The 72,089-nt window shown below is 31.5% G+C and overlaps 5 protein-coding genes across 13 annotated transcripts in view; 2 read left to right on the top strand and 3 right to left on the bottom strand.

Annotated features, from left to right (window-relative positions):
• Positions 1 to 17,964: 17,964 nt before the first annotated feature.
• Positions 17,965 to 26,023, top strand: LOC108319477 (subtilisin-like protease SBT2.2). Of its 2 annotated transcripts, none has more exons than XM_052876806.1 (10): positions 17,965 to 18,555; positions 19,028 to 19,187; positions 19,390 to 19,787; positions 20,292 to 20,387; positions 21,953 to 22,025; positions 22,385 to 22,667; positions 23,132 to 23,466; positions 24,017 to 24,287; positions 24,433 to 24,717; positions 25,342 to 26,023. In XM_052876806.1, the coding sequence occupies exons 1-10, from the start codon at positions 18,326 to 18,328 to the stop codon at positions 25,767 to 25,769; spliced, it is 2,559 nt and encodes an 852-aa protein (XP_052732766.1). In that variant the 5' UTR covers positions 17,965 to 18,325; the 3' UTR covers positions 25,770 to 26,023. The 2 variants fall into 2 exon arrangements, with proteins under 2 accessions (XP_052732766.1, XP_052732767.1); XM_052876807.1 differs by having other exon boundaries at positions 17,966 to 18,555; positions 24,436 to 24,717.
• A 2,836-nt stretch (positions 26,024 to 28,859) lies between these two features.
• Positions 28,860 to 31,876, top strand: LOC108319439 (uncharacterized protein At4g18257). The gene is made up of 3 exons (XM_017550576.2): positions 28,860 to 29,209; positions 29,305 to 29,640; positions 31,329 to 31,876. The coding sequence occupies exons 1-3, from the start codon at positions 28,929 to 28,931 to the stop codon at positions 31,501 to 31,503; spliced, it is 792 nt and encodes a 263-aa protein (XP_017406065.1). The 5' UTR covers positions 28,860 to 28,928; the 3' UTR covers positions 31,504 to 31,876.
• A 1,627-nt stretch (positions 31,877 to 33,503) lies between these two features.
• LOC108319460 (pentatricopeptide repeat-containing protein At3g06430, chloroplastic) lies at positions 33,504 to 36,938 on the bottom strand. The gene is made up of 2 exons (XM_017550605.2): positions 35,767 to 36,938; positions 33,504 to 34,962 (listed from the first exon to the last, which is right to left on the bottom strand). The coding sequence occupies exons 1-2, from the start codon at positions 36,184 to 36,186 to the stop codon at positions 33,847 to 33,849; spliced, it is 1,536 nt and encodes a 511-aa protein (XP_017406094.1). The 5' UTR covers positions 36,187 to 36,938; the 3' UTR covers positions 33,504 to 33,846.
• Positions 36,939 to 37,124: 186 nt separating this feature from the next.
• Positions 37,125 to 47,742, bottom strand: LOC108319471 (squamosa promoter-binding-like protein 12). 2 transcript variants are annotated; one of them, XM_052875889.1, is made up of 10 exons: positions 46,481 to 47,742; positions 46,039 to 46,223; positions 42,362 to 43,014; positions 41,812 to 41,886; positions 41,633 to 41,740; positions 41,420 to 41,537; positions 41,155 to 41,296; positions 39,847 to 39,994; positions 38,647 to 39,282; positions 37,125 to 37,877 (listed from the first exon to the last, which is right to left on the bottom strand). In XM_052875889.1, exons 1-10 carry the CDS (start codon positions 47,059 to 47,061, stop codon positions 37,425 to 37,427), a joined length of 3,099 nt encoding a protein of 1,032 aa, XP_052731849.1. In that variant the 5' UTR covers positions 47,062 to 47,742; the 3' UTR covers positions 37,125 to 37,424. The 2 variants fall into 2 exon arrangements, with proteins under 2 accessions (XP_052731849.1, XP_017406105.1); XM_017550616.2 differs by having other exon boundaries at positions 41,420 to 41,534; positions 46,481 to 47,741.
• A 20,113-nt stretch (positions 47,743 to 67,855) lies between these two features.
• The window catches only part of LOC108319481 (probable receptor-like protein kinase At5g18500), a 4,765-nt gene continuing 531 nt past the window's right edge, over positions 67,856 to 72,089 (bottom strand). Inside the window, exons 1-8 of one of the 7 annotated variants that reach the window (XM_017550637.2) lie at positions 72,045 to 72,089; positions 70,727 to 71,389; positions 70,485 to 70,589; positions 70,075 to 70,197; positions 69,805 to 69,975; positions 69,066 to 69,195; positions 68,491 to 68,703; positions 67,856 to 68,230 (exon numbers count right to left, since the gene is read on the bottom strand). The exon at positions 72,045 to 72,089 is cut by the window's right edge and continues 531 nt beyond it. In XM_017550637.2, coding sequence (XP_017406126.1) covers positions 68,114 to 68,230; positions 68,491 to 68,703; positions 69,066 to 69,195; positions 69,805 to 69,975; positions 70,075 to 70,197; positions 70,485 to 70,589; positions 70,727 to 71,373 — 1,506 coding nt within the window. In that variant the 5' untranslated portion in view covers positions 71,374 to 71,389; positions 72,045 to 72,089 and the 3' untranslated portion in view covers positions 67,856 to 68,113. Of the gene's footprint in view, positions 68,231 to 68,484; positions 68,704 to 69,065; positions 69,196 to 69,804; positions 69,976 to 70,074; positions 70,198 to 70,484; positions 70,590 to 70,726; positions 71,390 to 71,473; positions 71,968 to 72,044 lie in introns of those variants that run through there. The other 6 variants (XM_017550634.2, XM_017550640.2, XM_017550638.2 and 3 more) reach the window with 6 other exon arrangements.

Here is a 72,089-nt window from a genome sequence, read left to right as displayed (position 1 = left end):
CGAACGCTTATACTCACAGCAACACCAAGTTGGATTCAACACTACTGAGCCGTACGCTAATATCAAGTACCTAGGCCGAACGTTAGACCATTGAACACCCTATCGAATTCCTCACTGTCTTGGACGAACGCTTAAAGATTAAACTTCCTCAACAACCGAACGCTATATAAGACGGACGTTTAGAGCCTGGTTAGATAACTAGATCACTTTGCCGAACACCTAAATATTGGCCGATTGTCTTAGAACTGAGGACGAATGATTTCAACTTAACCGAACGGTACTAACTCTCCTGACCGAACGCTACACTCATCAGGACGAATACTCAAATATATAACTTAAGGACGAACGCTCAACATACAACTTAAGGACGAACGCTCAACATACAACTTAAGGACGAACGCTCAACATACAACTTAAGAACGAACGCTCAACATACAACTTAAGGACGAACGCTCAACATACAACTTAAGAATGAACGCTCAACATACAACTTAAGAACGAACGCTCAACATACAACTTAAGGACGAACGCTCAACATACAACTTAAGAATGAACGCTCAACATACAACTTAAGGACGAACGCTCAACAGAAGAAAAGACCGAACGCTCGACTTAGAATAAAGGCCGAACTCTTGGTCGAGCAAATTGGACGAACGTCCAATTCAGCTCGAACGAACGCGCTCCGCTGCATCTCGCGCTCGGGCGCGAGATGCTGGGCGTGGCATTTCCAGAGGCTGGGGCGCCTGGGCGCGACAGGGGCGCCCGGGCGAGAATTCTGCAGAATGCAGAATTCTGCAGATTTGAGGCCAGAACCTCGTTTTACCATTTTCAACCCTTTTTATTAACTTCTAACACCCTAAATTCATGTTTTATACTAGATTGAACTTATCTAATTGATTATAAACGTTCCATATTGATGTGATCATGGATGGGCCAAGTAATGAAGAGAATAAAAGAATGACAAGAAGCATGACTAAAGGGAATCATTTTACTTCTTGTCTTCTTTACACGTTTGTATCAAAAAAAGTAGAATAGGTTCTATTTGGGCGTGTATTTGCCTTTTGATTTCTTTCTCTTAGTTCTTGTGAATAATTGCTTATAAACTCTTCTTTCTCTTTAAGAGTAAGCAATGTGGGACTTTCCATAGCTTGGTCTTAAAAAGAATAGAAGAAAAAGTGAGCATTTTTAGGCGTGTAGGAGTTAGGAAGCATAGCTAGTGTTAGTTTTTGAACTCTAGGAGAGCTAGGAAGCTTATAAACCCTTTTGGAATGAGAGAATTAAGCAATGTGGGGCTCCCATGCACCTAGGGACGTTGCAGCTGCTGCTGGACAGAACTTGGAGCCTTCCAAGTCCCACATCTCTTGAAACTCATCACCAAAGTCATTCCAAAAGCTATATAAGCAACCTAGGGGTTCTTCTTTGTACACACCTTGGCATTGAATGAAATTTGAGTTGAATTGCAATCTTGCATTCTTCTTTGAGATAGAATTCTGTCTCTAAAGTCCCAAATTTGGGCAGGCCTTATCTTGCTCAAGCAAGTGGCGGTCCTCTTCATGATGCTTATCTTGGAAGCTTGTTCAAGTGGCGCATCTTCATTTCCTAAGTTTCCTTTTCCTTAATCTCTTCCATTTTTAATTTCTTTCCCATTCTCTTAAATGTCATTTAGTATATTCTCTCTAGGTATGCACTTCCCCATCACATATTCAATTCTTAAGGGATTCATACTCAAATTCAACCATAAAATACCAATTTTCACAACTTAGATATCCAAAATCCAATTCTACCACTTTACACCTATTTTGATCAATTTGATGGTTCTAACAAGTCACAATACAATGGGTGAAACTGTTCCCAAGGCTCAATAACACTCTAGACCCCAAATACTCAAAATCACTATCTCACTTCCTCTCCAAATGACAAAAAAACTATGAAATTCCAATTTCCTTCAATTCTAAAACATACAAGATTACATACATGAATCAACACATCAATTTCAGTCCAACCATACATACAACCACAATTTCCCAGCATCCTACTCATGCAACCACTATCAACATCCAAAAAATCCAACTCCCCTTACCTCTTGAAGACTTCCTTGAATCTAGAAATGCAGTGTGCGAATCTCCTTCCAACTCCTTGAATCTACCAACTCTTCTCTTTAAGAAGTAGAACCCGTGCACTCCCAGCTTCTCCCTTCCTTCCTTAGTGCTGTGCCTACTGATGATGGAGATGATGGTGTTCCTTAGTGGTTGGAGCACTTCAAAGTGGGAAGACCTACCAAACCATCAGCTGCACCACTCTGCAGACAGGGAGCCCCTCCATTTTCTCAACGTGCAGCCACCTCTTTCCCCCTTTCCAGGAACGTGCCTCCCTTCTTCTTTTAAAAATGAAACTCGGTCCTTACAGCCGCTCCCTTCCACTTCCAGGAACTTTCCTCTTTTTAAAATAAAAAGGACATTCGGTCCTTACATTCTCCCCAACAACAAAATTTTCGTCCTCGAAAATTAAGCTTACCAACATAAGTCGAGATACGTCTATCTCATATTGTCCTCTAACTATTAGATAGAGTTGCCTATTCTACTGTCCGAGATAACTTTGACTAGTCTAATAGTCTTCCCTTTATGTTGTTTGGTCTGACTCTCCTCAATCCTTACTTGTTGCACTTCAACTGACAATTCTTTTCTCACTTGCACACTCTCAACCTCAAACACTGACCTTAGGTGATCTTCATGCTCACGTGAAGGAGGTAAACCAGAAACTTCTTCAGGAAAAACATTTTAAGAAGTCATTCACAATCACAAGCTTCACACTCCGATTCTCCTGCGCCGCAAGATCTGAAACTTGAATCGGTTCCATAGGTAATAACACTAAGAAGCACTATCATCTTCCAGGAGGTCTTGCCTCCAGACACTGATCGACAGAGACATACCTTGTCTTCATCATTTGAAACCTTTCATCTTAGCCTATGCTCAAACCTTTCTTCTGCGTGAACTATTAATCTTGAAACATCCAACTAAACTTGACTCTGAATCATCCACTTGTTGATAAAACTTGATCATCTCCTTCGAATTTTCACTTAAGATCCTAACAATACCAATATTCTTTCAAAGAACTCGTCCCTCACAAACCACTAATCCACAATTTTGAAAGCTCTTCATGCATACCTATTACTAACAATAACATGCTCACCATCATCTGCTGCGCTACTCTGATCCTTATACTTCCTTACTCACCAATTTATTTAAAAGAACACTTCCTTCCTGACAACTGTGATCAGCAAATGACCACCCTCGAAGAACCTGTCTCAGAACTTCTATGACCTTACCAAAACTCTTCCCTTGCATAATAGCCTTGTCATTCCATTTCCTCAACACTGTTTCCTACACCACAACACGACCATGCCCGAAATCACTCCCGATTGATAAGACTTATACTAGATTATGCCAACATGTCCTCTATTTCTCTTCTGCGATTCTTCAACCTTGTAGTTCTCCCTATGATTATACTGAGTCCAAATATTATTGCTCTAACTCAACCTCCATCTTCCTCTTGCACTACACGACTTAAACAGGAACCACCCAAAAATTTCGGACGCTGGTGTTGCCTAAGACCCCACTCCAAAGTGAATTCCACTTCTCCAAGTTATAAAATCTCATACTTGTTGCAGAAAACCAACCAAAACCTTTACACCATAAAGATTTATCTTCTCTTTTTCACATATCCATGCTAATCTCTTTTGATTCCCACACCCCTTTTTCTTCACTTCTAATTTGATCCACAATTGATATATATATATATAACCGGTGATTTTTCTTCTTGAAATATGAAGCTTCTATTAAAGACTATAAAGCATTAGAGAACTTGTTTGAAACAACAAACTTCCCTTGAATCACACCTCAAACTTACGAAAGAACATCATCATCTCTTCTTCATTTGCAATTTACAGACATCTTGAATTCTCATAACACTTGCTTCCACCTTTCGCTCAACTATACTTGATGCACCACCTTCGTTCTCCTTCCCTGTCAAGAAACCACTCCAAATAAACTTCAAACTTGAGTCCTTAGATTAACTCCACAAACGCCACAACACTCATAATTCTTCTTGCACTCATCCCGTCCAGATTAACTAAAAATCTGCTTCATCAAGAATTGCCCTCTTCAACTCGGAATCATCAAAATACCAACCCTATCTTTAATTCTCTAAACCTCAAGATACTCTTAACTAACAACACCAATACTCTGACCTTATTTGAACTTACCAACTCACTGCCTTCTACAATCCATCATTCAACATCCACTTCTCTCTTGATCAAACTCAACCGAACACTGAACATCACTATAAAACCATACCCGAAGAAAATTAACTTTATCACAATCTGCAATTTCATAACTCTAAACATCTCAACCAACCCAAACTTCTCTGATTATTCTCGATACCTCCTTTAGCAACTTATACTACAGCCACCCTTTATCATCTATTCTAAAACCTTTCTCCATCCACTGTGCTCTTAATTCTCTGACCTTATACTTTCTTACCAAACGGGCATTCTGGTGTACTCCTTCCTTCAACCTTTGAAATCTCTCATCTCAGCCAATGATCAAACATTTATTCTATACGAACCACTAATCTTGAAACATTCTTCTGAACTTGACTATGCATTCTCCAATAGCGATTAATGCTTAACCACTCCATTTGGTTATTCAACTCACAGTCCTATAATACTCCAATTCTCCTCACACACTTCATGTTCCTTTAACTTGGAGATCCGGCTTCTATTACACCCTCCCTAAATCCGTTCTATGTTTTACACACTGCTCCTCAAACCCTTTTCTTCTAACCTCTGACGTTATTGATACACTGAACTTAAACTGATCTCTCAAACTTTGTCACACCCATGCTTACCCAAAGCTCATCTTATTCTAACCTTCAAACCCAACTCTTCTTGTGGAATACACGGTATCTGACCTTCTGACTTTGTTTTCTTGAAATTTTCTTCATCCATAACATTACTTCCAAACTCTAATATCTTCACTAGCCCTCCGAAGCTTAACTTTTTAGTCTTCAATCTCCTATCTTCAAGGCAAAAACTTGTCTCAAAGGCTTAACCCAATTCCAATAAAGGTATACAACTCAAGTCGTCCTCGAATATGCATTCCAATACTACTATAGAGCACATAACACTACCACAAAACAAGAACAAGACAGGAATTTCTAAGGGAAACAACATTGAAACTCTAACTCTTTCTCACCTCAAACCTTCAGAATTAAGAAAGTAAAATCATCTACGATAAAAGTCATGAGTGTGCACCCCCATTACTCTTATCAAGACGTTTTCTGTTCTTAAAACTTCTAGTGAGATACACACCTCACAATATAGACTTGAAAGAAATGGTAAATCATACCATCTACACTCAAGTCTACACAGAGAAGACACGACAAACCCACAACACAAAGGTCATCCTAAGGATGAACTGCTCTGATACCATTAATGTAACATCCCGATTATATAATAATCAATATTACATAATAAAGACGTCAACATTCAAATATAGAGAACAGTCAGAATACGACGTGTAATTTAAGTACTAAATTACAGTCATCCAAAATAAAAGAAACGGAAATTCAAACTTAAACAGTTTATAGATTCGAACACTACATGGGTTCAGATAGGAATTCCTAAGAAGACTACTCCGCAACTTCAATATTCTCCAGCTCTTGCTCCAAAGGACTCTCCTCGACAACATCTGCTCCCATCCAAGTGGATGATCATCGCCAAAGAATCATATCCAAAACGGCACACAACACAAATAATGCAAGGGTGAGCTAGATATAAAAAGCATGTTATCATACATAGATTCATATACAGAAATATTTAGGCATGCTTATTAAACCACAATCTACATACTCACACAACTCATCCGGATTTTGTATAATTGTCGAACTATTGGTCGTCTCTACACTTGCTAGCTCTGCTGGTCTTTCTCCAACGCTAGCAATATAAATCCCCCAAGCTGCCTATGTCTAAATTCAAAGACTATAGACGAGGATCTCCCTCTACTCTCACCACTGACATTATTCTTCTCTACTTGAGTGTGAATAATGCTTTGAGTGTAGGGATAGACATACCATTTCGAAGCCCCTACAATTATACAGAAACAACCACGATATTCCCCATAACCACTTTCATCCATCTCTCCTTGAGATTTCCGAATCATACTCAAATTCATCATTCCCATCATATAATCACAGTAATTCATCATATTTCATACATTCTCATATTTTCTCATAGCTCACATCACCACATATATTCCACACAAAATTCTCAAATTTCAACATTTACATCAGATGATCACAATAATCTATCATATTATCTCAGTAATTTAGCATCTACCATGCATTCACATACTTTCACATGATTCACATTACAATATACATTGCAAACATTTATACACATAATTCAATTCAAGAGAAAATAACACTTAAAATATCCAACTTATACAGAACACTATTTGATCGAACACTATTCATCACACACTATTCACCGAACACAATGAAACGAACGTTACAGGACGAACGTTATATTCCAACATCATGCCGAACACTATTGGGACGTACGCTATCTGACGAATACTCCAAAACCGATCGTTCGAGACACAAAGCTTAAGACCGAACGCTATATGCCGAATGCTAATTCCTGAACACTATTTATCGAACGTTATAAGCCGAACGTCCCTATGCCCATTAGACGGACGCTAAAAGATTTAAAACAAATTGACCGAACGCTAAACCCGAACACCCACAATTAGACCGAACGCTGATATTAAAACTTGGGCCGAACGCTTATACTCACAGCAACACCAAGTTGGATTCAACACTACTGAGTCGTACGCTAATATCAAGTACCTAGGCCGAACGTTAGACCATTGAACACCCTATCGAATTCCTCACTGTCTTGGACGAACGCTTAAAGATTAAACTTCCTCAACAACCGAACGCTATATAAGACGGACGTTTAGAGCCTGGTTAGATAACTAGATCACTTTGCCGAACACCTAAATATTGGCCGATTGTCTTAGAACTGAGGACGAATGATTTCAACTTAACTGAACGGTACTAACTCTCCTGACCGAACGCTACACTCATCAGGACGAACACTCAAATATATAACTTAAGGACGAACGCTCAACATACAACTTAAGGACGAACGCTCAACATACAACTTAAGGACGAACGCTCAACATACAACTTAAGAACGAACGCTCAACATACAACTTAAGGACGAACGCTCAACATACAACTTAAGAATGAACGCTCAACATACAACTTAAGAACGAACGCTCAACATACAACTTAAGGACGAACGCTCAACATACAACTTAAGAATGAACGCTCAACATACAACTTAAGGACGAACGCTCAACAGAAGAAAAGACCGAACGCTCGACTTAGAATAAAGGCCGAACTCTTGGTCGAGCAAATTGGACGAACGTCCAATTTAGCTCGAACGAACGCGCTCCGCTGCATCTCGCGCTCGGGCGCGAGATGCTGGGCGCGGCATTTCCAGAGGCTGGGGCGCCTGGGCGCGACAGGGGCGCCCGGGCGAGAATTCTGCAGAATGCAGAATTCTGCAGATTTGAGGCCAGAACCTCGTTTTACCATTTTCAACCCTTTTTATTAACTTCTAACACCCTAAATTCATGTTTTATACTAGATTGAACTTATCTAATTGATTATAAACGTTCCATATTCAATTCTTAAGGGATTCATACTCAAATTCAACCATAAAATACCAATTTTCACAACTTAGATATCCAAAATCCAATTCTACCACTTTACACCTATTTTGATCAATTTGATGGTTCTAACAAGTCACAATACAGTGGGTGAAACTGTTCCCAAGGCTTAATAACACTCTAGACCCCAAATACTCAAAATCACTATCTCACTTCCTCTCCAAATGACAAAAAAACTATGAAATTCCAATTTCCTTCAATTCTAAAACATACAAGATTACATACATGAATCAACACATCAATTTCAGTCCAACCATACATACAACCACAATTTCCCAGCATCCTACTCATGCAACCACTATCAACATCCAAAAAATCCAACTCCCCTTACCTCTTGAAGACTTCCTTGAATCTAGAAATGCAGTGTGCGAATCTCCTTCCAACTCCTTGAATCTACCAACTCTTCTCTTTAAGAAGTAGAACCCGTGCACTCCCAGCTTCTCCCTTCCTTCCTTAGTGTTGTGCCTACTGATGATGGAGATGATGGTGTTCCTTAGTGGTTGGAGCACTTCAAAGTGGGAAGACCTACCAAACCATCAGCTGCACCACTCTGCAGACAGGGAGCCCCTCCATTTTCTCAACGTGCAGCCACCTCTTTCCCCCTTTCCAGGAACGTGCCTCCCTTCTTCTTTTAAAAATGAAACTCGGTCCTTACAGCCGCTCCCTTCCACTTCCAGGAACTTTCCTCTTTTTAAAATAAAAAGGACATTCGGTCCTTACATATATTCAGTTCAAAAATTTTATCTCATTTTTATTTTCACAAGTATATCATATATGATTACTTACTATTATTTTTTATAAAAAGAATATAATATTATCAAATATTATATCAAATTATTTTCAATTTTTCAATATCAAATATTTATAAAAAACCTATAATTGAATAAAAAAATTTAACAACGAAAATATTTATCAATTTTAAAATTTTTAATAAAATAAAGTTAATAAAATTATAAAAAATGATTTTCTTACACATATTGGTCTAGTCTAGCAATTTGAAAATCTAAATCTTTTACTTTCTTACAATTATTCCTTTTATTTCTTTCAAATAAACATCAATTAAAGTCGTACTAATTTTAATAAACGAATATAATACTTGTAAAACATTTTTTTGGACATCCATGATTTTTGTATCTTTAATCTAAATATAAAAATTATAAAAGTTATCCAAGTATCAATACAAATTATTTCTACGTAACAATTTCATATCATGAGAATGACATAATTATGACAGAAATAAAAAAGATGTTGTTGGGGCTTTCTAATGTATTTTGGTGAGACTTGACCATGGTCATTGACTTTTTTGAAGTTTATAATGGGAGTTGCTGAAAATGATGATGATGAATTAATAGGAAAGGAAAAAGTGATGGAAATGATTATGGAATTGGGTTCTTTAGGACACCAAGACCATACCAAGGAACCCTTTAACGACTATGTCTTATGATATGTCCCCTACCACATCATGCTGCCTCTACACCATGCCCTACTACTTTCACAAAGTCTTACATTATTTACCATCTTCACTTTATAATGTCATTTCAATTATATATTTAATAATTATAGCAAAAAATCATCCATTAATTCTATATAGTAAAATATTTATAAAAAAAATAACAATTTAGGTTTTCTTTTAATTTCATATTTAAGAATAACAAAAATATTTTTATTTGTAGTTATTCCTACATAAATATTGATATTTGCATATTTTATTTTATTACACATAATACATATTTTAATATCTGTTTAAAAACATATCGAGTGTGAGACATACATTATCTAAAAAAAATTAAAATTTAGAAGAATAAATAACATTTTTGGTTTCTTTTAACTTTGTCGAAATGATAAAATTACTTTTATTTATGATATTAGTAGATAAAATTTATCACGCATTACTTGTGAGTATTTTTTACACATTATAATGAGTATTTTAATATTGATTTATATACAGATCGAATGTGATATCATATTATCAATATCTACGGATATTTATTATTTGAAAAAAATTAATTTATATTTTATTAAATGATATTTAATTTTAATTTGTTTAATTATAACTTTATGTATAATTTTATTTTAAAAATTTATAAAATATTTTTTTCTTCTAAATATCTACATGAAAACAAATATATAATAAATAAACGGAATAAATAAGAGATAATTTTTTTATTACAAATCAAATAACAGATAAACAATGACATGATTTTTGTCATATATATTGATATTGATGAGTTAGTAATGAGGAGTGGTTTGACATAGTAAAAGAAGGACATAATTATAAGTAATCTACAAAGAGAAAGATTCGAACATGCTATTTAACAATGGCATGATGAGTTGAGTTCAGTGGTAACGCACTATGGCATGTGCACAAAGACACCACCACTCATCAACCAAAGAAAAAGAAAAGAAAAAGGTAAAAGGACGAGATTCTTAAATCAAATCTAATAATTCATATATCAAGATGTAGTCAATCTTTTCACTATTTCACTATTTACTAGTAGAAGAAATTATAAGGTTTAGTTTTTAATATATAATCAATATTTACTTTAAACACCTAATAATTGTTTTTCAAATTGGCACTTGACAAATTCCTGATGTTACATATGTCAATTTCATTATTGATGTGTCAATTTAGGCGAAACATGTATTATATAGCTGAAATTGTTGAGTAATTATAACATTAAAAAAATAAAATATAAATAAACATATTTTTTTTAAAATGTATAATTTATTAAATGGTCAAAATAAAAATTAGAAATGGTGTGGTTGGTGAAGAACACTAAGCAGAAGATAAGGGAGAAAGGCAGGAGAAGAGGAAAAGGTTGTTTGATGAAGGCTTCCATCATTTTTTTTTCTTTCCCAAAAAGACAAAAAAGATTCTAATTTTGTTTCATCGTTTGGATGTTGAAAGAACAAACAAAACATTTTACATCTAACTTTCTTCCAAAGGTTAATGTAACCAAGTAACACATGACCTTTGTCATGGACCACAATTTATGTTCACTGTTACATTTCTTATCAGAATACTGAAGGTTGAGATTTAGTGATTCTAATATCGGATTATAAGGTTAACTTAATGGTAAAAATTAAAAAGATAGTAAAAGAGATTGTGGATTTATTTTTTTTATTAATATTTAAATATTATAAGTTTTTTACTGGTAAAATATTCACAACTAATATTTATTGATAAAATATATTTTAGACTTACACTTTTTACTTTTTATGAATTTTACATTTTTATGTTTTTTACATTTCACTGTTTACTTTGAAAATTACTATCAAATTTCTTTCAAATATAGCTATGTTAAATTCTCATGCACCTTCACCATTGACTTCTTTCACTCTTTCCACCACAAACCTTCAAATTTGCATTCAATCTTATACTGTGAAATTTTATAGTGGTGTTAAGAAACTTACTCGAATGTATAGTTTACTTTAGAAATTTTCAATTGTATTTTTTAATTTTTTCCCTTTCTTACTTTTTTTTAATATGTATGATAGTATGAAAACCCTTATCAAGGTTTTGGCCATTTATGTGTTTTTATAATGTGAATTTGAGTCATAAAAAATAAATTATTATAAAAACACTTTTTTTTAAACTTGTTTTCATTTAACGACAAAATCATCTTTACTAATAAAAATGTATATTTTAATAACTTACTGATTACTATTAATATTATAATATAATTATAAGTTTAGCTATGATTTCAGTTTATGTGATTGAGATAATTAGTTTTTCAATATTCATATCTTCAATTGTTTCTCTTAGTTATGGTTCGTCATTTACTTTCTTTGGTCGTATTGGTTATCTACGATCCTCTGATGTTAAAATTAGCAAAAATAGACAATCTTAGTAATGAATATTTATTAAATGTAACAAACTTACTTCAATACCTCAAATATGTATTTATAAATTTTAGAATACTTCATATTAACATTAACCTAATTACAACTCAATTAGTAATGGTTGTGCTTTAACTTAAGCTAATCATCATCAATCCTAATTGTTTTTTAAAGTTGACCGTTCGATTCACATTGTCCAACTGACCGATCTATAAGATATTATTGACTAATTGGATCATACGGTTCTAGACTAACTGAACGGTTATACAATATAACGCATTAGACTACTTTTTTATTACAATCATTTTTAATCTCAACTTTAATAATGATTTCGGTTCAATGATTCAGAATCATAATAAAATGATTTATCTAAACGTTGAATTGGCTATTAAAATAGTCCAAAATAATTTTTATAAAGGAAGAAAGGTTGAGGCAATAAAACGAATGTTTAGGTAATTGTAAAACTTAATAAGATTGTGTCTTCAAATAAATATCACACGCATATGACAATCACTTATTTGATGAATGATCATTCTCAATGTTTCATCTTACTTTTATAGTAAGTTTGAATAAGTAAGTTTAATATAATAAGTTATTTTTATTAAAAATAAATAAATTATTTAAGTTAACATATTTTTTTTAGGATAAAAAATAAAAGAAATTCAAGAAATTAATAAGAGTAATTAGATTATTTAAAATTATAAAATTTTAAGTTTTACCTAAAATATAAAATTTTAAAATTCTTCATATTCTTAAAGTCATGTCTCTTTTTTGCATATTTTTTCAGTTTAATTTGGTCGAAATGCCATCAATTTGATTATGATTGAAATTCTATTAGTTTGACAAAGGTTTTGGTATCAATATCTCAATTTTACTTTTTTTTTTGTAAACGATAATAAAGGTTCCTTTCAAAAAATAAAGTCAATATAGTGCTTATTTATAGGTTGACATCTTTGAATTTATTTTATTATTGATGTAGAGCTAAAATTATTTTCCTACTAATATTAGTTAAAGTTTTATTGATTAATATTATTGTTTTCTTTGATTGATGTTAAACACATGTTTTTCGGTCTATGTCAACTAAGATTATTTTTAATTTGATGTCAATAAGTTTTTCTAGACAATATCAATTAGATGTTTTTTCTTATCAACATAGTTCAGAGTCATTTTTTGAGACATTATTTCATATTTTTTGTCAACATGTTGATAAATTTTAGGAAAAAAATAATCATAATATTTGTAATTAGAAAGGTTGTATTAGAATAAAAAAAATAAAATATCACATTAAATATAAAAACTCTATTTGTTTTATTAATAATTGACTTACAAAAATTTATAAAGTTGCATAACTTTTAATTGCTTAAGACAATACTTTAATTGACTAAAACCATTTAATAATTTTAATCAATTGAAAATAATCGACTTAAAAAAATAACTTTATTTCTTAAAATACTTAAATAATTTTAATCCACTAAGATAAATACTTGTTCAATTTAAATATTATTACTTACGAATTTAAGATGTTAAAAAACATGTAACTTGTTAAAACACTTTTTTATCAAGTAGAAAAACTTCATATTTGAAGCCCTTAACACTTCTAACAAAATTTATATCAAAACTAATCAAGATAACTTATTTAGAACACATTAAACACCAAAATTATAACTCAAATACTAAATAAAAATACCTCATCAACACGTTTATCTATGTCTTTTTTCTTTATCAGCTAGTTCAATTAAACTTACTTAATCTCTAATCTTATTACTATATCGAATTATTGTTTTTTTGAAATACTTCCGAGTTAAGTATTCCAATATTAATCTATTTTATGCTGATTTAAAATTTAATATGTGTAGTTGTGTTAAAGTTCACTTGGTAAAAAAAACTATAATCTTTATTAGTTCTGTTCAAAACGGATCTAAAATTAACCACAAGTAAAAGAATGAATGTTTTCACAAAAGAAAAAAATGTGTTTGACAAAATTAGTTGATATATAAATTAAAAATGTTTTTCAATTTTTTATAAAATTAAAATTATTAGTTGTACTATACCTATGGGTGTCATTAATGGTCAATTAATATATTTAATGATAGTATCACAGACAAATATATGATATGTATGAGTGATTGATAGGTTGTATAGTACAAAAATATATTGTATTAATTAATAGTTAATGGGCACGAGGAAAATCAAAATCTATAAATTTTAGATTAACTATCAGGTAAAAATACCTTTTTTTAATAATTATATTAATTTTTTTGAAATATATCTAACTTGAACTTTGAAATATTTGATGTAAGTTACCCATGGATCGAAAGCGTACAAATTGAGATAATAAACTTAAAGCGAGGGAGAGAGTGAAGGAAGAAAGGACATGCACTTCGACCCCTTCTACCGAAACATTAGTAAAAAAATTCTTGATAGCTATTTGTTAAAAATTCACGTGTGCATAAATTATTAAGCAGAAAAAAGCAATTTATTATTATCACGTTTTTTAACTTTTCAATTTAGTTCTCCATCCAAACGTGGCTCCTCACATCACATCACACGCCAATCTTTTATTGTAATTCAATTCCAACCGACGCTAGCTAAACAACCCAGCTTATTTAGTGGAATCGCGTTTGAAATGCATGGTAAATGAGAATTTTTCAGAATTTTTTTTAATAAAAAATAATTTATTATGCATCAATTAAATTTAAGAAGTTTTTATGTCTTTAAAGTTGATAAGATAGGTAATCCAACTTGGTCCAACGGCTACTACTAATTTATTAGATAAAGTATTTTTTCTCTTTCCTATATCAAATAGACATACAAATGAATTGTTTTAGGCTGATTTTAAGTAAAAATAAAAACTAAAAAATAGTTTTGAAATAAGAATGTACTTTTTTTAAATTGAACTCATAAATATAATTAAGTTTAACTTTTATACGTACTAATTTAATATATACTTGTTACTTAAATTGGAATTCTAATCTTTAAAAATAAGTCAAATTAGTTTAAATTTGTTTAGACTACACTTTTAAATGAATTAGGGGTGAAGTTGATCTACTTTATTTTTTTAATTTGAATTAATTATTTTATTAGTTTTGTTTACGAGCTTCTTGAAAAACATTTTAAGAGATGAAATTAATTAGTAAACTAAGATTTTTTTTAAAACTAATTAAAAATGACTTTCTCAAAATATTATTCTTTGTTTAATTTAAACATTTTTTTCCTTAAACAGTAAATTATATATATATATATATATATATATATATATATATAAAACAGGAAACGATTCACTTTATCATCTCTTATGTATATATATAATACATAAAGAATGATAAAGTGAATCGTTTCATGTTATTCAGTTTAATTTGTCAACTTATCTGACATAACTTAGCTTATAGAAGTTTGAATAGACAAAATATTTTATTATTGTGTGCATTTGTATTTGTTTGTATATTAAATATAATTAATTTTATTTTTTTTATTAATATAGCATATTTACATCTATATTTTTTTTTATTTTATAACATTCCATTTTAGTAGCATAAAATTAATAAAATAAGATATTTTATAATAATTTTCAAAATTCATGATTCAGATTATAAAGCATATTAATGTAGTCCTACCAAAATATAAAATTATAAAAATATGATATTTATACAATCACATTAAACCAACAAAAGTCTTATACCAAAACTAATCACTCATGCTTCCAAAGAATTCCCCCAACTCTAATTGTTGGCTTTTGATCTTCCATAAATGTCTTTACACTTGCATCTCATCTGCTCACACCGATAAGGTGATGTTGCAAAAGAAAGAGACAAACACCAACAAGACAAAACATAAGAGGGTAAAACAAACAATTGTTGCCTTTAATATTACCAATTATCGTGAGATAAAGCAAACAAAAGCTACCTAACCTGTAAGCTTTTTCATCTCATCTTATCTTTAGGCCATTTTAATTTAAGAGCAAAAAAAAAAAAAACAACAGAAGCAAACCAAAGCAAGGAAAATCTACAATCCCTTTCTCAATTTTGTTTCATTTTACTGAAAAGGAAAAAATGAAAACCTAAAACAAGGCAATGTTCAATGTTCCCTTTCAAATTTGTTTCTTTTTATTCTCCTTGTCATGGAGCGTCGTTATGTATCTCGTTTATTGATTTCGCTTTCCCTTGCATTGAGTGGTGTGTGGTGTCATGTGCCTCCTAGATTGATCTCGCATGGTGATGCTCGTGGCATTTTTGTGGGGGACGATGACTTTTGACGTTTTGTGTGGTGGTGGTTTGTGTTCTCTGAGTGTCTATATGTTGTGAGTCAGTGCATCATAGTGGCGAGTTTCGTTTTTCTCTTTTTAGGGAGAATAAAAATATGAGATCTGTGTGAGAGCACATCACACAAGAATTGAAATAACACAACATGCCTTTTTTTTAAAAAAACAAGTTGTGGGCTGCCCCAGCTTGACCCTTAGGTTGGCCTGATGGGTTTTTTGGTTGGGCGGGTCAGGCTACTTTGGGTTGACAGGTTGAAATCTTTGTCCTGACCAGTTTTTTTTTAGTTGATGGGTTGGCCTGTTGGGCCTGACCCATTTTTCCATTCCTACCTTTGCTAGTCTGTAGAGCCAATTGTTAATCCCCTTCACGTATGAAGTCATTATCTTGCCTTTAAAGTAGGATTTTATGCAACTTTCACCACATAACTTATTTTATTTTATATGAGCATAAATGATTATTAGAGTTTAGGATTCTTGCTTGAATTCATACATTAATGTATACACTAAAGAAACACCACTATAGAAAATCCTTACGAGATTCTTTGAATTACGTGAAACACATACATTACTCCAAAACATGATTCCACATCCAATTATTAATTCAAAACAGTCACTCATATTTGTATTCATCCATACTAAGTGATGTCATGTTCATGATCAACTACAAATAACATATATTTTCATACATTCTCGTATCCATTAGCAAGTTTGTCATCATCACAATTTCATACACCATTACATACATGCATACTCATTTATAAATCCATTAACAATTTCATAAATAACAATAATATCAAACATTTGAACCATCAAAATCAACTAAACTATCAAAAATCAAAATTTCACAACAACCGAAAACATTGTATTATCTTACACTTAACAATACAAAACCATTGCTCAATGTACTATCACAAAATAAGATTAACGTACAAAACCATCGCTCAATGCTCTGTCAAAAAATTGTTCTCTAACTTTGAAATTTAAGGCTGACACTTAGTGTCACTTTGTACTCCTAAGCGCTATGACATTAAATGCAAAAATATGTTTGAGTTTTAACTTGTCAATTGGTACTTTTCACTTTATCCTAACTTTTTTAGTTGTTTCGAAAACAATATTTAAATAGTTTCAATCTATCTAATTGCTCATTCTAAAACTCTATCAATCAAATCAACCTCATATAAATCAACAAATTCAAGACAATATAATTAAGCACAAATCAACTACATCAATTATACAAATAAACCAACTTTCATTATCATCAAAAACCAATACAACATATTAAATATCGCATATTTCTCATAGACAAACATCACAAAGACATATTTAACAATATATTTTAAAATATGTCAGATTGATAGTTAAACATTATGAAGGTGTAATAAACATTAAAAGTTATTTTTTTAATTTTTTTCAAGAAATTATTTCCCATATATAATCAAGAAAAAAAATCTTAATGACATTCTTATCCCAATAAATATTCAACTACTCATGCTATTTACAAATTGTTTGGAGTTTATTTTTTTTATGGTACACTTATATGTCAACGTAGCTCTTATGCTAGTGTCCATAACTGTGAAATAGTTCTTTTTAACAAGAAAAAATTGATAAATATCCCTATAATTAACTCTACCCTCCCTTTGCAAAATAAAATAAAAAAATAAACCCTTGCTACCATTTACAAAGCTTAAAAGTACAATAAATCTAGGTACTTAGCAGAAAAAAATGAAAATAATAGGGTTTAAAATTTGCAAAAACTAAAAAAAATTGAGAATAAAATGTAAAAGATCGTCTTAAACAATAAATCTCATAAAATGACGATAGATACTGAAAATGGAATAATTATTCGTACAAAAGAAAATGTATTTAAAATATTTAGAAAGGGAAAGAAGAAGACAGCAAAATAAAATAAAAAAGAGGTAAAAGAAGAAAAAAAGTACAAGGTTGTTGTCATTACAGAAGTCACAGGAAAACTCAATGTTCACATATTGACAGCCAACGACCTGAACGGAAATGTCCAAAGTCGAATAAAACCAAATAAAACGTTCATTTTCTCATTCTATTCTCACACAACATACGTATTTTCTTTTTCCTTTTTTTTTCTTTGAATAAACAAAACGTTCACATTCCCACACCCCAAGAAGAAGGCTTTTGCTTGCAGATTCTCTTACTCCAGCTATTAATACTAAACACTCTCTCACTCTCTCCAAAGCGGTTCTTCACTACCAAAAGGTCTTTGCTTTATCACTGTCTCTCACTTGGGGTGTCTCATTTTCTTTTCTGAACTGGAACCGCTAAAGGGGAAGTCTTGAGCTTGAGAATGAAGCACGCTGGTTGGTGAGGAATTGTTGTTGTTCATTTCTGGTGGGGTGGTTTTGGATCCAACTGGGTCTTCAGCTTTTGTGTTGTTTTTTTAGTTTCCCGAAGAATCCTTATGGGGAACATTTATCTGGTACATTTGACGGTGGTGGTGGTGGTTTTCCTGGGGGTGTTTTTACCTTGTTTGTGTCAAGGGGATTCAGACGATGATACCACTGCTGTGTATGTTGTTACCCTTAGACATGCTCCTGTTTCTCATTACTATGGTGAGTTGAGAAGAGAAGTTAGTAGCTTCAAAGATGCTGCTCCTGCTCCAGGGAGAACCCAATTTAACAAACCAAGAAGGTATCCCCTCACACTAACACAGGCATGGTTTGAAGGTTTTCTGTGGGGCTGGGGGTGCTGATTGGTGTCTTGTGTTTCTTTGTTGTTTTATGGAAAGAAATTGCTTATTTCTTTTTGTGTTTTCCGTGAAGTGTTGGATGGTGTGCTCATGTGCCGTATTCTTTGAAATCATAGATTTTTTTTTTTTTTTAACTTTTCCCTTTTTTTTTTTATTTGGTCCCAAATCATTGAGGTTTCTTGTGGAAGCTGTGTTTTGAGTAAGATGAAAAGCGTTTGGTTAAATGATTGCTTATCATCTAGAGATGATAGGTTTTTGTTTGAAACGTCTCATTATATTTGTTAATGATGTTCTCAATTCTCAGTGCCTTGTTTCAACCTTTTTTTTCTTCCAATTTAGAAAGTTTTTATAAAACATGGTGCATTAATTTGACATATGTGATCCTGTTCATTTCATTATCCTTTTGTTTTGAAGGTATGACAATATTACTAAGACAGATAAGAGATATGGCTCTTACATTTCCCAAGTTCATGATTCTCTGTTGAAGAAAGTGTTAAACGGAGAGAAATATCTGAAGCTCTATAGCTACCATTACCTGATAAATGGATTCGCTGTGCTGGTTACTCAGAAACAGGTATGATATTAGTTTTAATCATCGCAATTATGCTCTTAGTTTAGAAAAATATGACCAGTTACATTTTTGTGTTGTTCTTTCTATTGATGAATTGGCTTCGGTGTCGGTGCTCTCAATGTTTAAAAATTTCAAATATTGTTTATTGATTTACTGCAAGTGAACACATTCTGAGCTGTTGATTGATAATTACTGAATCATGAAGGCAGAGAAACTATCAAGGAGCAGTGAAGTGTCCAATGTGGTTTTGGATTTTTCTGTAAGGACTGCGACTACACATACGCCACAGTTTTTGGGTCTGCCACAGGGAGCATGGTTTCAAGAGGGAGGGTTTGAAACTGCAGGAGAAGGAGTTGTTATTGGGTTTGTTGACACTGGCATAGATCCAACACATCCTAGTTTTGGTGATAGTAAATCTAATCATCCATATCCTGTTCCTGGTCATTTTTCTGGCATCTGTGAGGTTACTCGCGACTTTCCATCTGGTTCTTGCAATAGGAAGCTTGTTGGGGCCCGCCACTTTGCTGCTTCAGCCATAACCAGAGGAATATTTAATTCAACTCAGGACTATGCTTCTCCCTTTGATGGTGATGGTCATGGCACGTGAGTTCTTGGCTTTTCTCTATGGATGTTATGTTTGGTTGTATTATCTTACATGGTCCATACTCTTGATTTCATCCAACTACTAATTGGATACATAATTGGGATATATGGTTTGTTTGTTGGCATCTGCTTTACAATCATGGCTAATCCATGGTGGCAAAGTCTAAGCTGTCAGCCTTTGTCTCAACTACTGGTCTACTATTGTCACATGTTATCAGTCAGTTTTTTCACTGTACCTTAATTATGTTTTTGATGGATTATGTCCAGCTTATATATGTCCCTCAGAACCTTACAGTAACGTGTTTTCTCCTGTTTCTTGGAGTGTTGATCATGTTCTGAAAATTGGAACTGTTATAGCCCTGAATGTTTTTTAAAATATGAATTGAAAATGAACCGATGTTTTCATGTTTAACTGTCCCCAAAACTTTTTTAGTCACAACATAATTATTTATCTTTACTTCTCTTTTAACTAAATACCCTTTCTGATGTAACTAAAATACACAGGCATACAGCAGCTGTTGCAGCAGGAAACCATGGGATTCCAGTCATTGTTGCTGGACATCACTTTGGAAATGCTAGTGGGATGGCTCCTCGTTCACAGTAAATAATCCGGAACATGTCTTCGTTATTTTATTTTATTTTGTTATCATAATTTTTACACTTGTAGTAATCTGTTGGATCTATAGATATGCATGATGCTATGAGTTGTGCATTATTCTTTAACATCAACCTTAATGATATGTAAATTACATTCTTCGGAGTGTGATGATTATTTTTTCGCTATAGTGCTTAACTGGGCATGTTAGTAGTTCGTTTGTGCTGTTCCACAGATGTTTTACTTTTTTTTTTTGTATTAGATAAAATGTTTTTGTTTTCCTATTGACTTGGTTTGTGTCTTTTTGGTCCAAAACTGTTAAAACTTGAAAGTAGGTAATAGGGTGAAATCTATAATTAGTTCTCATACAATTCTCAGGTGATTTTTTTTCCACTTCCATTCCTGAAATTTTTACTAAACAATGATGAATATATTGAAAAGGGCCATATACTAACTCACTGGATCTATCTCAACCACAAAGTTAGTTGAAGAAAGAAGGGTTGCCAAATCTTATAAAGCTCTTTGGGCTTGAATTGTGAATCATGCGTAGGCCCACCTATCTTGTACTGAAATCTAACTTTTTTATTAGAAGAGTGGGGGCAAAAGGGATTTACCACTTGGTCATAGAGGCTTTCATACAATGTCAGAAACAACCATTCCAAAAGTTTAAATGAGGTAAAGATATATGAATTGTTTTATATTATATTTCTAACATCTACAATAAAAATGTTAGAAGCTTCTCTTGCAAGAGAGAAAAAATACAGTAGTGGCTTCAATTTAATGGTTAAGAAAAGGGAAACTAATTTATGAAATGGACCAAAGGACTAGATTTGAGAAGAAATGGTAAACAAAAATAAAAAATGAAAAATCCAGTTAAAGCTAAACAAATAGACATTTCAGTAAGGAATGCACATCAGTTACTTTATTCTCTCATAAAAGTGATTAACTATGGGCTGAAGCTTATGATCTCATGAGCATGGCTGATCTAGTGGTAAGGATTTTTGTTGGTGCCTTTCTTCGTACATAGGCTAAGTACAACAATAACTTCACTTTCCACCGTGTTTTAAGTGTGAGACCTTCAGATATTTATTACATATTAGGAGTTCTGGTTCCTTTTTTAAAACCTGGGGTGTGCATGAATTTCTTCGAAGTACATGTCCTTAGTCAAATGGAATCCAGTTTGTATTGGCGCCTAAAGACAGAAGCAAAGCTCCCTCTGCTGTAGAATCAAATTTCTAAACCAGAAAAGATATTGTTGAAGGATGTGGTGTGGCCTTCACCCATCTCTCTTCTCCCCTCAACATTCACCCTTTGATTGCCCTACATTGTTCCATATCATAGAATGTGTCATTTCCATAGCATTAATCATTCAACTCGACATTACTTTGTTTTCTGACAACAGCAAACAGGTAGGTCTTTTAAAATAGGTTATCTTTGGAGTTTATAAAAAGTTATAGAAATTGTGTATTTAGCTTTGTTTTTTCTATTTATTTGTTTCATTTAACCTTCATTGGTTTCTTTTTCTTTTAAAAGACAATTTATGCTTGTATTGCATTTCAATCTTTTACAGCATTGCTGTTTACAAGGCATTATACAAGAGCTTTGGAGGATTTGCTGCAGATGTCGTTGCAGCAATTGACCAGGTACATTTTTAATTTTTCAGACAAGTTATATATTGTTGTGCAAACAATTATTTTGTGCTGGTCATTTTTTCCCTTCTATGTTTTTGATTCTCCCTAGAATATGTTTGTGTAAAATAGTTCAATTCCCTAATTAAGTATATAACTGTTATCTATTCTTCAAGGGCTTGCTTTTAGCAATGTATTCCATTTTTCCCCTACCTCAGTAGTGGTGAAGAGCACTTTTTCACACTGTTTTAGGATTCTTATTTAACCTCTTAGGATCCCTGTCATTTACTCACTTTTTTGTTGCCTTTACAGTCTATTATCTAAAATTGCTTTCAATTTGTTTTTCTTGTAAGACTAATCGTATGATTTTGCAGGCAGCTCAGGATGGGGTTGACATAATAAGCTTGTCAATTACTCCTAATAGACGTCCTCCTGGTGTGGCAACTTTCTTCAATCCAATAGACATGGCTCTGCTGTCGGCTGTGAAGGCCGGTATTTTTGTCGTGCAAGCAGCAGGAAATACTGGACCATCACCAACAAGCATGTTCTCCTTCAGTCCATGGATCTTTACTGTTGGTGCTGCCTCTCATGATCGGGTTTATAGCAACTCCATATTTCTTGGAAATAATGTGACCATACCTGGAGTTGGTCTTGCTCGTAAGTTTCTCTATTCCTGGATTTCCTCCTTGGTTTAACCAAATAGTACTAAAGAGCTTCGATGAGACTGTTGTATCATTTCTTATTGATGATAAAATTAAGTGGAAAAAAAATACAATGTTAATGAAGGTTGGGACCAGGGAGCTAGGATTCACTGTGTTATTGGGATTTTTTGTGCTTGAATTAACTCTGGTTGCTTATTATACTTTACTGAACATGAGCCCCAAACAAGAGAAAAAAATAATCTTAAGGTCTATTATTGTCACTCACTATATTGTGGACAATCAGTTCTTGTGCTGTCAAGGATTTCTGCTTAAGAATGATAGATTAAATATCCTCCTGTGGTAATTAGTTATAAGATTATTCAATTGTTAACACAGGTGTTTATTATTTCTTTAGCATTTTTGCTGGGATTGATTTATATGACCCTTTTTTTCATTTATTATTATTATTGTTTTCCTCAGCTGGTACAGATGAAAGGAAACTTTATAAACTGATTCATGCACATCATGCATTGAGCAATAATGACACAACGGTTGCTGATGATATGTATGTTGGTGAGTGCCAAGATGCAAATAAGTTCAACAAGGATTTGATCAAGGGGAACCTCTTAATGTGCAGCTATTCAATTCGATTTGTGCTGGGACTCTCCACCATCAAAAGAGCCTCAGAAACAGCCAAAAATCTTAGTGCAGCTGGTGTTGTCTTCTATATGGATCCCTATGTGATTGGTTTTCAGCTTAACCCTGTTGCAATGAAAATGCCAAGCATAATAATTGCTTCCACTAATGATTCCAAGGTGCAGTGTTATCCATTTACCTTCTCAGTCTTATTTGCACGTAACTATCTGGGGAACATAGAGGGAAATGACATGGAATTTAAACTTGTGTTTATTGGACACAACATATGTCTATAATACAACATAGAAATTTGTACAAAATGAACATAAAACAATTGTTAAAAGTGAGTAAGAGGCATTATATACATCTAAAATGCTATTGGAATAAAAGTTTGTTAAATAGAAGTAGAAGAATTATAATATAATGCCAGAGAAGTAGTTAAAAAGTCTGACATGAATAGGTCTGATATGGATAATTTGACTACTGTTTTGAAGTGTGTGTGCACTTCCTTGATGTCACGCTCATTTTGTTTTTTCCATTTTTCTTGGGCTTGCATTTTACGATATATGGCATCTTTTGATGTATTGTTTATTTACTTAAAAGCATTCTGCTGTCTTTGTAAAACAATGCATGAATTTGGCCAATGTGTTAGGTAACTTGTGTTTCTCTACATTACATATGCACGAGGAATAACTCCCTGACAGTTTCCTGGTTTTTTGACATGGTCAGATTTTAATGCAATACTACAATTCTTCATTGGAAATAGATGCAGTTTCAAAGAAAATTGTTAAATTTGGGGCTGTTGCCAGTATCTGTGGTGGACTAAAAGCGAACTATGGCAGTGCTGCACCCAAGGTAATGTATTACTCTGCCAGAGGACCAGATCCACAAGACAGTCTTCCTCATGAAGCAGACATTTTGAAACCCAACTTGTTAGCTCCTGGAAGTTTTATATGGGCTGCTTGGAGTTCTGTTGCCGCTGATTCCGTTGAGTTCCTAGGTTTGTAATGCATACAAGATTACACTAGTTTAAGGATCTCTTTTCATATGTCAAACACAACATCTTTTTAAGGAATAATCTGATATGTTTTTGTTTTCCATCCATGCTGATTATGTCAAATGCATTCTCACATCTGCATTTCCAGCAGGTGAGAATTTTGCATTGATGTCTGGCACAAGCATGGCTGCTCCTCATGTTGCTGGTCTTGCTGCACTAATTAAGCAAAAGTTCCCGAGTTTTAGTCCTGCAGCCATTGGATCTGCACTTTCCACTACAGCTTCTCTGTATGACAAGAGTGGTGGGCCAATAATGGCTCAACGATCGTATGCCTCTCCTGAACTAAACGAGTCTCCAGCAACTCCTTTTGACATGGGAAGTGGTTTTGTGAATGCAAGTGGAGCACTGAATCCTGGTTTGATTTTTGATTCCGGTAAGTCACTTCAGCATTTCAAGTTTCAAAGTATAAAAAACGGCATGAAATTCAACTATGATTGTGGTTTGTGCTTAGTTAATCTTTTGAACATTTTGCATAAGCTACTCTCTTATGATGAAAAACAGCAATTCAAATTTTCATTTTTTTAGTTAGACTTTAAAACCACTAGATAATATCTCATTATAGTCATCATATTGGAAAAAAATCCTTATTTTTTGGTGTACAATGGTAGCAACAACCTTTGAACCTAGGATCTTATGTAAACTAAGAATTTCTGTAGCAAGAACTTAGGTTGCATAAATTTATTTACCTTTTCCAATTTCCAACATGTAAGCAGTATGAGTTACACAGCTCGTTTGTTTCCCTATAAAAATATCCATTGAAAATCTTACTGATATTTGAATAAAAATGTATTACAATTTCTATGACTATAGGTTTTCTTTATTCTGAGAAGTTCCTCTGCCCTTTGAAGTTGTTGAGTTTATGTGGGGTGTCAAATTGTTCAATAATTGAATAAGTGAAGTGGATAATGTAACTGCAATTGTCCACTTGTAATTAAGTATTTTAGACTAGTTTAAACTTAACTTCATGTGAAATTAATATATTTATGATTTTTTGTAGGTTATGATGATTATATGTCATTTCTATGTGGCATCAATGGTTCATATCCTGTGGTGCTAAACTACACTGGTCAAAATTGTGGACTCTACAATTCCAGTGTGTATGGTCCTGATCTGAACCTGCCCTCAATCACTATATCAAAGCTGAACCAATCTAGAATAGTGCAGAGGACAGTCCAAAACACTGCTCAAAATGAATCATACAGTGTTGGTTGGACTGCTCCTTATGGAGTTTCATTGAAAGTGTTTCCAACTCACTTCAGTATTGGCAGTGGTGAGAAGCAGATTTTGTCTGTGCTCTTGAATGCAACAGTTAACAGCTCTCTTTCCAGCTTTGGGAGAATTGGGCTGTTTGGGAATCAAGGTCATGTGCTAAACATTCCAATTTCAATCATGGTTAAAATCTCATCTAACACCACTACAAGTTAATTGGGTATCACTGATTCATTTTGAGGAAAAATTTAGATAGTGGTTTTTTAGGATGCTTTTTGAATGTTATTCTTGATTCAGAATCAGAGTCTTATACGAGAATAACATTGAAACTGTCTAGGATTCATCTTAGCTTTTGTTCTTCATGTTTCTTTTCTTTTTGCTTGCCTATTTTTTCATTCATTATCATGTAAAGAAGTTAAAGGTTCTTGTATAGATACTTATAAATGGGATCAGTTCCTGATTCTTCTGCATCACCACCATTGTTGATTCTCTTGTGGTAGTTTCTAAATTGTTTCTTTCTTAATTAATGGTGGAAATGCTTGTGCCTCTTGTTTAGAATGTGATTCATCAAATGGATGATGATATATGATGGAAATTAAATGAATTTCACTTAAAAAGTTTGTCTGAAAAAAAAGAGGTTGGGAAGTTTGCTAAAATAATTTTCATTTGTTTTTTGATATGAAATATTTATGAGCTTTTGTAGAATAAATGAATGTAATTTTCATTTTGTCGTATTAATTTTTTTCTTACCTGGAATTTGAATTTACAGAATCAAATTTAATTTAATTACTTACTGGTTGATAAGTTATGTATTTTCAATATGATATTGAAATTATAAGTAATAATAATAACTATTATTCAATTATTTAAATATTAAATAATTAGTGGATTCAATCTGATAGAATTTTATATTTCTTAGATCGAATTTAATTTAATCTTTTGCTAACTGAGTGATGAGTGTTATATTTTGAATTTGATATGCAAATCTAGATGAAATTATTAAATAATGTGAACACTCAATTGTAAGTAAATAAATAAAAATAAAAGAATAGAAGAATAATAATTAATAGTGGGTAGAAAAAAAAAGAAAAAAATGATAAAATAAATTTTCTTAGAAAAAGTACATTAAAAAATATTTTTGAAATATTAAGTTTGGAGGTTTAATATCATAATAATTTGAATCAATATATATCAATAATGATAAACAATAATTAAAAATAATATATTGATATTATACTATAATTTGTTCCGTTAATTTCTTTTTAAGTAGAGAAAAAAATATGATTTTAAAAATTGAAAAATTTATGAGAATAATTATAATGTCTTGAATATTATTATTTGATTTGTTTTTCTTCAACCAATATCATTTCTTTTCTATTTTGTTTATTGTGAGTTAATTTACAATTAAAACAATATTATCATAATATTACACTATCTGTATATAAATATACACCTTCTCAAAGAAAAGGGGACCGAAAAAAAAATGAGAGATGTAGAAATAGCTAAGAATGTATGTCATCTCCACACCTTTTTGTTTTCTTTTGATTGTACTTTGACATTTTTTCTTCAAATAGACATTATTTTTACTCTACACAAATAATGTGTTTTTTAAAATCATAAAAAGAATATCTTTCCTCTCGTCTCTTTTAGTATTGGTTAGATCATTCGCATAACGTGATATTTATAAAAAAATAATAAATAAATCATTCTAAAAATAAAAAATATTTTCTTATCATGTATTTTCTTTTAAAAAAATAATAAATCATAAAATAAAGAGTATAAGTACCGACCTATGGTCGGTTTGTTTCTTTTTTCCCACAATTCTTAAAATAAAAAAATACAAAATCTTTAAAACAAAAAAATGACAACATTATTAAACAAACCATTTTTTTGTGAACTATGTTATAAGTGATTTTCCATCCTAAATGTACGTAGGAGCAAAGTTAGTCCTTGTCGAGTTCACTTTTCAAAAATCTAAAACTATCCATAATAATTTTCAAATAAATTTATAAATATTGGGTAGGGTGTTAATACTTTCGCTACGCGTAGCCGATTTCCGAACTCAAAATCCAATTTTCGTAGACCATGTCTTATTTTATGATTTTTCATAGTTTTCCAAAATAAGTTATGGTGGCAACTCCCAACATTTTTTTTTAAACAATTTATTTCGGTTCGCCGTCCTGTCGTAATTCCGGTTGCGACAAATAATATTAATAATAGTAAATAATAATAATAGTAATAGTAATATTAATTAGTTAATTATTTAAATATTAAATACTATAATGTATTTGTTTCAAAGTCTTCATTAGAAATCTAATAAAAAAGTGTTTTAAAATTACACATTTTATTAGAAAAATAAAACCAAAACTTATGATTTAAATGATTAAATTTATTAAGAGTTGTTCTGTTGTAACAATCTTAATAAAAATACAACCTAATCTAAGAAAGTTTTTATTTTATTTTATTTTATCGAGTTAATAATGAATTTATCTAGATTTTCAACTCCAACGCTATACATTCTTAATTAACAAAACCTAGATTAATGTGATAGCATATCGAATTAAATTAAATTTATTTTAGCTAGTTAAATATTCTTTAAATACGTCCTTTCATAGAGCATATCACTATCGGCATTAAAGTAAAATCATTCAATTACAAAATCGAATTAAGCTTAATATTCGATACACCATTAGTAACTTGCATAATCACAAACATTACCCGCATGCTCAATGATAACTTCAAAAGTCAAATAAGATTTTATCTGTAATTATTAAATAATGTATAATATTTTTATATGTTTTGGGGCTTAAATAATTTTTTTTGTTACGTACTTCGATGCTATTTTTGTGTGGGTTAAGGTAAACTGTTTATAACCCTTCGACAAATATTTGTTAGAAGTAATTTAATGTTAAGGTTATTTAAAGTTTGATCAGTAAAAATAGGTAATATTGTAATAAATGTATAATAAAAGTTTTAAAATCATATTTTTAATTTTTTTATAAACTAATTATAATTCAATTTTCTTTAAATATACGTGTTTAGACTAATTATATATTTAATTGATTTTGATAATGACTGATTAATTTCTCCATGTTTTGACATAGGTCATATTATTGCTATCGGTATATACCGAGAATATATTATATTTTTTATATTAGTATTTTACCATATAGGAAATAATAAGAAAATAAGATGTAGAATATATAAACTTAAATTATTAATATTTGTATAGAGTACATCTATGTTCTCTATCAAAGATAATTCTATTTAAGTTGATAATTACTTTTGTTTATTATTTATTATTCCGTTTGCAACAAATTTGATATCCGAAATAGAATAGAAACCCTAGCGAGAAAAATTGTTTGCAGAAAAACCATGGCGGGTGAAGAGGGAGCTGGGAAGAAGAGGATGGTGACGGAATCGCTGGGATGGCTAACGGAATCGTCGATAATGCCGAAGAAGCACCGAGCCATAGCGGGCGTTGGCGCCTCCTCAATCGTTGAACTGAAGGCAGAACTTTACAAGTCTCAGGAAGATTCCAGAAAGTCACGGGAATTGTCAGGTCCTGATGTGGAGTATCAACGCGCCAAGAGCAAAATCGCTCCCAAAGATCCCTTATCCGTCAAAAACCGTGGCGTCGATGCACGCGCTCACAAGTATCGTATCGTTCCTTTACTTTCTTTTCGTTTTTTGTTCTTATTTATTCAGTATTTTGATGATTATTTGGAAATTGTGGTGATTTTGGTGTCAGGGACAAGCTGGAGTTGAAAGCAGTGCGTGATGGAACGGCGAGCTATGCGGCGCTGGAGAGGAAGGCTGAACTGTATGAGAAGTTGGTGAAGGGAGAGTTGTCTGACGAAGAGGATCAAGAGAAGTATTGTGTGGACTTTTTTCGTAAGGGCGTTGAGCATGATGAGTTGCCACCGCCACCACCAGCGCTACCGGGCCGCGATGTGTTGCTAGAAAAAGATGATGGTGCTGTTAGGGATGATGATGGTGATGCTTCCTTGCAGTTTAACTTGAAGCCTGTTGGGCCTGGGCGAACGGTTGGAGCTTTTGACACTGCTGATTATAAGCGCAATATTAGGTATGGGGTTCATGTTTTTCTCTTGCATTATGTGATTGGATCTCTTTGTTCTTAGATTAAGGTTTTGTTTGGACAAATTTCTTTATAAGCACTTCTTACTGAAAAAAAGAAACGAGCTTCTCTGTCAGCTACAATTAGTTAAATGTACACGTTAAAAATAATAAGAGGCTATAGGAGAGAACTTCTACAATAGGCTAGTTTTAACTAATGAACATTTCATTTTTTCTTATTTTTCTCTTAGAAGCATGGTGTGTCAGTGGATTTTCACGTTTGATTTGATACCCGAGCCCAACGGAAGCTATATATATGCTTACAGTTTTCATGTTTTGGATCCCTATTGTATGGTTCTAATGCTTAACCGAACACCCTATTTGCTTGTATGCTATGGGTTTGCCTTGTGGAGTTTCCTTGTCTAGAAGTTTTACTTCCATCAAAACTAGAATAGGAAAACTATGGCAGTATTATAATCAGGGTTTTAAATCATTTGCTATAGTGGCATATAAGAGCAGCACCTGCCTCTCACAGGGGGCTTCTGTAGGGGAGTGGTTTGGTGATGTGGCTTAGCGGATCAAATAACGATCTGATATCAACTATAGTGGCACTGCCTGTTGATGCAGAAGAACCCTCTGAACATAGGAAATTAGGACCTTCTGGGGTGCTGTTATTGAGATTTCATTGTCCAAAAGTGAATCCTTAGCCGTAAATGATGAAGATGACTTGGATTTAGAAGATAATAAATGATCATTGGATTTTTTCTTGTATGTTTTGTTCAACATGCATGACTTTTTTTGTCCGTGATATAGTGGCGCATCCATGATATAGCCTCCAAAAACCCAGTTTAACCCTGTAACACCATCATTTGTTCTTTTTCGGGGTAAAATATTCCACAAAAAAGTTGTCTTTGATTTGACTTTTGTTATGTTCTTCTTTTATTAATTTCACCATTATCTTTCTTATTCTTAGTACTTTTGTTCTTCTTGCTCCTACTACATTAATGGTCATTGTGTGTGTGCACTGACTTATTATTTATCATGAATTTCTTTAAATTTGGGTATTTTGTTTGTGTTTTTAGTATTTGTGTGTGTCTTACATTAATTGAGATTTCTTTAAATAGTGGCACACACACACACACACTATTAGCTTGTATTATAATATTTTAAGTTGTGGTCATCTCTCTTCCCGCTGTAGCATTGTTAGAGTTGGCCACTACGAGGTGCTATCTGATATAGATAACTAAACTATACTTGTATACTGAAATTGTTGACTGTTCCAGAGCTATATTTTGTTTTTGCCGGTTTGGGCTGGGTGAGTTGTAAACTGGCCATGGTCCAAGTTCACTTATTTTGCATGAAACTATATTGAAGAGAGAATATTAGAAATTTGTAATAATTATGATGTAGTGTTATAAAGTGTTAAGGTAATACACTAGTAGTAGTGTAAGTATCAATTCTTCCTAGCTTGAGCCTGTTGAATAAATGGAGTACAAAGATCTCCCGTTTGGTCTTTTTGAGATAAACATGGTGGCTACAGATGAACAAGGTTATATACATTTTATTTTATTTTTTAAAATTGAGGGCGAGGTCGGCTTCTGCTATGTTTTAATATTTTCATGATTTTTCTTGGTTAATTATCTCACTAAAATGGTGAGTCTTTGTTAATCTAATCGTTTAATTGATCTTGATTGGTAGGGAAGTTCATGAAGAAGTTAATCAAGCAAGAGAGAAGGCTTCTGAAATTAAACTTAGAAGGCAGGAGCAGGTGGCTGCTCATCGTGAGAAACTTAAACAAGCCTATCTTCGAAAGAAGGTGGAACAACTCAAAGCCTCATCTGTTATATCTGGATCTGAAAATAAACAAACGTGATGAATGATGAATGCACCAATATAACTTACGAAGGCTAATGTTGGGGAAACAATGACTTCATTATGAAAAAGGCACGAGGAGTTGAAAGCTGACCAAAATGCTCATCATTGTCCATTAAAGCTAAAGCTGCAGCATTGGGAAATTGGACTGCATGCAATGGAAAATGGCCTCATAAGATAAAGGAGAAAGAAAATGAAATGAAAAGAAACATAACTTTTTTTTCTGTTGTAAATGGTGTAATTGGACCATAGCAGATTACATGGAATATACCATCGCACCTTGTGTAACCTTGAGAACAAACAACCATAGTAAATTACATATTCTTCACATTACTTTTGTTCTAATGCATCCATAACTGAGCTAAAATATCAGTATGATATCTGATACTTCAGCTGCAGCAATTACATATGTAGATCATATATCCAACCGTTTACAATTGTAAAACGAATGCCAACAAGCTAGTAAATGGGATGAAAACATTATTTCACTTATTTGCCTGTACACACAAAGAAATACATAAAAATGAATACAATAAATAAAAACTTATCTTTTAACTTATATCCTTAATTAAAATTTTTAATACAATTTCACGAGTTTTGCTTAATATGATCATATATAACTAAAATGTTTTTTATTATTTTTATAACAATCTTTTAAAGTTATACAAAGTTAAAATAAAAAATAAATGTATATAACTAAAATAGAACTAAAGACAAACATTAAGTTAGTGCTTAATAATGTTATTAATATATAATATTTACATATACAAATAAAAGTATGTTTTTATATATTATTGATTTTGATTATTATATTTATTGAATATAATGTACAACCATCGTATTATTGAAAAGGTTTTTGAAATAGTTATTTTTATTTTTTATTCCTACCTTGTTCTTATAAATATTTGTTGTTTTCTTTATTATTTTATTTTAGTTCTTCTAAAATGTTCGTTTTCTTATCTCAAAGTACTTAGATTATTTATTAAGTCAATATCAAATATTTTTCATAAAGGAGGACAAACATTTTGATGATAATTCGAGTAATGATACTCAATTTCTGGTGAGAACATTGGACATGTTTTAAAACATTGCTAAAAACTTATTCCGTCTCAAAGGTTTATGGGTTTGACGAAAAGTTAAAATCTATGAAATTCATCGAGCAAAACCGTAAATGTATCATTCATATTTAATACCCTTAAAGCTCATATCGAGTAAATGCAAGGAAAATCCGATGAGTACATGCACATAATAAGACTTTGCAATTTCGTAATGAGACATTACAACTTAAAGAAATGAGTGTCACAAGACAATGTAAAGAAAAACAAACGACATGGAGATCCTTAGACAATAACACCAAATCAATGACATACCTTTGCCTCTAGCTTGAAAACCTCTAACCATAGTGGTACAATAGCTCTACAAATTTGAATTAGCTTATAAAACCATACTTGAGTCAATTTACTCTAATAGTAGAATCACTCTTTGTCGATAAAGAAACAAAGCACAATTCAAAGCAGACTTTCAAGCCAAAGAACCTTTGTATCACATTGTAAAAGTTACAAGGGTAACTTCAAAGAGTTCAAAATCAAACACCTTCCTAAAGAGCAAAATAATAGAGTCAAGGTCCTATCCAAATTGGCTTGCACCAAAAGTCTAGGACAACATCAATATGTTCACATGTGTGTATGTATATGTATGAGGACTATATAAAGGAAACTCTTAAGAAGCAGTAATGACAGTTCACGAGCCACTTCAGATGATATTACTCAGATAATATGTTCAAATTTTAAGGAGTGACGAGACAAAAAGGACAACATATATTTTCAAAGACAAAGTTGTAAACAATTGATATATAAATACTCCTGTTTATATTAAGTAAAATCTAGGTTGATTACAATTGTAATCCAAATAGAACACCAACCAAAAAAACAGCACAATTTTCTGCTACTATCACAAGGGAAAAAGAAATATATCAAAATGCAGGAATTTCGTAGTCTTCACTGATGATAAAAGTGAATTGACGCCCATGAATAGATAACCTTTGAGTGATGTAATCACTGTAAAAGGCCAGCTTTCAACAGAAATTTCAATGCCACCAAAATATTATTGTCATTTTGAGATGCTCAAGATTCCATTGTATCTTTGAAGGACCATACATCTGGCATCAAAACACAAAAATGATGCCAACAATATTTACTATAAACCTACACAAGTTAGGAAGTAGTTGTCATTCACTGTGAAAAAAGAAGCAAAACTACCCAACTGCTTCTTCAAAAGAATGGAGGGGTGGTAGATGAATTAGCATTCAGACCTTTATTTATACTGCGTATCAATCAAAGGTTGTCTACTGAGGCTCATTCAAAATTTTCTCATCAGATATCATCATCTGTTTTTCTTGCTCCAAATAGTATATTTTATCATTCATATTTGCTTTTCCGTATGCTTCAATCATGACAGAGTATGTAGTGTCATCTGGTTGACATTCTTTTTCTTTCATACGCTTGAAAAATCTTTCCATTTCAATCAAAGAATCCTCTTTGGCACAGGCAGATATAACTGCATTGTAAAATGGAGTATTCATATGTATCTGAAGCTTCTCAGCCAAAACAACACTGCTCATTACTTTATAGAAGATTCCTGCCTTAGCGTAGCCATTGATAAGGCAGCACAAAGTCTTGGTATCTGCTTTCAAACCCTCAGCAACCATTTGATCATATGCACGTTCCATGTTTGCAGCATCACCTACATCTGCAAACGCCTCAATCACAAAGTTGTAAGTTGGAGTTGTCCATGGACATTTTTCCTTGTGCATACACTGCATAACTGATGACATTTTATCATACATTCTTTTTTTACTATAAGCTCCCATTAAAATATTAAAAGTGCTTCTTTGTGGTTGTATCCCAAAACTACAAAACTTCTCATACCATTTCTCCATCAGATCAATCAGACCCTCATCGCGAAAGACACTGATGACCGCGTTCATTGTCCAAACATCAGGCTTGCATGTAGTGCTCTCCATCATACTTGACACTATCTTCTCCATCTGATCAAACTTCCCAGCCTTACCATAACAACTAAGGAGGAGGTTCTGGGTAGGAGTGTTTGGCATGATAGATCTTTCAATCATTTTATCATACACCAACTCAACCATTTCAAACTTCAAAGCATCCACAAGAGCTTCCATCAAGGTAAGGTAAGTTATGATATCAGGCTGGCAATTGGGGATGTTCATCATCTCATCAAGAATCGACAATGCCTCATCAACAAGATTATTTCGACAATAGGCTGCAATTAAGGCCGTGTAAAGTTCAGTACTTTCACAACCATCTTCATGTATAGAGCTAAAAAGCTCATTGGCTCGATGTGGTTGGCCAGATTTTCCAAGCAACACAATGAGTCTCATGTAAGTATCTTCTCTGGGTTGGTAATAGGGTTGCCCTCTAAGCATGCCAAATAACTGTTCATTAAAAATGCTAATTGAGATTTGAGTATAAAACTCATGAGAAAAGAAGATATGTATTGCGAGCGAGTGTAAAACAATAGCAAATCACTATGTAAGAAAAATTTTGTCGATTTTTACACCAACTACCTTAAAACACTTCATTGAAACCTCTCATTTTTATGTGACTATGTCCTCTATTCACATCACATTATGTATATTTGTTTAAACTTTTTTAAGAAAAGAGTACTTTTTTTTAATAAAATAATCACTTATTAGTAATGTTTCATGTTTAGATAGACTTATTTAAAGAAGCAGCAGAAGATAGAAGAAAGTTGAAAAGCCATGGAATGATGTTTTATGAAATTTTTGGGACAAAAAAATACTCTTAGAAATTTGGTAATGGCAGTTTATCCTTCAATAGGGTTACCCTCCTCCTCTTTCTTACTAATTTGTTTTTTAATTAAGAAAATGTTTTTGAATCACGTAAACAAACACATATCAGTTTCTTCTAGTACAATAGTCACTTAAAAATGAAATTATTATATAATAACTTTCTTTGTTTATTTATCACATCAGCACTTCTCTCTCTATGTGTATAGGAGCAAAGCGTATCCATGGATCACTTTTGAACTTTCAAAACTAGTATTAAAGGTAGTAGTGTCATACTAATGTAGCACCCCAATGAAATCAACATAAACCAAAAGACCTTCAATTAATTGGACATAAGAATATCAAATTCCAAGTATTCAATCAACAAATGTTTTTCAGCCCAAAAAGAAAAGGATGGAGTTTATGAAGCACAAAGGGGTGATGACTGACCTCAAGGGTAATAGCCCAGTTCTTCTTATGAATGTGATAGTATAAGACTTCGGGGAGAGTGTGAACCCACACTTTATCACTCTTCCTTTTCTCCTTCTTTTTCTTCTTCTTCTTGATGGGTGTCTCCTCCATATCCTCAAAGAACAGTGTTTGGGAAAATTCCTTATCTTTCGGGTTTCTGGTTTTGGTTGCTGGAGCTGGTTTTCGGGTAGAAGAGGCAGAGACACTGGTTTTTGACGGAGCAGAAACTGAGAAGCGGGTGACCCGAAAAATCGGATCTTCAGCTGTGGGAAATTTGGTATGGGGAATGGGAGAAGGAATAAAGGAAGAAGAAAGACAGAGCGACATTGAAACCATGGAAAGGAAACAGAGACAGATAACTTTGTTTCTTTGAACTTTGTGTGTTCTTTCGTAATTCATGCCATCTAATTGTCATAGTAATTTTTAGGCTAAATATTTAATGTTTATTTATTTATTTTTAATTTCATGTAATCTTATTTTTTCTAAAAGGGTTCAATATGCTCCCTTAACATTGTTAGAATGAATAATGATAAAGGAAAACGTGACATTTTAAGGTTATGTAGACTAGATGTTAATTTAGCGAGGTTTATCAAAGAGAAAAATAAAGGAATTTTGAATTCTTTTTTCTTCTTCTTTAAAATACACTTATAATCATTAAAATTTTAAAATATATTAAAAAAAATTAATATACCAACATCAATATTATTTTGAATGTTGAATATCTAGACTCGAAAAAAGGTAGACGCCCAAAACTATTTTTCCAAAACATATTTTCATCTCAAAAATAAAGAATATGGATGATTAACAAAAGAAAAAAAAAAGCATGACTTGCCTTTGTTTAAGAGGCAGAGAATAAATCCCCACATATAGGTAAGGAGACACTCAACAAGAAGAAAGTTCTCATTTTTATGAGAATGAGAAAAAGTGGTTGAAAAATTTATAAGAATTTTCCAAATGGTGTATTTTTGTACTAAGTTTTATAAAATATCATTTGAACATAAGAGATTGAAATTATAATCTCTCATTGTAAAAAGTCAATAAGCTCTAGTAGAAAGGACTACTTCTCCACAGCTTGACGTACCAAAGTTTGGATGAAAGAATTTCTCAACATTTAATGAAGTAAGATCACCTTCACAAGAAAATATTAAAAAAGAGAAAAAAATCAAATTCAAAGTATTCAAGACACAGTTAGAGAATTAAATGGTTGAATACATCAGAGATACACAAGGACATCAAAATTCTATATGAAGTCGCTGCAAATTACATAATTCTCTGGTTACAAGTAAACTAAATCTAGTTGCTTATATAATTTTCATAATATCATCAATAAATCAAGATAGCAATAAAGGGTACTCACCTGTAGTAAAACTTGTATAATTATTGATTATTACAAGTACCCTCCTAATTCCAGCGAACTTACCCTATTATCTTTGAATATACATGAACTAATAACACCATCTACCTAACATTAGATAGCACAGTGAACATTTTGTGCTGAACATCTGAAGTGAAGGTAAACCTTCCCTACATATTTTGATGACAGCAACTATCATAGATGTATATACTCAGAACTAAGACTTTCACACTTGAAAAAACAAAAGTCCAGGCCTAAAGCAAAGAATATCTAATATACAACATTACATGGATCCATATTCCAATGACTCCCAACTGAATGGCTGGAATACGAAATAGACTTTGGGAGAGCTTTTGAAGAGCAAAGCCACGCAGACACACACAGCTGCAATGGCAACCATTGACAGCATTGCTGGCCTATAAACCAGTGCACTTCTCATACCACCGTACGCCAACTTGTGCTGGCATACCCCACAATGTCGCACCATTGCTGTTGTTTCAATCTTTTCAGTTTGCAAACTTGAAACTTTTGATGACCTATGGCCATCTGATTGCTTCTGCCTTATGTTACTATCTACAAGAGTGCCAGGGATATTAAGCACATGTTCACTTTTGCATGTGTTGCTTATTTTCGTCTGGACAAGTTGAATGTAGGAGTAGTAGCCCCGCAGGGATGCATGATCATAAGGGGTCAAACCTGTAGTGTCCTGAGCACTTTTCCATGCCTCAATTCCCACCTGAACATGGAAAACAAAGGAGTGAAATAGTTTTTACCACACCCTGCCACATGTAATTCAATTAAGAAGAGACAGTTAAACTGAATCCAGGACAGGAGCTTGCTCAACAAGAAGGTGAAAAGTGGGGAACAGGAAGAGTGCTTTTAAGTATTATCATAATATAGTGGCGATTGAAGAGCTTGGAGGATATATGTGCATATCACATCTTAATCTCCAGAAAGGCATTTTGACAGCTCAAAAAAATGGCTCATGACACTTCCAAGAATTTTTTTTTAATTCATTTCAATAAATTTCATAGTGAAACTTACAAAAATAAACTCACGTGATATACTCATTTAAAAAGTGCTTTTGTTTACCCAAATGTTCCATAACACATCTCCCATATGTTGCATTGGAGACCCACTAATTAATACTATGGCCAAATAGTATATATGAATGAGGCTGATCCTCATGAGGGTCATCCTAGAGGTAGTTGGACCTATTAGACCACTCCGTATCAGATTATTATCAGAACATCCACAAATGTCTAGTTAAACACAACTTAGGAGCAATATATCCAGTGTTTGGTATATAAGAATTGTTAGAGATCTCACATTCACAAGTGATATGGTTAAAATAGTGTATATAAATGAGGGGCAGTCCTCACCCTATGAGCTAACTTTTGGAGTTGTCTTAAGAAGATCCAAACCCAAATTCTAAAACCTGGAGTTTGTAAAGGTTAAAAAAGTAAATGAAGATGTATGATGCATACAGAAGAGAAAGGAATTACCAGTCCTGGATCATCAGTTAATGCATCCAATACATTATCCGAACCATGCATACTTGCTGCAACATGAAGGGGAGTCAATCCAGAAGGCCCAACAGAATCAGGTCTGAATATGAATCTATTAGGGGACTTGTTGACTTGCTTCTCTTTACTGTCTCCACCATCTGAAGTATTAGCTGGCACAAATTTTAGCAGTAGTTCCACCATAGGCCTGCAATTTCTTTTTACAGCTTTGTGCAGAAGATCCATCTTTAACAATGATAACTCAACTGATGTATGCTCTCCTATATCCACAGTGCCTTCAAAGATAATGTTCAAGAGCTTTTTCATCACAGCACACCAGTCATGGTCCATAGAGAAGCCAACAAGCCACATGAACCGATTAAAATGGAAGCAATCTTGTAGAGGTGCCACAGGACCCAGCCTAACTTTCGCACGGGTTCTGTGAAGGAGCCAACCCATTTCTTGTACGAAATACAATGCTTGGGTCTTTTCTTCCATTAGTTTAGTTTTCATTTGGATGTCATCAGCAGTCTCGGCTGCCTCAATGACATTCTCCAGCTTACATATCTCTGAACAAATTTCTTGCTCTGCAACTATGAATGGAAAGGAACAGCTGCTAAGACCATTATCTTCCACCTGAGTAAAGATTATCATATCAGATATAAAAAATATAGCTTTAAAAACAAGAGAAAGCAAAATCATATTTATGCAGAATATCTTTTATCTGAATCTAACACTTGACAATTGTCTGCTTGAATAGCTGAAACTAACTATCTATCCGCATTTTTGCATGGACGGGTTACTTGGCTCCATTCAGCCATTTCATAAACCATCTGAAAATTTGTTGGTTTCAGGAATAAAGTATCACTTACATAACCAATTTTGCCAAGGGAATAGCCACATAATTGCATATTAAATCAATGACTCAAGACAGGAAAAAGGGGAATGGGAGATGTCAAACCTAGGACTCACTCTCATTTATTGAATGGTTTCAATAGTTCATAAGAACCTAAAACTATGAAGGACCTGCAAAGTATATTAAAGTTGAAGTCACCAAATGGCAGGCATCATCTAATTCTAAGCTGAAAAAGTTCACATTGAAAAAACCAAAAATTACTTCATAAACTTTGCTGAAGAGAAGGCCAGTGCAAACAGAATACTTTTTCCAAACACAAAAAATTGTAAGTATGAGTACACCACCTCAATAAACCCTCTTCCACTCAAATTCGGTATACTACAAGAGAAACTCAGATGCTGAAGCTCATTATGTCCAATGGCAGCATCAGCATCAACCAAATCATAACAACTATCTTGCACCAGATACTTCCCTTCAAGTGCACAGAGCAACCTGAAATCAAGAGGAATGGATTAGCTTCAGCTCCAATTGCAGCAAACAAAATCCAGACCACATGTCACCACAATCTATTTATATTGGATTCCGTAACTATCAAAAAGCAATCATTAACAAGATGTTACATAGAAAAATAAACATGTCAAATAAATTGTGGAATAAAATCATACATTATTCAAATACGAAACGGCATGTCAGTACTATTATATTATAAAAATTAATTAGGGGAAATGATTAAAAAAAATCATTTCAATTAAAGACATGATTTTACCTATCAACAATAATTAACTATGCCAAAAAGATGAAAATGTTTATTTGATATTTAGATAAGATATAATTAATCTAATCCAATACATACATCTTTTATACTGTAAATTTGGAGCATAATTTAAAAGCATTAAGTACAAACTCGCAAATACTTTAAATTACTTAAAAAATAAGTATTAAACCTTTTTTAGACAAAAATATTTTATTTTAACGAAATATATTTATTCACTTAACTACATTAAGTATAAAGATAAAAAAATGTAACTAAACATTGGATACGGAGAAAGTGAGTCACTTGAATTTTATTTATAACAAGTTTAAAGATCATATTATAAATACAATTCAAAATCTTATATTTTAGTTATTTTTAATTTAATTGGACCTACAACGCACAAGTGGTATACTAGTAAGGAAAAGCTATACCCTACACATTTAAGTAGTGTATATCTCATCCATTTTTCAAACAAGTTCAGGGCCTGGAAAAGTATTGCATAGCGTTAACCATATGAAGTTGTACTTTCTTTGAAAATCCTATCATATCATACTGCCCTAGGTCTAAGGGATATGAAGTATCTCCAACAAGCAACAAAAACATTATATATTTTGTTTTTCCCTTAGTTCTTCCAATGAGTTAGTGTGCCTGCAGTATAATAACTGAAATAAGTCTGCTGTTATCAATGGCAGATGGCGGAATATGGTGGAGGAAAAAATTCCACTATATAAACACACCATAGCAGCCTACGGCACCACCAAATAGGCCTCCCTCAACAAATTGTCTATGGCAGTTGGCGAAAATTCCACCACATCATTCTGGCATGGCCACACCATTTAACAACATTACTTAAGTCCCAACTGAAAAAATTTGAATCATCAGGCACGTAGAGATTTACCTGGTGTTAGAAAACAAAAGGTTGAATCCTTTCACAATAAATTGAACACAAGAACTTGAAGAAACAGCAAGTGGTTTAACACAAAAAATCTGACAATTCTGTGGACTTTTGAATCGCAATGGTACATCTAAGACCACCTGACCTGCAGGAGAGATTTATGACATAAAAATTGTAGTCACCTATGTAAGATGAGATAAGATTCTGGTCATAATTGATATACAATCATATGAGAATAGTGAAGATAACACAGTGAGAGAGAGCAAACCATTATACAGAAAAGCTACCGAGTGCTGCACTCTTGTATATATCCATCCTGATCTCCAAAAAGAATCATTCGGCACAGCAAGTTTTCTCAAGCTGGATCCTAGATTATGGCATAGCTGCTTTGTGAAATAGTAACAAATAAACATTTAGATATTCTATGATCGTTCCCACGGTTCCAGTGGCAACTAATATATGATATTGTATCAAACTATACCTCTTCCCAAGCGGAATTTTCTAGACGGAGATATACAGTTAATATGATACAGCCAGGCCTTATATAGCTCTCTATCTCGGTGGGACTGTGGGATAACCAGTTAAGGATCTGCATTCAAATAAAAACATAAATTAAGCAGTGAAATTGTTTATACCAATTTCAAGGCAAAGATAAAGTACCTGTGATCGGAGAGCATGGGGAAAATCATTTGGAGCCTTGCCAAATAGTTTGAAAACTATTCGATCTGTGCGACTCTGCAAACAGAAAATATAAATAAAATGCCAACAAATACAATCTTGACAGCCACCAGAAAACAAAGTTTGTACTTAAAAAAGGCAAGTTAAACTGGGGTGGAGGAGGAACACTCTATCTATAAAGTAGACCATGACTTATATGAACATTGAACTGAATACATTACTTTATCAATTAGTAAGAAATGAATCAATCATAATATATATTATACAAAAGTTGACAAATATAAAACAGAACTTCAAAAAATTTACATCAGATAACCAATTCCACGGATTTGCAGTGGCTGAGAAATCTACACGAATATTTGACTAGCTGATAAACAAATTGAAACTAAAAAACTAAAATGAATCATAAGATCATTTCCCTAATAAATTAAGTTAACTTAACTTACCTTACCTCTTTGATACAGAAGAAATAGAAACATTATCACACTATAGAGGAATAGGGAAATGAATTACAATCACTATAATAGTATACCTGAGCTTCTCCACTAGAACTAGATGGTGACTGTGTAGAGGTTGAATCTGAGTTTCTACTTGTCTGTGGTGGACTTGACTTGAGAGAGTCACATTGGACCCATAAAGGATTATCAAGGGACCCATTACCTGAAGGCAAAGGAGGACGAGAATTTCTTGTGTTCTCGACATAATCCTGTACATCATCATATGCACTATTCAGGTCAATATTACTTAACCCAATTCTTCCAACCGTAGTCTCTGCTGAGACTGAATAGGGTGGAAGACTATCCCGTGACAGAAGTACATTTGACAACTGTGGTAATGAAGGAGATTTTGAACTTCCTACTCCATCACTGCCTGAACCTATGAATCCTTTAGGCATACCATTAGCAGGAGTCATCTCACATTGTATCATAGACTCTGGAGGGTCCCGACTGATTACACCATTATCCATCTTGTTAGAAGTATCAACAGGTCTGGACGTTTCAGGACCATTAGAATTTGTCTTAGGAACATTCTGTGCAGTTCCAGATGTTCCTGCTTTTACCAAATCTTGAGATCCCTCCAATAAAGAAACTATATTTCTTCCATTAATTGTACCAGCCAGACTTGCCAGGTTCCTCAGCAGATGGGATAGAACATCCTGGCTTGTCATATTATCTGAACCATTTGCTGCAATTATATCGAGTCAAATAAGTATGCCAATAATGAAAGCCAATGTAGCATAGATAATTAGAATAGGCTCAAAACAAAACTTCATCTTTTCAAAGAAATATTTGAGCAGAACACACTCCCTATAAGGCTAAACCTTCCAACTTTCTAGTGATCCAGTATTCATGTGCCAGAACATGGAAGGCAAACCATAGCATAAATGAAATGATAATAACAGCAGAGTGAATCATTATTCTAATGACCAATAGGCAGACTAACTTTCATTACCAAATTATTTTCCAATCATTTTGGCAATGAAAAATCTACAGCGGAGAAAAGGAATCAAGCTAAATTGTTCAAGAAAACCACCTATCTTTGGTGAAGAAAGCCTTCACCATCAGAAAAAAACAGACTCGTAAAATCATCATGGCAACTAAGCTAGTTCTTCATTTAAATAACCTGTTAGCATCATTAAATTGTCACTACAATCAAGTCACGCATTATATTCATAACACAAGATAACACATCCCAAATCATCCCTATTATCATCATCAATTCAGCACTAAATTACCCTTAAGACTTTACTAATGCACCTTTCTATTCATGAATGTTAGGCATACAAGCTCACTAGTTACGATTACAACTACCAACAATGTTAAATAGCTGTTATGGCACGGCACTTTTGAATCACTTTGCTATTCGCCATCCATTATTTTCTGTACCATGGAGCTATCCACCATGGCACCAAGCATTCCCCAGCATCCATGACAGAACTTCCCCCTATTATTTTTTTATTTTAAACAAAACTTTTAAGGGATACTTCACACTTAAAATATATCCTCAATGCTGTTCTTGTTCTTCATCAGTTGAATGTTTCTGTGCTCTGTCTTTTTTCAACATTCATAATTTAGTTATCCGCCTTTTGGAATTAAGAAGTTAGTTATTTTATAAAATTTCACAGTCATGTTCTATGCTATTTTTATGGTAAAACTAAAATGGTGTTCCCAATTCTTTTTCACTTATAGACAATGTCAAGGACCCAAACTCAAGCTCTGTGTTCTTCTGAATTTCTTTTAATTTATAGATATTAATTAGATAGTAATATTGTTAAAGACATTATTTGATTATGTTAGAGATATGATTTGATAGGGAAATATGCTCCCAAATATTTCCCATTATTAGATATTGGTTTTATCCTTTAGTAGTGTATCCCTTCTCCATTATAAATAAGAATACTCATGTAAGTACACAACACAGGGACTGAATATATCTGTTCTTGGTTTCTCTCTTCTCAGCATGGTACTGAACGGTACTATCCCAAGTGACCTATTTTGTCACTAATCCTTTCTACATATATATTGCAACCATAGGCAGTCATCTGATATTGATAACCTTGATTACTACTACGTCCAGAGATTCAAGCTCAGAGAGCCAATGCTGGAAAAAAAAGGAAAGCATACCATATCAAACAATAGAAGGAACTTCATAAACACCAAGCATTATGCTAAATTTCTCTGATTTTTTGTAGAAATGGTACTTTAATATTCCAGTTACCAGAATTAGGAAAACAATCAATGACACAACCGATCTAAAGAATCCCATATTGGTGCTTAAAATTAAACCAGGACCAGTTCTAAATTTCATATTTGTTATGCACTTCAGCTTCAGCATTAGAACTAATTCCGAATGATGATTTCTAGGGAATAAAAACTATCTACAGTCCTTCTCAACTCTTAACCTAAATAGAAACTTTATTTCCAAGAAACAAGAATAAGTGAAAAGCAATCTACATCACACATATGTATCGTATAACACTCCAGCCACATAAGTTAATACTTCAACAACCATCACCTGAACATTCACCATGTATTGCCACCGCTACTTGGATACCTGCTCTGCTGCTATGCTATCTACTTCACCATATTATTAAATAATTTAAAATTGAGTTTACAACATAATACATATATCAAACAAGAAAACTAGAGCTGAACTAAGACTATAATTATTGTGCTTTGGCACTATAGCATGGTTACTACCGTATGACTTAGTGGGCATGGGTTCCAGTCACCAAAATGACCTTGCCACTCATGAGAGTAAGGCCGCATACATTTGACCTTGCCCAAACCCCAAAATAGTGCCTAACGAACTAGGCAACTCAATTCATTGTTCAGTAAAAATTATAATTCCAAACATCAATAGTAATTTTGTTGTGCAAATGAATCCTAAGGCAATGACCATTGATTTGCAATGAGATTTAAATAAACATAAATAATTATGTCAATGGGGTGGACTTTGCCCTTTTATGAGGATTACATGGACTAACCAAAGTAGTCAGTACGTACATAAAATGTTGCAAAAGAGATTATCTTTACGCAAGCAAAGGACTGCCCTTTAATTTCTACTGTTAAGAACAAGTCATTCTACTTGTCATCTGAAAGAAAATATCACCCAAACAAATGAAAAGGAGAAGTTTCCACAAATATATATATCTTGAAAAATAATCCTAGGATAGGGACCAAGTGTGAATACTCTCAATAACATAATTTATGTAAATGTTCATTGTAATGAATCAGCTTAGCTATGCCAAAGGGCATTAAAATTTCAGTTGTGATCTTAAACCGCTTAAAATCACATAGGACGCCTTGCAATATTTCGAGATAATTATCCACCCAAAAGTGCAAGAAGGTTAGTTGTTGACTTTAAATTTCCATCAAACTTGGAAGTTCAAAATTGCATGCTATATATAAAGGTGCCATTTCTTGAAGATAATAATTAGTTATTTCATTTTATCGTTTAAAAAAATTATTTATGGCACAATTGTTTCGACATTAAAGCATAAATAAAAAATTCAAAGATATCAATTGACGCCTTTCAGCAAGGTATCATCTGCAAAAGCTTCCACCTTTTTTGAAAAAAATTATGATGATCAGACTTTGTCTCATGCAGAGGATACACAGACCAAACAAAACAATAAGCAGCCAAAATACATAACTTGTGGTCGGAAAGAATGCCAAGTAGAAAATTTCTAAACACACAGAAACTCACAATGCATATTGGACAGTATCCTTAGCAGACTCATTAACAGATAACTACTGCCCTTTTCTTCATTCACAGAGCCGTCATTAACTACACTAGCATCAGGATGCGTTTTCCTCCTCCTCTTATTGTGGCCTGCCAGACGCCTTCGACAACTTCTCTTCCCTTCATCAAATTCTTGAAGAACGTGAAACCTGCCATGATTCTAACAAGTTGTATTAACTGGGGTGCAAAAGAAAAGGTTCAGGAAACTACAAAATGCAAATACAGCAGGTTTCAAACAATCAACTGCAAGTGACAGGAGGGCTAATAGGGTTAAAAACTTTACCCTACACAAACCCCGGATAATTATCTTTCTCTTTAGAATATGTTCCAAAAAGTTAATGAGATGAGCAAAACAATAATATGAAAGGAGCTCCCTCGTAAACTATCATTTCATAAACTAACTGACCTGCTACACTGTTGACAGAATCTCTGCATAACATTTCCAACTAGTGCCTTGCTTGCCTTAGAATGCATATCACAAACTTTGTGGCGGCGGTGATAATCCTTCGCATTACTAAGATCAGCCCTACAATCTTCCACCTGACAAACAGCCCGGTTCAAGGTACTCCCTGTTATCTTTGTCTTCTTTCCACTTTTTTCCTCCCCTTCTACGATAGGGTATACTTGGACCCCAAGGTTCAAATTAAGAGAACCAGCTCCATCATTCATCTCCACCCCACCTTCATCAGCAACACCTCTCCTCCTCTTCTCCAATTCTCTCCTTCCTTCCGCAAGGTTAACATTATCATATGAAGAAGACAAACTGTTAGAAGCATCACCAGCTGCACGAATTTCAGGATCACCAGGAAACAGCTGACGACTCCTACAATCTGATGGCAGTGAATTCAGTTGCGTAGCAGTGAAAAGATCCCCATCCCACTTCCAATCATTCAAATCCCACTCCAAACTTCTCTTCCCGACACTCTTCATCTCTGGCACCACAGGTCCATACAAATACTGATTTTTCCCTTCTAATTGAGCCTCCATGAATCCAGACACCCCAGGACAAAAAAATCAACAAATCCCAAACACCAGATTCTAAGTCCACCAGAACACAACCACCCAATTGAATAAATTACAGCATAACCACAAAGACTTCAAACCCTACCTCCAAAAACACAAATTAACCACCCAGAAGACCAATAAAAGGAACAATAAACCCCAAAAGCAAGCCCAGCTCACATGGATCCGAACAACAGCTACATACCCAACACCAGCAAAGATGCCAGAATCAACCCTTGAACTATGGGGAAGTAACCCATAATTGAAAAATCCCCCATAATTGAAAAATCGAAACTTGCAGCATGATTTCACGTGGGCCAAAAGCTCAATGTCAAAGGATTTGAAGGGTGGGAGAAATTGGCATCAAAAGTGAAGAGAAATTGAAAGGGAGAGAAAAGAAGCAAAATAGGAAGTGGAGAGAGATGAAGAGAAATAAGAATATAGGAGGTGGCCACAGAAAGCATGCGTCAAACAGAGGGAAATTAGGAATAGGTTAGGAAGGAATGTGATGAAAATGCTGTTTCTGTGCTCAGACAGTGCTTCTTTCTCTCTCTTAATTTGTGTGTGATGCCATGGTAAAGGAATCTTAGAGGTTATAAATTCACTTTTTCTCTGGTAAAACTGAAATCAAGAAATAGTCAAAAGTACATAACAAAATCTACATTCAGAGACTGACTGAGGATGCTATCTACTGTCTACTTACTATGTTCCTTCATACGTTCCCACCACCACCTCTTACCTAATACTCCTTTAATACCATGTCCAGACCACTAATTTCATGGTAAGTAATTCCTAATTATAAAGTTAATTAATTAATTAATTAATGTAGTTAAAAGTGATGAAAATATTTATAATTATTAGTGGAAGTCCTACCGTGATCAATTTACCCCAATACAACACCAATTCAAACAAAACAAATTACACAAAAAATTACAACACAGATTTTAACAGTTTAAACACCAACATCATTTAATCAACCAATTCCAAACAAAATAAACATGTAACTCACATGATCAAAACACCACCAACAACTTTTAGTTGGTTTCCCTTATCTTTTAGATAATTAAAACAGTTTCAACTATTTAAAAAAAAAGAAGCTTAATATCAATTTTGGTCTTTAATTTTTTTTGTTAGTTGTGTTCAGAGTCATCCTCCTATAGTCATCCTCCTATTTTTGAGTTGTTTCGAATGATTCTTTGTAAAAGTAGTTCAAGTTGATTCTTTGTCCTGACGGCGTTAAAAACGTTAACAGTGTAATATCCAATTTAGCTAATAGTGGCAGACCACATGTTGCCACATTACCACATTCTATTACATTACCACATTTTTTCACGTCATCACCCTCTTTCACCAGATCCCTTCCACCCTCACCTACCATCTTCGCCGGCAACCACCTTTGCCGCCATCAGCCTTGCACCCCCAACTTCTAACCTCACACCAATAACCTCGTGCCATCACCTCCATTGTAAGGATTCAATTTTGTAGTATGTATGTCATATGTGTTAAGCATAAGTCATCGATATCTTTGTTGACTATTGGAAATATATAAGTAATTTGTAATTGGTTAAGATAGTTAAAATTTGTGATAATGTGAGGAAATTTATGGAGAAAATCTTATTTGATGTGTGATTCACTAGGTTGTGCCTTGAGGTAAAGACGGTTCCATTTTGTGTAGTCATTCTAAACTCTAATAATTATTCATACTCATGTAGAGAGAATGATTAGGGGATGAGAGTGACAGGAGGTCTTGTCACAAGGACGACCCTAATGTTCTTATTGTTAGGAATCCAAGTATTAGTCCAAGTCCCACATTTGATAGAAATGAGAAAGTAGAGCACTATATAACGATGAAAGACTCATTAACCCATTGCCTTTAAGGTTTTGGGTAGAGAGTGGTGTCAATCCCTTACATGGTTGGGCTCATATCTCATTGGTGTTTGTGTCTCCCCAGTGAACCTCTTCCTCCATAGACCCAATAGTGGTATCAAAGTTGATGGTGACCGGCTCAGACAAGTATAATGGTCCATGTAGACTCACCCTTGAGGAAGAGATTGTTAGAAATCCAAGTGTGAGTCGAAGTCCCACGTTGGATAGAAATGAGAAAGTAGAACATTATATAAATATGAAAGACCCATTAACTTATTACCTTAAGGTTTTTGGTAGAGAATGGTGTCAATCTCTTATATGGTTGGACTCATATCTCATTGGTGTTTGTGTCTCCCCGATGAACCTCTTCCTCGATAGATCCAACACTTATAACTATAACAAGTATTTTTATCACCAAAAGTACATAAATTCACTAGTTTTACTCAAGGACATGTATCCAAATAAATTGAGTTTAAAAATAGTTTAGTTATATGTATGTTTTTTTTGTGATAATTGAATAATTCATTGTATTATAAATGTATGTTATCTTTTTTTCCAACTAGCTGATCCTGTTGTGTGTTTTTTGGTTTCTATGTTGTTTTATTTATTTTGTAATGATCACTTTATTGGTGTGATAAATAAATATATAAGACTTAAGGATGAGGAGCCAACTCTGTTGTATTGAGATGATATTAGATCATATTATATTATGTATAGTTTTAGAAATGATCATACCGTAGATTGAAAATATATATATATATGATATTAATATACTTTATCTTTTGAATGATTGTCTTAATATGCAATATACATTGAATTATTTGTTTTTTTAATATTCATTACAAAATATCTTAGTATTGTATTAAATGGAATATTATAATATATATCATGCATTAATTTAAATTCTTTTAGGTTAATTATAATTTTAGTTTCTATATTTTATAAAATTCTTAATATGGATCATTACATTTCTTTTCCGCCATTAAATTATTTAATATTTAACTATTTGTAATTTTGAACCATAATTTTCTTTTCTTTTTTTAATTTTGATTTTTTAATTTTTAAATATTTATAACTTTTTTAGAAAATATAATGAATTGTTATTATATTACATTTAGTAACAAGTCCATAAACTCGCTCTCATTTTGAATTATCTGAACAAATAATAAGTATGTGTGATATATCTTTTCCAATTCCATTTTATATCATGTTCAAAATAAAATAAAATAAAAATTATAAAAATACATATAATTAACCAAAAACTTAAAGGATAAATGTAAAAAAATTATTGACATGAATAAAAGTAATTAAAAGATAAATCAAAATTGTTGTTTGTACGATTAATTTATGTTTCTTGGATTTTTTTGTACTTATTTGCTTCTTTAAGGAATGAGAAATATGTCATATATTAACATTTGAATGTTGATGTCATCGTTATAAAAACAAAACTTAGATGCAAAACATATATACAAAAAAAAAAATTAAAGACCTTTTTAAAAGAAGTATATTACCTAGAAAGATTTATCAACCAGTCTCAATCCTTTACAAATCAAATTCGGTATTTTCTCAATAAATTGGATAGTAAAAACTTATTGAAATCATAGTAAATATATTATAATTTAATATTAAAATTTGAAACATCAAATCAAATAAATGAATATAAAAAATGTGTTTTACATTCATTTGTTTAAATTTTTCTTAATTTTAAAATTACATTTTCTATTTAAATTCATTTGTTTCCATTAAAAAATGTTATTTACTAATAATAAAGATATACAACCACTCTTATTTCTCTTTTTTGAGATACAAATTGTTATCATTATATACTAAAAAATTGTTTTTTTTTTTACATTTTTAAATTTAATTATACATCTTATTATTTAATCAGCTGCCATTATTTTACGAATCTTACCACAGTAGTTTATTTGATACATGTTTCTGGTAAGTTTTCAATTTTTATGCATTTCTCTAGTCAATTTAAAATAACTAATAATAAAATATGTGAAAATTAACTTGTACGATAAAATAATAATAACAACAATTAAATGATGAAATATGTAATTAACTCTAAATTTTAGTTATGGTTAAAAAATATCCTTAAAGTTTCTAGTTATTATATAAAAATTATATACATAGCTTTTGTGGCACAAATCATTGACTACTAAAAGCAATGTTTTTCTTTGATACTTTTACAGAATAAGAAAAAAATATTGGTTTTTGAGTGACAGTTCATTTTGTTCTCTGACAAATGCAGTGCATGATCTCTCTCTGCTATTCCTCAACGTGTCTGCTACTGTTCACAATGTAAGTGCAAACTCAACATCTCACGTGAAAGTTGAAAATTGTCATTACAACAAACAGTGTCCATGCATAAGCATTTGTTCCTCCAATATTCTATCATCCAAAAACTATACTTATAAAATTGATGTAAGAATAGTTTCCATGAATCTAGCTGTTCGTGTCCACTCGTTGAAAGTGCAGGCCAATTTTTATTCCTCAAAGGCTCATCTCACTTTCCAATTAACATTTTCTTACTTATTATCTTCAAGTTCGAAAGATAGGAACTTTTTATGAGTTTTCAAATAATATATTCAATATTACAAAATCAATCGGTTTGTAAGATATATACGTCTTAATCGTAAAATTAAATATTAATTATTAATTCGATAATAATTTAATACTACATGTCATCGTATATTCAATAAACAATAAAATTTTATTATGATAAATTTTGAACATTCTAAATATTAGATGCAGACTTTAAATTTAATTTAAATTTATAAAATATATTTGAAATTTATACTTACTTATTTACTATAAATCTATCTTTAATCTATGTGTGATTTTCAACGTTTTAAGATAAATTCGTGATTTGAAGTTGTGGTTTTGTAGAAACTAAAACATGGGTTTAGTTTTGTTTTATAAAAGTTTTTTTCGTAAATATCATGTTGTTGTGTGTTATGTTTTCTATAAAAAAAAAAATCAGAGTTCATGGTTGAAATTTGTAGTTAGCTTCTGTTGTCTAAATCTTGAAGGAGACTTATATATATATATATATATATATATATATATATATATATATATATATATAGAGGTTGTTCTAAAAAACTACTAATTGTAGTGTGATGCAGATCCTGGAGTATTCTTCTTTACTTATTTTGCTTGAAATTTCCAAAAAGACAGAAACTTTTCCTTTAGCAGTAAATGTATATTTAATGTTCTGCATCATCTTTATATATGCTTCACTTAACAGAGCGCTAATTACCTAATGATTAATATGGATGGCTTTTGTCTATCCGTAATATTTTATCAACAGATTTATTGACCAACATGTGATAATTACTGATGATCTATAATCGTTGATAATAACACCGAAGGATTATAAAGATTAGGATTGTTTGATATAAATATTAACTTAATTAAATGCAAATTTAGAATTTCTTTTTCCATTCTTTTAACTTATTTTCACTCAATTTTTTAATATTACTAATTTCGATTTTAATTAATGCAATTAAGGTTACTAGCACAAATTTATTTTCTCCTAATATTCATCATAAATTACCTATATATGATTTCACAAATTTGAGACAAGGGACTTTTAGAGGAAAGAAAATTAAAATATTTTTTTTCAAACTTTCTTTCATAACTTCAAATTCAAACTCCTTTTTTGAACAAGATGTGTGGTCAATTAAATGAGATATATAACATCTATAACTTAAGTTTTACTTACATGCAACAAACATCATTTAAATTTAATACAAATTCGTATTTACTCTAAATGTACTAATATCTTTAATTTGAAACAGTATATTAAAATTTAAAAATAAATTAAAATTAGGTTAAGTAAATTTAAATAACCGCATCGAAAATGCCTATAAAATTTTTAATAGAAAATATGAGAAGTCATATCCATTCAGAAAAGTAAACTAAATCTTAAAAATTATCATGGTGAAAGTAAATACTTAAATATATAATAATAACTGGATGGCTAATTCCAATCAATTTACCAATTCCTTGCATTGGATATGTAAATCAATAAAATTTCATAGTCACGGTTATTAAATTGGCTAGTTAACACTAGTTAAGTTAGTTTAATTAATTCTTAAAAAATAAATAATTTTCAAGACTCGATTCAGTAGATCATTCCAATAAATTTCAAATATTAGTTTTAAGGTTTAATATATCATTTGGTTCTTAATTTTAAGCTTTTTTTTCAAAGTCGTCCTATCTTTTAAAAAAATTCAATAACGTCCCATATTTTGTTAAAAACGGTTCGAAATGATTCTTTTAGCTTACGGTGTTAAAAACATAACGGTGCAATTATCTTCGTGGTGAAAACTGAATGATGTGTACAGTTTTTTATTGTGTGGCAAGGTGAGATGAATTGAGTTGGCAAGGTACATGAAAATGTTAAAAAAATGAAGTTATTAGGTAAAAGAAAAGGGTTAGGATTTGTACAAAATCATTGTAAAATCAGAAGTCCCAATTGCAATTTTCAAAATCAGAATCTCAATTCATAATTCACAAAATCATGTGCAAAATCAGAAACCCTAATTGCCAATTTGCAATTTACGTTCAGGTGTAGGTGTTCATGTAATGTGAAGGTGAAGCTCAATCTTTACATTCATGTGTTTATATGTAATGTTAAATTTAGTTTCCCCTTTGGTAAAAAAATGTGCAATGTGGTCCCCTTTTCAATTTAAAACTGTGTACTTTGGTCCCAAATGAATATTAACGAAAAACACATGAAAGATATCTGGCTTAGTTTCCACCATTAGTTTCCACTTCCACTCCACCATCCACCTCCTCTCCACCATTAGTTTTCACCTCTAGTCCACCATCTTTGTCCACCATCCACTTCCTCTGCACCATTACTTTCTACCTCCACTCCACCCTCTATTTCCACCTCAAACCCTAACCCCCAAATCCAACAACAAGAACATCAAGTAAGTAGGCTAGGGTTAGCAACACTTACCTCACGTACGTACGCTCTTCAAATTCCACCTTCAAGGAATCACTACGCCACAGTGATTACAAGACCAGTTTCACCAGATTGTTAAACCCAGAATTCGCGATAGGATTCTTAGACAGGGTAATTTGATTTAACCCATTTCGTTAAATATAGCTGAGATCATTATATATTTTTTTAAGTTATACATTCAAATATATCATATCACTAGTGAAGTTCAGGGAAACGACACCAGTTATTTTCATTTATACGCAGCGGTTCCTGAACCGAGGTATATACATGCGAGGTAAAAAGTGGTAGCCTTTTTGCCTCGATTCTGAACCGAGGCAGTATGTGAGGGTCTTTTGCCTCAGTTGGTTTCGAACCGAGGCGGTAGATGTATTTTTTTTCAGAAAATTCAGACTTTTGCCTTTCAAAATCATTTTTCTTTCTTTTTTATTTGCAACAGCAGAGGCGACGACAAAATAGCGTGACGAACGATCAAAGGCGGCGATGAAAGGCCAAAGACGACGACGAACGGCCAAAGACGGCGATGAACGGCCGAAGGCGACGACGAACGACCAAAGGTGGCGACAAACGACCAAAGGTGGCGACAAACGGCCAAAGACGGTGACGAATAGCTGGTGGCGTCGACGAACGGTCACTGGCGACAAGAAACAACGTAGTTTGCGCGAGAAAAGTAGAGGCAACAACTTGGAACAATAGGTTAAAAAATTTTATCATGGCGGCCAATGATGGAGGTAGCGACAGGGTGGAGGCAGTGGCGACGACCAATTGTGAAGGCAGCGACGACGACCAGTGGTGGAGGTAGCAACGGCAAATCTGCAAGCTATTTTGCCTCGGTTGGTCAGAGAACCGAGACAGTATACCCTTTAGGCATCGATTCCAATTGAACCGAGACATATAGTTTCGCAAAAATTACAAAATTGCCACCGTGTTTTAATATGTTTCGATTTTTTTGAAACCAAAGCGTAACGTGCGAGTTAAAAACCTCTTTTTTTACTAGTGTATGTGCCACGTATTGCAAAAACTTTACACATCATTCAGTTTTGGCCACAGAGGCAACTCCACCGTTATGTTTTTAACGTCGTAGGCCAAAAAGACCATTTTAAACATTTTTTAACGAAATACGGGACCTAACTGAACTTTTTTAAAATGTAGGACGACTTTGAACAAAAGCTCCAAAACTAGAGACCAATATTAAATCTAGATTTAATTAACTATTTATTCCATGTTTTTGCACAATTCTTTTGCAGTCTCGTGCATAGAAACTTTGTATTTTAGTTTGTCTATATGAGTAATAGTTTTTTAATCCTTATATATTTGTCAACAAAATTTGTTTTAGTCTTTATAGTTATAAATCTTATGATTTAGTTTCCATTCCAACAATTCTCTTATATTTTAATCCATGTTGTATCTGTGTCACAAAATTGGAATTGATGATGTAAAATTGCTAGATTATGATGGTTGTTTAATCATTCAAAGTTTGAAATTACCATATATATATATATATATATATATATATATATATATATATATATATATATATATATATATATATGCACACTAACACCACAATTTATATTAGTATTTGTTAGTGAGAAGAATGTTGATTTATGAGGACACAGTACGATGAAACATGAGTCTAATAATATAAAGAATTATTACCAAATATGTATGTTTATGTCCATATCTACACTAGGAAAGTATTTTTATTTAAGTGTATATTTCAAACTTAAAAAAAAAGTTGTTTATATAATAAAATGAAGAATAACATCTGACAATATTAAATTAGGTGAAATTAAATCAAACTCTATAATATAACAAGGAATTCATCTTATAACTTTTATCATCCTCTTTTCAAAAAGACTAAATCAATTTTATAATTTTAGTGTCTGAACAAAAGTTGAATTCATAATCTCTAACTTTAGACCATTAAGCAAATTTTATAAATGTATCATATTCATGCATTGTAGATTATTATTTATTATTGATAATTATGTAGAAGGTGTTAATGAAGAGGCAGATAGAAGTTGAGGAAGAGGAATCTGGGAGTTCTGATTGTGAGTGTTTGTTTGTCTTTGGACACCCACCATTCTTTAACGTCTAATGCTTTTAACCAATTTCCTTCAATTTTTCACTGCTCACTTTTTGACTTATTTTCTCCCAAACTCACTGCTCAATCGTGATTCCGGAAAAGCATCAAAGTAAACTTAATCCAACTTTTTCACAAAGCAAAAAGCTAATGGCATATTAGGTTAGACTGCCTTTTCGGGTAATACCCTTCAACCAAATTCACATCATGCACTTCGATTCTATTCTTTACCAGTAAGATTTTGTGTTTCGGGACAAACCATCTTTGTCTCACTAAAAACTTATTTAATATCTTTTCTGTCATTTTTTTTCTAAAATTTATATTTCTTGTTAAAATTATTTAAATTATGGTAGCTAAAGATACATTTGGTAAATCAAAAGTGCTCATCTTTAAATTAAAAGAATGAATAATTAACACCAATTATTTTGGAGGAGGGATGAAATTGAATTTATGAAATTTTAGAGGAAACAAAACATATATATATATATATATATATATATATATATATATATATATATATCACCTATTTCACCTTTTATTTTTACACTTTACTAATGCAGTTTGAAGGTTTGATTCTGTCGTTATTATAATAAAGAAGAAGTGAGGAACTTCTTCTAAGGAATAATAAAAAAAATAAAAGAAAATGAATGTTGAAAATAAATGTTATAAAATTTGTTTGTTTAGTGTGATTGGTATTCACTTAAAAAGAACTTGAAATGATTTTCAAACAACAAAAACTCAAAAACATTTCTAAATAATTGAACTAGAAAAGACTTTGACTATCAAGACAATAATTCAAAAGCATTTATAATGATAAAAGGTTGAAGTTCATATGAAGAAAAATGACATTGAATCTCTTAAATATACCAAAATCTTAAAGATAATAATGTGTGCCGAAAATACTCTCTATAAAATTTTTTTTTTCGGGATATTATAAAAGACATATACTATTAGAAAAATATAACAAAGTGATAGTTAATCCATTATACTACGTAATATTATTTTTTATGTTTAGATAAAGGGGGAATGTTAGTCAGTATTCTTAGGACATTTTATAAGACATAAGTAATGATCTTTGATTCTATTATTATTGATTAAAATAATATAAATTTATATAACAAATTTTCTGAAGATAAAAATATTTATTTCTTTAATTATTTTCTAAACACAAAACAAATATTTTAAATTTTTTACTAATAAATAAATAAAAATATTTTTCTGACCCTTGAAGACCGTTTTTCAATGAACGCTTCAAATGTAAAGGCTTGAAAGAGTGAATATTTAAAAGGTGAAGACTTGAAACGTTTGAAAGGTATTGTCTTTAATTTTTGAAAAAAAAAAATCTTTTTGAAAGTTAACAGAAATGTCACAAAAGGTCTCAATAAGTCACAGAAAGAATTCCATAGTCTTAAATTCATATTTTAATTGCCCTTTTTATTTAAATGTTTAGAGGTTTAACACTTTATTATTTTTTTATATTTTCGTTTGTTGTTTCTAATAGAGTTCAAGTAGGTATTAGAAGCTTAAACAATAACAGAGAAAAATATCATAATTAAGTTGAATCTGTGTTAAAATTATGAAATTAATTTGAAAGACTAGAATAAATTTTACAAACTTACCCCTAACAAACTCTAACCTCCCACACTTTATAATTCATAATATATATATATATATATATATATATATATATATATATATATATATATATATATATTTAAATTCAGATTTCAACTACAAACTTATAAATATAACTTGAATTCTTCTAATTTTTTCTTCTATCTCTTTCTTCATTGGCAGTGAATCAGGCGACATTCCTTCATATGCTCCTGTATAACGAATTATACGATCATCGCACGTACACATACACAAACAAGTAGTGTGAGCTAACATGCAACAAATCATTTATAAAACATGCATAATTACTTTGATACACTCAACAAACATCATATAATAATTATGTCAGACACCCTCATATGTTGAAGACAGTCATTCGGATGATACGTTGATGAGCGGTCACGGGAGGTTATGCACTTGTGATGACTTCTACTTCTTCTTACAAATACACTTCAAAAATACTCCATATCATCCACAAGGTTAGTCCTCAACACTATGTCCAAAACGGGCACATAGACCAGGACCTCCTGCCCCTCTCACCACATAATTCATCCTTCTCTACTTGACACTGGATGATTATTAGAGTATCAGGATAACCTCCAACAACAAGACCCTCAACATCAACATATACACAATACCATTACAAAATCTCTCCATAATACTCATATCATGTTCAGATGCATAAATTCAAATCCAATATAATAAAATACAATCATCACAGAAATCATACAAAATGAATATATCACAAAATAAATTAACAATACTAAAATATCACCATGGTCACCGGATTTGACCAGGGCTGCTCTATGATCAGGGATGTACCAACTCCAAAAATTTTACTATTTAACAATTTTTTAATATTATTTATTATTTTAATATTATTTTATTATATTAATATTTTAATCACCACTTGACATATATGATCCCTCAATAATGATTTCAAACGTGGAGTGCTTATCCACCACTATCACTATTTTAATTTATTTTTTTTAAAACAAAAAGGTAGAAAAGAGTTTGAACCCATGTTCTTGAAATCACCACAATTTTCTACCATTCCAAAATTTCTTATTTAGCTTTCCACATTTTATTTTTTACATAAACTTATTATATTTTCCATTCACAAAGAAATTTATTATTTGTAGCATGAAGAAGGCTGGAAAAGAGAAACTCTTTGTCATTTTACAGATAAACTAGAGAATAGTGTTTTAAATAGATGATGGATGAATAAAGAGTGAAATAATTTATTTTTAAAAATAACAAATTTATAATATATATATATATATATATATATATATATATATATATATATATATATATATATATATATATATATATATTGTCTTGCATGTTCTTTTTAAGTTTTCGAGTAATATATCTTGATTAAATATCTTAAACTACTTTAACTAAACCATCTTTGAATTTATTATCAACCTTGATAAGTTTGAGTTTAAAAGACAAGTTCTTTTTATCATGAAACACGTCGAACTCCAAGATATGATTATAATATAATACTTACTTCTTCGATTAAGATATATAAAATGTAGGTTGGTTAGAAGTGGTGGTAAAAATATCTTATGAACTACTAGATTAATACGTATAAGAACACATGTTTAAATAAATTTATGAATCTATTTATTCGATTTAAGATAAATTATGAATCTATTTATTCGATCTAATATATTATACTTGTGGTAGATGAAACTTTCAAGAACATATAATCTCTAGTTTTTATAAGATAAAAATACTCTAATATGCAAAGATCTTGTACTTGTGATAATATTATATACATACTATAAATGATATATAAAACCACACACAATTTTTTATATCAGAGACTATTTTAGATTCAACAACACCTTGTAACCATGTAATCTCATCACTTATATAAATAAGTTTTAGCTTTTGCATTAAAATTCTCAAATCTATGGGCAAGAAAAGTATAGTATTTGTCAAACTATCAAATATAACCCACACACATTATACATCACAAAAAAATAGTAACAAATTTAATTAAATTACTATTCTACTTCATGTCCAAATATACACTTTATGCTCTACTTTCAAATCCTACATATTAAAAAAACTAATACATAATCCGCTACATCATCGTCACACAAGAAAATAAAAAAACATACTCTTTTGTGAAATATAAGATCGGGAAATGACTTTCTCCCAATGTTTTTACTGAAAAGCAAAAGAGACTATATTGAGAAAAATATGCTACACCCTATTAAATTTTGAAAATCATGTTGTCCAATTATAAAACTATATCTCAGCACTTTTTCTAAAAAAGAAATTCTGGGATTTTTACTAAAATATATTTCTAAAAGACAAAATATCCTATTATTAAAGTTTTGATTACACCTGGGATGATTCGATCGAGACAATAAGGTTCTTCAACTTTTTGGGTTTGCAGAAAATCAGGAACCACTCCACAATTTCATTTCGTGATTTTGGTTCATGCATGTGCGAGAGCAGTGGAGATTAAAAGATAATTGAGGATAAGGGTTTACAAAAGCAGATGCCATTACACACCATATATGTGTACAATAATACTTTTTCACTTTGAGTTTTTTTCTAATTCGTAATCTTTTTAATTTTGTAAGTTATATTTTTAACTGTACATATAATTAAGAATAATCACTACAATGTGATTTATATTGAAAATGAGATACAAAAGTAATAAAATACATATATATATATATATATAAATTTATATTAATTACATATTTTTAATCGGTATGTTATAATGCTACAAATTATTATTAGTTTGAAAATGTGAGTAATTGATATTTATAGTGAGTTACAATTTGAGGATAGAATATGAAAATTTTCAAATTGGGAAGATTAATATAAGCACCACTAGTGGAAGGATTAAAATAAAAAAGAAAGAAAGATTGGTAGTGCATAGATTTGGTAGTTATGAAGATTTAGATTTTGTCAATTTTGTTTGTTTCTAATGCATTGATCAAACTCTTTGTGCAAAAGTGAATGATTTGGATAGGGTATACAGTGTTTTTATAATATAATAATGTATTCGATGAACTTTAGTGTTCAATTATGACTGATTCCTTTTGTTATGGGATGTTCGTTATCTAAATATTTTATTAAGGAATAAAAGAAAATTAAGAAAATTTTAACCAAAAAATAAGTAAAAAATTATATTTTTTAATTTAAAATAATTATTAGAAATAATATTTAAGGAAGTCATTGTTATATATTTGATGTTCAGTCATTTTTGGGAAATCTGATGTTTGATTAGATAAAAATATAACTAAATATTTTATTTACTACATTTTAGTCTCACTCGATATAAATTTATCAGGAAATTAATCAATCAACCATATAGAAAGAAAAGAAAAGACTATCACTTGCAAAGGTTAAGAAGAAGAAAAGCTAAATAAGAAGCCTAAATCCAAAATCACCAGATCCTATAAAAGAAAGTAAAAAAGAATCTAAAAAACTGGTTAGCTTTTTTTATAGCTCAAAATTGCTAGACAAATCTAAAAATAAAATCGAAATCAATTAAGTTATAATCAAATCTTAATACTTGGGTTTAACTAGAAAGAATTGAATTAGACTCTAGTTATTGATTACAGTTTTTTTATGCATTTAACCCAATAAATAAATGAATGGGAAAATAATGAGAGTTTTAACATTGGATTGAGTCAGATTCTCTAATATTTGTTAGTTATTCTAAGAACTTATAAAATTTTATTTAATTATAATTAATATTAAGTGATTATAAAATAAAAAAAGGAATACTGTTCTGACTTTTGTTGATATTAATTTTGAGAATTCGGAAGTAAAAGCATCACTTTGCATTGAATCATTGAAGACTAAAACAAGATAAGTATACATACACTGTTTGAAACGGAGAGTGGCAAGATTCTGAAAGAAAAAAAGACAGAAGAAAAAACTAAGGACGATGTAATTTTCTAACCTTAATTATATTATTGACTTAGTTATAGATATTTATGTCATTTATATTTATATATAAACATTTTTATTTTCTTCTATCAACATTATCTTAAAAAAAATCTTTAATTTTTTTCTTTTTCTATTTTCTTTTTGTCAAGCTTAATGCTAAGTTTAATATTTCTTAAAGGGTTTTTTTCTTCGAAAATATCTTTTGTGTTAAGTATATTTTTAATTCTTTAATCTTGACATGAAATTGGAATTGTTTAATATTTAAAACTTTTGATACAAAATTTTAAAAATAAATGGATATGACATTTTTAATCCAATTACATAATATATTTTACGTATCAAATGCCTTTTTCTAATTAAGGGAGAACATAAGCGATATAAATAATTTAAGTGTTAGTATATGAAACATATTTAACATATCTTTTTTACATACAAATTTCAACTGTTGGTATATGAAACATATTTAACATATTTTTTAGAAACAAAAATATATCAAAAAAATTTAGAAACATAAACAAATTTCAACTTTGCAATGAAAGTTAAAAAAATAAAAACATATTTAACACATTTTTTTACATACATAAAAATTAATATAAAAGTATTTTTTAAAATTTTATTATATTCTACCCTCTCAAATTTGTATACTTTATATGCTGGCATATCAAGATAGAAAATCCTCCACTAGTTTTGTCATCATTTGTACAAAAAGAGACAATAACCAACACAACTCTACACTTATTTATTGTTTACACTCCTTGCACTTAAATTGATGGATCATTATTTTAGTTAATAGTTATTGGAGATATGGTTACATAAAGGTAATAAACATTATTGTGGTGTTGGTGTCTTTCCTTTGATTGGAAGGCAACATGGTACTAATAATAGCATTATTAAATGGAGGTTATTGTCAAAGTTTATTATAAGGGGTAGATGAGGAGGAAGGTTTGGAGTTAGGGTTGGTAGTCCCCACCAAAGAACTCAAACTCAAAGACAACCTAAGTGTCAATGTGTCAACAAGTGATTGCATGGAAGGTGGGGTTTGTACAAATACATAACATTATAACCAACCCAAAGGCATTAAGAATGGAAGCAAAATAGTGTGTTGTGTTTGTGTGTGAGAGTGAGATATGGTACTCTATTTGTGGTCCCCAAAGCCAATGGTTGGAAACTCATGTGCTTGCTATGGAGGACATTGCCTCTTTCCTAATGTGGACCTCATCTTCCTTTGTCCTTCTCTTTCTATTTCTCTCTTTTTTCATACAAAACCTAAAGATTAAACACCAAAATCCCAACTTTGATTGAATCAATCATATATATCACCCAACAAATACATAAACATTATTTCATGGTCAAAAAAATACAAAAAGTATTAGGCTACAATTTTTGTTGTGCTTAATTGGATTTCCTTTTCTTTTTGTATATTGTCATACACACGAATGAAAAGCACCTCAAACTTAAAAATTCATTTTAAATGGGTGTGTGAATAATTTATGTACCTTTATCATGCTTGTTACTTTTGCCACTATGTGTCCTTGTGAAATTATGTGTTCCCCACTATGCCACATTCTAAAGGGTAGTTGTTGATATGACCAAATGAGATATAATACAATGACTTACTCAAGGCATGCATTCAAATTCACAAGGTTTTCTACAAATTTTGGTTACTTGGTCTTTAGTAATTATCTTGTTAGTTTGTTAAAAGAAAACTCAGCATTAATATGAAATCAACCTTGAAATAAGTCTTTTACTCTCTTTTTTTTTCCTAAAACTATTAGTAATTCCTTTAAGGTTGATTACATATTTACTTAAAGTTTCATTTAATAAACACATATTCAATTACTTTAACTATTAACTAAATTCAAACAAAATTAACCAACTTAAAGCTTTTGTAATAAGATTATAATTTCTTTTATTGCACCAATTAATATTTATCCTACTAAAAAGTGTGACTTATATATATATATATATATATATATATATATATATATATATATATATATATATATATATATATATATTTCCTTAAAAATTAATTTTATAAGATTATAAGTTAAATGTAAGTGTGTTTTCTATTTTAATAAAATTTATGAAAGTTATTGTGTAACTATTATATTACTAAAAAATTATATTTAATTGTAAGTTTGAAATATCTAATTATATGTGTTGAATGTATCCAATATTATTTAAATATGTGAAGTAAAAATGTACATTAGTACAGATCTTATATAAAGCTTACTAGAAAGTTTGTCTTGGTTCTAGCCAATCTTATACATTAAAGATATTATTAACATATGATAATTTTTTTTTAAGAAATTGATCCAGTAGAAACTATTATTTATATCTTCATGGTATCATATAGATAATATGTATTATATGTTCTAGCCATAGTCTAGACCAAATGTGTAGTAGACAATCATGTGTAATCTTATGTTATTGACGTTTTTTTTCTCATTAATATTGATTTAGGATGATGTTACTTTGATATCAATTTTTTTTTACACTCATTTCACATTATCTTTCACTACCATTTTGTCTCTTTTTATTTAAAAATACAAAAAATATTTTTGTTAAGATATTTTACTCTTATAAAAGGTAAGGTTAGTTTTAGTTTTATAGAACATTTTTTCCATTGATTTAACATCTTTGAAAACATAACTTTAAGAGTAACGCAGAGTTGAAAGGTGAAGTCATTCCCAAAATGACGAGATTCTAATTCTCAATATTATTGATAAAATTTGCCTGATTTTTGTGTTTTTGAATTTTCAATTGGTAAAAAAAATTTCCAAAGAAAATTGGTAAATAGGATTTTCCCAATCTCCTTCATCAACCGTGGCCAATCAATTCTAGCCCTTATTAAATTGAGCAAGGCCTTCTCTTTAGGGTTGTGTTTAGCCATTGGAAAATGATACTTGAACAACCATTTTTGACAACATTTAGACACGCGCACACGTGTCAAAATCTGAGTGGTCCATTTTCATTTAATTTTTCCAACTAGACCACTCAGATTTTGACACGTGTGCGCGTGTCTAAATGTTGTCAAAAATGGTTGTTCAAGAAACATTTTCCTTAGCCATTTCAGGTAACACTATTTCAAAATTTTAGAAACTCTTTTTATCATCAACTTTTTAGAAAATTTAAAATTATTATGTAGGTAAAGTAAATTAAACTCTCTGAATATGATGATTCTAAGTATAACTTTAAAGAAACAAAAAAAAATGTGTATCTTATATTTTTACTAGTGTTTAAATGAAAATATTTATAAGAAGGTTTAAGTTAACAATTTAAAACTTATAGTCACTATTATTATTTTGGAAAAGAAGAGATGATTATTAGAAGGTTGATGATATAACCTATTTTGTTTAAGTTGAAATACTTAAATATTAAGTGAAACTAAAATAAAAAACTTTTTGCTTGGGTTCTCTTTGCGTAAAAGTGATAATACTTGACTTGACATTATTTTGTACTAATAGTTTGATAATAATGGATGAGTGGATAAGGGTCACCCCACTCACCAAACAAATCCATAACTTTTAGTACATGGTCCTACACATGTAGGGCATCTCAACTTCTCCTTCAAACCATATAATTGTGTTGAAACACAATATTTTAATTATCTTCTCATTATTCACACTGCATATATATCTGCTAATTATTTGCAAAGTAACTTTTATTTGACTGTTTTTTAAAAATGTAGTAATAAAAATAAAGTTATTAGTAAGAAAAATATTAATAATAAAACAACAGTTTAGAATTTTATTTTGTGTTTGTGAAATTTAAGTTATTTTTTAAAATATTTGTTTAAACTTATAATTTATCACAACTCATAATTTTTTAATATTAAATTTATTTACATTAATATGTGCAGTGTAACTGCATCTTCTCCCACGACAACATCATGCGAGCTTCGTCTTGCAAGCTTTGCTTTTCTTCCATCCGCCTAATGTCAATACCTCCTTCTTATATGCATGTATTACATTTTGTAAAACTCTCTATCCAAAAAGGTAAAAGAAAAATGTAACAATCGACATTCTAGTTTTTATTACTCTTTTTAGAAAAATGTAAAATAACTAAAAAATTTATATTTCTTGCCTTGTACTACTCATTGTATTGATTATGATTAAACTTGTAATTCCATTATGTATTAAAAAATGAAGGGTATGACATACTGTTTTTCATATATATATATATATATATATATATATATATATATATATATATATATATATATATATATATATATATATATATATATATATATATATATATATATATATAAAGTTAATACCCTTGATTATTGAGGACTGAATCCATACGTTTATAAACTATGATACCTAGCATGATCAAACTTTTAAAATATGAATTAAAACCAAAATCGTATTATAGTTTAAAAAATAGTTATAATTAACTCTTTTTAATATCTAACTAATAATAAAATGAATTATTTCAAACAAAATAAATTATATATAAAAAATACTCATTCTTGTCCTGGTTCATTGTTACCCTTATGTAATAGGACAAATTATTTCAAACAATGAGTAATGGGTAACATTACTCGTACCATCTTGATCTATTGTTATCATTAATTATTAATACAAATTTTTTTTTTTAATATTTTTATGTTTGGTTGATGTGGATTTGTGTTTCAATCTTTCTTTTGTTAATTTTTTTTATATTTATTTATAAAAAATAGAATTATATGAAAAATATGATATATGAAACATTTAACATAAAGGACCAGCTTATTTTTCTAAAATCCCTTGTGGGATTGTTTTCACTTTAACAGGAAACTGTAACCAAATATTTTCAAAATTCTTATACTGAACTTGTGCATCTGTGTAATTTTTTTTACCAGTTTTACCTTTTGAATTATCAAAACTATAATCTATTTAAAATATGCCAACGAGGTCTTCTGAAACTTTTTTCCAGATGAGTATGTTATTTGAAAATACTTAACTCAATTTTTTTGACACATCGTAACTAATAAAACATTATATTATATTCTGTAAATGTCTATTTCGTCGTACATTCAATATAATCAGACAAGAGAATGCGGGAAAAAAAAAACTTGTTTCAGAAAGATATTTCTAAAATGCATTCGTATATTTCAGAAAATTTGTTCTGAAAAACCCATTTCGTAAAATTTGATCCGAAAGATATTATAAGCCTTCTGAAAAATTTGTTCTTGGAATTTTATTCTAAAAGGCTTATATAGAGTTTATTTCATGCTTTTTCGAAAAGCTTATTCTAGGAAATTTTTGAAATATGTAAACTGGAAGTCACTGTTAAGAAGAAAAAATATATACCATTTTAAAAAGTTGGGGGTGTGAAAAGAAATTATGTGGTTGCAGGAAGTAAAAGCTTAAAAAAAGATGAGGCCCACTCATAAATGTCAAAGATCAAAGCCGGTAGACTAAAAAGATGGGATTTTCGTCCTCCACCTCAACACTCTTTCCTCTATACAAGCTCGCCAAAGTGCCAGGCTAGTGTATTGTATATTTTTTTATTATGTAACAAAAAAAAAACAACATTCAAAATACTTAATTTATAACAGTTATAAATAATAAAAATATGTAATCTAAAATACAATTTTAAATTATATAATTCAAAACACTATATCAAATGTGGATTATGCAATTCAAAATCTAATTTTTATTAAGTGATTTATAACATCTTATACAACAATATTACTTATTTCATATTACATCATTTAGAATATAGTTTGAAATTACATAATTCAAATATGTAAATTAAATAAATATATTTTAAATAATTTTAAATTGTATAATTTGAATCAGGATTATATAATTAAGAATATAATTTTTATAATATCCTATTTTAATAATATACAACTACTAAAAAACATCACATATATTTGTATAAACAAATCTTCAAAACTATTTAAAATGAAATACATACCCTATTTTACAATACATCTAAGGTATACAATTTTTCTTATTTGAACTTTTATTTCAATTAAAAACTATCTATATCAAAATTATGTTTTGAGATTATTAGTGAATTAATGGTAGATAAAAGATATTGAGAAAAACACTTATCATCAATAGAAGACTTCTTATGTCAATATAAAATTGTGAGGTAAAGCAACATTCTTCGAATTTGCTTTAATTTACATAAACATTTTTATTTCATACCATCATTGTGTACTCTAATTTGAACATATATTATGAATAATGATTGCATTATTTTCTTAGTGAAATCAAATATTGCATTCTTATTAATCATGCTAATCAGGTAATAACAAAAATATTATTATCCAAGTTAACATGGACAGGTCAAAAAACTAGTGAAAGGACAATAGGAAAGAATAGTAATGAAACTGTACAAACCACCATTATCCATAAACAATAATCTACAATCTAACATCTACAAACTAACTATAACAACAAATAAGTATATAAACCATCCCAAAGAAACCTGTTCCTGCTCCATGTTTTCATGTATAAAGTGGCAGCCATCACAACTTTTACAAAAGCTCAAAAGTGCAAAATTTACCATTAACTTGTGTTCTTCATTCCATAAATTCTTTGAGATGACTGCCTCTGCTACACACATTGGTTCCTTCTGCCATTGGACTTATAATCTGCATTGTCACTCTTGTCTGTATCAGAATGAGTCTCCACCTCGATGTTTCCGGCCTGACTCTTCCGGCGTCTTCGATCCTGAAATGCCATTCACAATGTTTCAGAAACAACACAAAATGTAAACTTTAAAATGTGATGAGTTCAAAGAGCCAAAGGGGTCTCAAAATAAATGTTGCTTTTTCCTTTTGTTTTCATTTTCTTTGTGCTCTCTGCATGCACACTTTCCCTTGTTTTGTTTAATCTTTTTATATGTTGTTGCAAGGAACCTAATACAACATCATGTAACAGAACCAAATTGGAAAAATACTGTTGTTGGAGGTGAGATTCAGAACTCAAACCTCTCGTGGTATAGGATATTCCTCTGATTCAAGCATGCGGACGACTTGGCTCATTCTTGGTCTTTTTTCTGCATCTGGATCAACACATCTCAGAGCTGTCAAGAGGGCTCGTTTAAGAGCACTTGTCGATGGCCTGGTCTCGATGTTGGGATCCAACACCTCTTCTGAGCGTCGAAAACCTACCATCATCTTCAGCCAGTCGACCAAATTTACCTACAAGATCGACCTGATAGTGTTAAGGAAAGTCCAATGACTTCATAGAGTCAAAACTGTTGGAACAGAAAGAAAAATTATGAAGTCTTTGTCTGTTCCATTCGATATGTTTTATGTTTTTCATTCTTTCTAAAACACAATTCATGTTAAGACATACTAGTGCTCCTTTGGCAATTACTCAATCAAATATTCCTATGTAAAATCTATGACTCTGTTTTATTTTAGTACTTCTAAAGATGCTACTCAACTTAAAAACATTAGAAATCTCGTTTCGACTTGAGATGAAAAAGATTGATTATGTATACACTTTCTAAGAGAAGCAAACATGTCTGTATAACAGTAATGAGACTGAATGTACATACCTCTGCTGCTGGTCGGCTATAATCCACAGGGTCTCTTCCTGTAATTGCTTCAAGGAGCAATACCCCAAAGCTGTAAACATCACTCTTCTCGTTTAGCAAGCCAGAATTGGCATATTCTGGAGCTACATATCTGGGAAAATGCAATGCAAACAAGAAAAGAAGAATAAGTTAGTGACAGTTTCAGTTTCTGTAATATCAAGTGCAAAGAAAAAATAATGATTAATCAAATTTAGAGTGCGAATGAGATTTGCTGTGAGATGGTGTTTCTTAAAATTTGAGGTCACTCGCCATAATTGGCAGATTCTGGAGCAACATATCTGAAAAATTAAATGCAAGCAGATACTAGACTATGACAATTTTGCGTTTAAATGATTATCTGCTGTTTTTGACAAAACCGTCGTAAATTCTTTAGGAAAAATGGACTATCTTACAATGTATATGGAATGTATATGTTCTAATCATGATTAGACTACATGCATGAGATCACTGAGCAAAATTGAACCAAAGATTGTGCTTGCTTTTGGAAATGGTGTTAAATTCCTGGAATGTAAATCTAAAACCTTCAGCCAAACCATAAAAGTTAATAATATAATTTACTCAAATTAATAATATAACAAAAAGAATAGATTGTACTTAGTTGTGTTGTCAACATCACCATGCCTAACTAAACATTTATAAAGAAACTAACTTCTACACAAAACAAAACAAAAAAGTCCTAATTTGTAAACGAGAAGCTTACCCAAAAGTGCCCATAACTCTGGTTGTAATATGACTTTTTCCAGCACCAAGTAACTTAGCCAGCCCAAAGTCAGATATTTTGGAATTAAAGTCCTCATCAATTAGAATATTGCTCGACTTAATATCTCTATGCACAACTTTTGGCTCAATTGCCTCGTGCAAATAAGCCAGCCTACAAGATAATCAGAGATCAAAAGGAAACTCATAAAAAAGACAATGAAGCTGAAGACAATTAGTAGATTAATTTGTTTTCAGGAACAGATGAGCATACGCTTTGGCTGTTCCAAGGAGAATTTTTATCCGAGCATCCCAAGTAAGAAAACCATGCTGCCGCATGGCCCCATGAAGCCACTGCTCTAAATTGCCATTGTTAACATACTCATATATCAACAACCTGAAATTATTAGCAGGTTCAATAAAATCTACAGATAATATAAAACAGTACTTAGTACTAATAAGAATATGCAAACTGTGATATAGAGAGAAATATGTCAATTACGAAGAAATTTCATCCAAGAAAAAACTTATGGCCATAATTTTTCAAACAACTAATAGATTTGTAAATCAGAATAATGGAGATATCAAACAGTAAGCATTTAAGCTGTCGGTCAAATGATCAAATCGAGTAGAGAATCAAACAGTCAAACACACATAATGTGCAAACATTAAAGAATCTGTTACCTATGTGTGCCTTCAATGCAGTAGCCCAAAAGTCGTACTAAGTTCTTATGCCGCACATGACCAATAGCCTCAACCTCCACTCTGAATTCCTTTTCAGCTTGTCCTCTGCATGATGGATATCAACAGTTGTGAGATAAACAAGATCTAACAAAACATGAAACATGACATTGTATAAACTAATCTAAAATTAAAATGAACATAACGGCTGCAATGCAACAAAACATGCTAATAAAATAACTTACAAATTATTGAGGAGCTTCTTTATGGCCACAGGACTCCCATTGATTAATTGACCACGATAAACAATTCCATATCCACCTTCCCCAATAACATTTTCTTTTGAAAATCTGTTTGTAGCAAGTTCTAGGTCCCTTAATGTAAACCAGTGGCCCCAGCCAAGCTGTGAGAATTCCGGCAGACCAGACAAAGGGGATGGTGCGGTTATAGGATGCAAAGAAGACCTATAAGAAGCAATTCCCTTAGCACCACTTTCTTCACCTGATTGAGAGCCATTACCATCTTGTTCTAAATGATTAAAGGAGCCTGATTGACTACTATTGTCCCCATTCTGTGTTTGGTTCAAAACCTTTTCAGTCTCCCCTTCACCAAATTTGTCATTCAGACTCATAAAAGTACCATTCTGTGGATGATTATTTGCTGAAACTTGATCAACTCTAATTTCTTTGATCTCTTCTGAAACAGCTAACACATGGCTGAGTGGAAGCTTACCCTTGACTCTTCTGAACTTCTTTCTTAAAGTGAGACATATTGATAGCACCACAAGAATGATTATGATGAATAACCCAACTAGTATTCCCATTAGTACCCACACTTTCAAACCAAAGACAAAAGTTTTCTTGGACAACCCCGAACTCAGATCAGATGCCATTTTGCTGCTAAACAAACTGCATGAGTCAGAGTTAAAATATATGAGGGTACTAAGATGCACACAGAAAATCATGTAGCAAGAAGTAAAACATTTGATTAACTTGAATTATGACACCAAATTGTTCAACTTGATTCCGCAAATCACCAGATTTGAGAAAGTTAATTGCACATCCACCTTAAAAAATGTCAGCAGCAAACTGAACTATCTTTGCCAGCATATACACAAGTAACTGGGAAAACAAAACCTGGTTACATACTAACAGGAGTTCATTTCCCAGAAAAAATAAATAAATTGGAAATTTTTTGGAAAAATAAACGCAGCATTTTGGTGTATTATTCACATCCCTAGTAAATGAAGCACATATGAAGCGGAGAAAAGCCTTTGATTTCAAACTTATTGCAAAATACGAAATCGTAAGAAGCCAAAAGAGCATAAAAACAAAGAAAAATGTTTTTTACAACACTGAAAACAAAGTAAGAGAGAAGGACCGGACTTTATTCTCTCAGTACTCGGGAAGACAAAAGCCCACTAAAATTTCAAAATTCAGCAAACCCAAAAATAATTGAGTCAAGTTGCAAGCGGGCCAATGAGAAAACAACAAAAAAGGAACCATCTTTTGTAAACATCTCTTCGTTTGTTACCGTCAACATTGCAAAAACTTTCTTACATACTAGGCAAAAACAAGTCTTTGGAGCTGAAAAGGATCGATGAGTACC

Source organism: Vigna angularis, chromosome 4 (genome assembly GCF_016808095.1).
Source record: "Vigna angularis cultivar LongXiaoDou No.4 chromosome 4, ASM1680809v1, whole genome shotgun sequence".
Lineage (NCBI taxonomy): Eukaryota > Viridiplantae > Streptophyta > Magnoliopsida > Fabales > Fabaceae > Vigna > Vigna angularis.
This window is presented reverse-complemented; position numbering and strand designations above follow the sequence as displayed.

What these genes read in the sequence shown, in the direction of transcription:
- LOC108319477 (XM_052876806.1), top strand. Translation starts at nt 18,326, where the DNA reads ATGGGGAACATTTATCTGGTACATTTGACGGTGGTGGTGGTGGTTTTC. An exon ending in TGCTGGTTACTCAGAAACAG is followed by an intron (nt 19,188 to 19,389) that starts GTATGATATTAG and finishes TGAATCATGAAG; the next exon opens with GCAGAGAAACTATCAAGGAG. An exon ending in ACCTGGAGTTGGTCTTGCTC is followed by an intron (nt 22,668 to 23,131) that starts GTAAGTTTCTCT and finishes TGTTTTCCTCAG; the next exon opens with CTGGTACAGATGAAAGGAAA.
- LOC108319439 (XM_017550576.2), top strand. Translation starts at nt 28,929, where the DNA reads ATGGCGGGTGAAGAGGGAGCTGGGAAGAAGAGGATGGTGACGGAATCG. An exon ending in GTCGATGCACGCGCTCACAA is followed by an intron (nt 29,210 to 29,304) that starts GTATCGTATCGT and finishes TTTTGGTGTCAG; the next exon opens with GGACAAGCTGGAGTTGAAAG. An exon ending in GATTATAAGCGCAATATTAG is followed by an intron (nt 29,641 to 31,328) that starts GTATGGGGTTCA and finishes CTTGATTGGTAG; the next exon opens with GGAAGTTCATGAAGAAGTTA.
- LOC108319460 (XM_017550605.2), bottom strand. Translation starts at nt 36,186, where the DNA reads ATGAATTACGAAAGAACACACAAAGTTCAAAGAAACAAAGTTATCTGT. An exon ending in ACTGGGCTATTACCCTTGAG is followed by an intron (nt 34,963 to 35,766) that starts GTCAGTCATCAC and finishes TTTAATGAACAG; the next exon opens with TTATTTGGCATGCTTAGAGG.
- LOC108319471 (XM_052875889.1), bottom strand. Translation starts at nt 47,061, where the DNA reads ATGGAGGCTCAATTAGAAGGGAAAAATCAGTATTTGTATGGACCTGTG. An exon ending in GATACTGTCCAATATGCATT is followed by an intron (nt 43,015 to 46,038) that starts GTGAGTTTCTGT and finishes ATATAATTGCAG; the next exon opens with CAAATGGTTCAGATAATATG. An exon ending in CCCATGCTCTCCGATCACAG is followed by an intron (nt 41,741 to 41,811) that starts GTACTTTATCTT and finishes ATTTGAATGCAG; the next exon opens with ATCCTTAACTGGTTATCCCA.